The sequence below is a fragment of the Lactuca sativa genome, chromosome 7, assembly GCF_002870075.4.
Source record: "Lactuca sativa cultivar Salinas chromosome 7, Lsat_Salinas_v11, whole genome shotgun sequence".
In the NCBI taxonomy this organism is placed as follows: domain Eukaryota; kingdom Viridiplantae; phylum Streptophyta; class Magnoliopsida; order Asterales; family Asteraceae; genus Lactuca; species Lactuca sativa.
In genome coordinates this window covers 61,894,583-61,960,161 of record NC_056629.2, presented here as the reverse complement: position 1 = coordinate 61,960,161, position 65,579 = coordinate 61,894,583, and the positions used below count along the sequence as shown (strand labels likewise).

Below are 65,579 nucleotides of genomic sequence, written 5' to 3'. Positions count from 1 at the left end.
TTTGGGTCCTTCTTGGTCATTTCCCCAAGTTTGTATGTGCATTATATGTCGTAATAAGGCGTTTGGCCTTTGGATCTATGCAAGATTGAGCTCCAAGAGCTCAGATCTGTTAGCTTTTTGGCCCCATGTGGCTTGTTAGCCCTAGATCTACCCTTTTGAGACATTTTGAGCCCTATAATCCATATTGGTGAATATCCACACGTAAAGTTGGAAACTTTACGTGTGATTCGTGTCCTAGGAGTCCAGATCTATGAATGGCATGGACTGGAATCGAGCAAATCGGTATATTTTAGGAGTGCATGGCAGCGACTCGGCGAGTCGTTCATGAGACTCGGCGAGTCTGCTCGCGAGTCTTCGAGTTTGTCCCCTTTCCGTAGTGTCGAGTGAGCAGTGAGTCACAGGGTGTGACTCAGTGAGTCAGAAGCTTAACCCATCTACGGAGGTACTCGGCGAGTCAATGCCCTGACTCGGCGAGTTCAAGGCAATCTCCTTAGATCAAGAACAGACTCGACGAGTTGTTCATACAACTCGGCGAGTCTTAGCATGGGTGTTCTTCGGATGAAGATGGACTCGACGAGTTGTTCATACAACTCGGCGAGTAGGATGAAGGACTTGAGTATTGGTCTTGAAGGCGAACCCGTCGAGTCGTCGCCTAACTCGACGGGTAGGATCGGGATTCAGGGCAGTCGTTTGCGTAGGGACTCGGCGAGTCGGAAGGCCAACTCGGCGAGTCGAGGTCAACTGAAAGTTGACTCTGACTTTGACTTGGGGCAAGGTCAGGGGTAAAATGGTCATTTTACCCAAGGGTCAGTGAGCAGTATTTGATTGAGTATATTGTGGGAATTGCAGCCGGAGGGTTTCCGGAGCAGCAGCAGCAGTAGTAGGCGATCAGTTCCCACGCAGACCAGCAGCTATTTCGAGGTGAGTTTCCTTCTCAGTAGGAACGGGTCTAGGGCACCAAGGCCGACCCGTGTAGACGAGATGCTAGTACTAGAGTGTGGGCCGAGCCCGTATCTATGTTGTAGTTAAGTACGGTATATGTGTTAATAAGATAGTATTGCTTATACTTGTTGTCTGCGTGATACTTGTATGTTATGGGTTAGTGGTTGAGTGTGGGCAGGGCCCGTATCTCGCCAAGGTCGGAGTGTGGGCTAGGCCCGTATCTCCCAGATAGCGAAGTGTGGGCAGGGCCCGTATCTTCACGAGTGTGGGCGAGGCCCGTATCTCCCGGCTAGCGAAGTGTGGGCAGGGCCCGTATCTTCCCGAGTGTGGGCAAGGCCCGTAACTCCTAGCTGAATAGTGGTTGTTACTTGTTGCATGGTATGTGGTATTATGGGGGAACTCACTAAGCTTTGTGCTTACAGTTTTCAGTTTTGGTTTCAGGTATCTCCTCAGCTAGGGGAAAGGAGCCGGCGCGGTAGCGGCACGTCACGCACACACACTCTCCGGTTTCCGCATTTACGAGCTTTTCTGGGATTTGTACTCTGATATTTTAATTGAATGTATGAATTGGCTTTTAGACATGATTCACTGGTGTGATATTCTGATCAGACAATGTTTTAGCCTTTTATATTTTCTAAAAGTAATGTTCTTTTAAAACGAAATTTTTGGTCATGAAAATTGGGTCGTTACAAGTTGGTATCAGAGCCCTGGTTTGAGGGATTCGGACACACCTTCGGGGGTGTCTGAACTCAAATCGAGGGATTAAAAGATTTTCTGAAAGAAAATGTTTTTGAAAATTGAGAAAAGAATTTTGAGAAAGAACGAAGTGTGTGTGATGTGCGCGACCGGCCGAGCTCGAGTAAGTATTCCCCAAAGTACCCATACAAGTTTATGTTATGTTTATCAGCTTTTGTAGAACAGCATGCTAGAATAGGACTAAGGATCTAGGAGTGATACCTTATGTGCCTGCTATTTGTGTTTTAGTTGTATGAAAATTGCATGCTAGTTTCGGGTAGACAGTAAGTAGGATAGCCTGATTAGGTTATGCCTGGTAGTATGAGCTTAGCACTTTATGCTAGCTCAGTTCCTGAAGTTGATGGAGTTAGTTGAGATTGTTACCCTTTATCTGAATGCTGCTTGCTTTGTGCTTCGTGGGGCTCTGAATAATGGGAGTTAGCCATTAGGCGAATGCGTCACGCCACGTGTGACCAGGGTTGAATAATCTTAGAGTGCCGGATTTGATCCTACTGCGCAGCTCTTGTTTGAGTCCAACCGTTGTAGGGACGAGTCGGATACTCGAAGAATTATTTGGGCCTCGTCACATGTGATGGTATTCGGGTAATGGCTAACTGGCATTACAAGGAGGCCTGTAGCAGCTGAGGACTGGTTAGAGTGGAACTAGAGATTTCCCTAGGGCAAGCCTAGGATGAGTATAGCAGTGATCAGCGATAGTGAAAGGGATCTGGTGGAGTCGAGGCAATCCTTGAAGAAGGTACGGATAGATGTGGAAGGTAGTATGGGCCCGTACTACTGAAAGCAGAGGATCTGTACCCGAACCAAGGATGGCCAAGATAAGACCAGGGAACTTGTAAGTAGATGTGATCCCTCAGGGAGTATCAGTATCACTAATGATTGTTATGATGTATTGCAGAATGGTGGTACTCCGATCGAGGCCGGTAGATGGTGGCTCAGGAGAGGGGTCAGGTTCGGGATCAGGTTCCGAGCCAATTGATGAGGGGCTACGCGAGTTCATCGCGTCAGAGATCACCAGGGGTATCCTTGAGTCGACTCCCATTATCTTTGGGTCGATCAAGGAAGGGATCATGGAGTTGTTGGAGGATCGCCTTCGGGCATTCAGGAGTGATATGGCATCTAGCCAGTCAGGATCTCGCACGCTGTCCTTCAAGGACTTCAGGGGCAGCGGTGCGCCGGATTTCCATGGGGTGAAAGACCCCATTGTTGCCAGGCGATGGATTGCAGACATCGAGTCTGCCCAGTTGACCAGCTTCTGCCCCGAGGGGTCGAAGGTGAGGTATGCAGCGGGATGTCTACGGGACCGAGCCCGGGATTGGTGGGAGTCAGTGGGTGACTCGTTGGGAGCCTCAGCTATCGAGGCTATGACCTGGTCGGACTTTGTGACCAGGTTCAGGGCAGAGTTCGCGCCGGCGGTCGAGCTTCAGCAGCTGGCCAGGGAGTTTCTTGACATGAGGCAGACGACGGAGACTGTGCGGAGATCACCGCCAAGTTCAGGGAGAGGGCTTTGTTGGTGCCCCAGTATGCCGGTGACGAGGACATGAGGAGGACTCGTTACCATGATATGCTACGAGCTGACATCCGGGAGCATGTTAGCTTTTCGGCTTGCCCTACCCTGGACTCCATGATTGCCAGGGCAAGGGAGAGGGAGATAGATTTGGAGCACATCCGGAAACGGAAACTAGAGGAGGGTCAGGCAGGAGGGGCTTCGGGGAAGAAGCCCAAGGGATCAGATAGTAGGCCGAAAGGTCAGTCAGGACCAAGCCGCTGCGGGAAATGCGGCAGGTCGCATGTGGGGGCATGTAGGATGGGTTCAGTAGGCTGCTACAAGTGCGGCAAGGCAGGGCACTTTAGCAGGGATTGTACTGCTCCAGTTTCAGCTATTCAGACATCAGAGTTACTGTGTTTTCACTGCAATCAGAGGGGCCACAAGAAGGCCAATTGCCCCCAGTTGACAGTTTCAGCGCCAGTGAAGGCGCCAGCTCCAGCGACCCTGCGGATCACGGATGGTCGGCAGGGCAAGGCAGAGGTTCCGGTGGTGAGGAGCCGGGCATTTCAGCTGACTACCGAGGAGGCACGCGCCGCACCCGATGTGGTGACGGGTATGATTCTTTCCTTCTGTCTTATTTTTATGATGTTATGATATTGATATGTGCTCTGTATGCTTTAGGATCGTTCCATGTGAACGGCATCCCAGTTCAGGTATTGTTTGATTCGGGTGCATCCCGATCGTTTGTTTCTCTTGCGCTTAGCAAGAGGTTTCATGAGGCTTCAGGAGAGTTAGATTGTCCTTTAGAAGTAGAGATTGCTGATGATCGTTCGGTGCGAGCATCGATGGTATTCCGAGATTGCGTTCTGCGGTTGTTCGAGGAGCGTTACTTCGTAGACTTGGTTCCCATACCGTTGCGTGGGAACAAGGTGATTATTGACATGGATTGGTTGAGCCCTAATGGGGCGGTGATAGATTGCGCGCAGCAGCTAGTGCGGGTCAGGACCCCAAGTGGGGGAGAGTTGGTGATTCATGGAGAAAGGCCGCAGTGTGGACCCGCTGTATGTTCAGCAGCGAGGGCTAGGCGCTATCTCCAGCAGGGATGCGCAGGTTATGTCGCGTATGTGATGGATACCCGAAAGGCGGGTAATGCATCGATGAGCGAGGTTCCGGTGGTTCGGGACTTTGTAGACGTCTTCCCAGAGGAGCTTCCTGGGATACCTCCGGAGCGACAAGTGGAGTTCAGGATCGACCTTGTTCCTGGTGCGGCTCCGATAGCCAAAGCGCCGCATCGGTTGGCTCCTCCCGAGATGCAGGAGTTGTCTACGCAGCTGCAGGAGTTGCTAGACAAGGGGTTCATTCGTCCGAGCAGTTCGCCCTGGGGAGCCCCGATTCTGTTTGTGAAGAAGAAGGACGGGTCGCATCGGATGTGTATAGATTATCGGGAGCTGAACAAGGTAACGGTGAAGAACCGTTACCCGCTTCCGAGGATTGATGACCTCTTTGACCAGCTTCAGGGCGCATCTTGGTTCTCCAAGATCGATTTGCGTTCGGGTTATCATCAGATGAGGGTCAGGGAGGAGGATATGCAGAAGACCGCGTTTCGGACGCGCTATGGCCATTACGAGTTCGTGGTGATGCCGTTTGGGCTCACCAATGCTCCTGCCGCGTTCATGGACCTCATGAACCGTGTGTGCAGACCGATGCTGGACCGGTCTGTGATAGTCTTTATCGATGATATCTTGGTTTATTCCAAGACCCGGGAGGAACATGAGGAGCATCTGAGAGAGGTGTTAGAGACCCTGAGGAGGGAGAGCTTGTATGCCAAGTTCTCCAAGTGTGAGTTTTGGTTGCGCGAGGTGCAATTTCTGGGACACCTCGTCAACCAGAACGGGATTCTGGTCGATCCGGCCATGGTCGAGGCCGTGATGAGATGGGAGGTTCCGAAGTCTCCATCTGAGATTCGGAGTTTCCTGGGATTGGCAGGCTACTATCGGAGATTTATTCAGGATTTCTCCAAGATAGCCGTGCCCCTGACGCGGCTGACAAGGAAAGCCGCGGTCTTTCGGTGGGGACCCGAGCAGCAGGCTGCATTTGAGACGCTGAGACAGAGATTGTGTGAGGCGCCGATCTTAGCCCTGCCAGAGGGTGTAGAGGATTTTGTGGTTTATTGTGATGCGTCCATTTCTGGGTTGGGCGCGGTGCTGATGCAAAGGGGGCATGTCATTGCTTACGCTTCGAGGCAGCTCAAGCCTCACGAGGCGAACTACCCGACGCACGATTTGGAGTTGGGGGCGGTGGTATTTGCCCTCAAGATTTGGCGACATTACCTCTATGGGGTTCGGTGTACCATCTACACGGACCACAAGAGCTTGAGGTACCTCATGGATCAGCCGAATCTGAACATGAGGCAGCGTCGGTGGTTGGATGTGGTGAAGGATTATGATTGCGAGATCCTTTACCATCCGGGGAAGGCCAATGTGGTGGCCGATGCGCTTAGCCGCAAGGCGGCGCCGATCAGGGACGTTTGCATGCGGATGACCGTGGTGACTCCCCTGTTGGAGCAGATTCGGGAGGCTCAACAGGAGGCTATCAAGGAGGAGCATCGGAAGAGCGAGCGTGTAGTAGGTCAGGTTTCCTCCTTCGATTATGATAGCCGAGGGTTATTGACACTACACCATAGGGTGTGGGTGCCGTATCGCGGAGGCGTGCGCCAGATTTTGATGGAGGAGGCGCACAAGTCCCGATTCTCTATTCATCCCGGGGCGACGAAGATGTATAGGGATCTTCGTCTAGACTATTGGTGGCCCTGCATGAAGCGGGATGTGGCATGGTATGTCGAGCGATGTTTGACCTGCAGGAAGGTCAAGGCCGAACATCAGAGACCGCATGGCAAGATGCAGCCGTTGGATATTCCACTGTGGAAATGGGAAGATATCACGATGGATTTTATCACGAAGCTTCTCAGGACCGCACGTGGAGTGGATTCGATTTGGGTCATCGTGGATAGATTGACCAAGAGTGCTCACTTTATTCCGATTCAGGAGAGCATATCGGCCGAGAAATTGGCCGACATCTATATCAGGGAGATTGTGGCACGGCATGGGGTGCCAGTATCGGTGATCTCGGACAGGGATGTGCGTTTCACTTCCAGGTTTTGGAAGAGATTCCATGACGAGTTGGGCACTCGTCTGCATTTTAGCACTGCCTTTCACCCGCAGACGGATGGGCAGAGCGAGCGGACCATCCAGACTCTGGAGGATATGCTGCGGGCGTGTGTGCTAGATTTCGGTGGTAGCTGGGATACCTATCTTCCCCTGGCCGAGTTCTCCTACAACAACAGCTATCACGCGAGTATCGACCGCCCTCCCTTCGAGATGTTGTACGGACGGAGGTGTAGGACCCCGATATGCTGGGGTGAGGTTGGCCAGAGAGTCATGGGAAGCACCGAAGTGGTGCTCAAGACGACTGAGAGGATCCAGCAGGTCCGGAGCAGGCTTCAGACTGCTCAGAGTCGGCAGAAAAGTTATGCCGACAAGCGTCGATCCGATTTAGAGTTCCAGGTCGGGGATATGGTCCTCCTGAAGGTGTCGCCGTGGAAAGGCGTCATCCGATTCAGGAAGCGGGGCAAGTTGGGCCCGCGATTTATCGGACCGTTCAGGGTCTTAGCCCGGGTGGGCAAGGTAGCATATAGGCTGGTACGTAAATGTTATTTGAGTATTTCCTTTCTTTTAGCCTTGGACTCGGCGAGTCATAGGTCCGACTCGCCGAGTGGATGCGGGACCCGGGACACGTTTAAGTTGCTGACTCGGCGAGTCCATATCCTGGACTCGGCGAGTCACAGCTGTTGGATGAAACCCTAAGTTTCAGGGGTTTGCACCCTATTTAAGCAGCTTATCTGCCCAAGGCCAGCCCCCATTCTCTCCCCAGAGCTCCCCAACCCTCGTTTGTGCTTGTTCTTTGAAGATTGAAGTTTTGTTGTGTACTTTTGAAGGCTTTGAAGGAAGGAAGGAAGTAGATCCAGAAGATAGAAAGCCATCCAAGCATTATTTGTGTCCTTCCAGCAGTTCCTTTGAGGTATAACCCGTTTTCCCCTTGATTCTATGCTTAAAACTTCATTTGGGTCCTTCTTGGTCATTTCCCCAAGTTTGTATGTGCATTATATGTCGTAATAAGGCGTTTGGCCTTTGGATCTATGCAAGATTGATAACCCTAAATATTACACACTAAAATAGTGTATAGTGGTAAAGGGATCGAATCCATGAATATTTGTTCAATTTTATAACTCTATGAAAAATCTATTTGTCAAAATACTTGTAAAATGACAATAAATTAAAAATGGGGGGATTGGTCTTTTGAAATACTTGAAATAAACTAGAATTAAACTAAGATTTAAATAGACAATTTCAACGAAAATAAGAGTTTGATGTAAAATCAATAAGGGAATGATGGTTGACTTAAGGTTTCCTCACTTTAACTTTTGATGAACATATCATTAGAATCCAATTGTGCAATACTTGTTTTAAATCCTTAATTTGGCTATAGTAACCCAAGAAGCTTGAGATTACCTAGACTTTTCTTAGTTGTTAAAAACTTAAAATGGTTAGAGAAGCTCATAACAATTTCCTTAGTCAAAGTCACAATTTCCATTAAGCATGTAATTAGTGAAAGTTAACTAGCATTAAGAACCAAAAAGTCACCTTATCCAAGAGGAGTCAAATGCTTCCACTACCATGTTGGAGGAAATGTTTTTATGATTGTGTGAAGCAAAACTAACACAAAAATCACTTGTTGCTTGCTAATTTGAAGATCTTTTACTTAATTAAGAAATTAGCCAACTAATCACCACAAACACATTTAAACTCATGAATAAAACATACAAGTAGTGATAAGATGTTAAAACACAAAACACTTTCATAAAGATTCAAACACAAGTTCATGGAATCTTCAACATTCAACACATATTCAAAGGATTTCACCAAATTCAACCAAGATTTGTCTAGCCAAGCATGGCTAAACTCAAGAAAACAAAGTTAGAGAAAATTGTACCAAACATTTAAAAAGAATCAAGAGGTGAAAAGATGATGTTCTTGAGGTGTTCTTGGCCTTCAAAAGTCTCTAAAACTCCATAGAGAATGCTCAAAAATCGGATGTCCAAGAGTGTGCAAAAGTGGCACACCAACCTTCCCCATATAGCTCAAAAAAAGAATTTCCAGAATTGCCCCTGCAGGAGGTTGCGCGACCCGCGTGCTGTTGAAAGGGGGGGGGGGGGGGGTCCCTGGATGTAGCATCTTTGAGGTTTAGGCCTCCATAGCTTAGCCCACTTAGCCCAATTCGAGTCTAATCAGCTCCTAGCCCATTTTCTTCAAGTTTTCTTCAATTTAAACCCAATTTGGATTCACCAAATGATCCAAACTCGCTCGGTTAATAATCTACACACGCTTGAATATACTCCCGCATCTTACAAATTTAAAGTTTATCTCTCTTAAAGCCTTCAAATAATCAAGCTTGATCCATGCATCATCTCCACCACCCATCAAGCCTAAGATCCTTGTTGTCTACCAATTCCCATCGCTTTCCATACGTCCCGACACTCCCGCTCTGCTAGACCCGAAAACCTGCAATTATGCTCACAAAATTCGAAAGTACCCAAAATAGTCATAAAATATCAAAAAGGAAAATATGCATGGAAATTATCTAAATTAGGATGAAATAAACTAAAATAAACTAAAAAAAAAAGTAAATAAAATAAACTATTGCGGTCCGGATACGCTGTAGGCCCTGCGAGGCGGTCTAGTCATACCGAAGACTCAGGAGCGGTTCAGACAGGCTGAAGGCCCGGTGAGGCGGACCAGACATCATGTTATTTGTATAGCTTATCTGTTTGGGTGTTGATACTTTCCGACTATATTAAATATTAAATATTAAATTCATAAATACCATTCGTAACGGTCATATTGTAAATTAAACGTTTTTTTATTATATACATTACAACGTTATTATGTTTCAGTCTTTAAATACAAAAAACTAACACAGTTATCTATATAACTTCCAGTATTATAAATTATACTATATGTTAAAATTCTCTTTGCTTAGCTACAGTTAACTTCCTACATATTTGGCAATATTGGTCCTTTATTTATATGTGTGGATACAATTCTGGGGCGTTAAAATTCTCTTTGCTTAGCTCTTTTAGAGGTCATATTTGCCACTGTAACGTCCCAAAATTCAAGATTAAAAATTTCTTTTAATAAAGTATCACTTAAAGTAAAATCATCAATTCAAAACATAAACAGAGTATTAGTTTTCAAAACACATGTTCATTATCAGAGTAAAACATTCCCAGGCTGACTAATCTATGGTGTGTGCCATGCGATCATCCCGAGCTCCATCATCCGCTACCGAAAGTACCTGAAACCAAAACTGAAAGCCGTAAGCACGAAGCTTAGTGAGTTTCCCAGATGCCTCATACCATACAAACCATTCATAGCCAAGAGCTATACATAACCGACTTATCCAGAATCAAATAAGGTGCTATGTGCCAAACATACTCTTGCCATTATGCCACGGGCCGCGCGTGGTCTTCCTGGTCAAGCCTGGGCCGCTCCCTGGGTCTTACAGACAAGTGCCAAGGGCCACCCCCTGGTCCTTTATGCAAGTATCACAAATAAAACCGTACATACTACTCTACTTAGCTAAACAACATACAGTGTGCCAGAAGCCACCTCCTGGTCTTTCATATATAATAGCATACAATGCGCCAGGAGCCACCTCCTGGTCTTTCATACATGTTGCCTAGGGCTAACCCCCGGGTCTTCCTGTCATCCATAATAACATATTGTGTGCCAGGGGACACTCCCAGGTCTTTCATGCATATTCTAAATGAGCCGGCATTGGTGCCTTAGTCTCATACAAACATTGAGGAGACTCACCTCGCGCTGCTGAACTCTGCTGATAATCCTCCGGTTACTGACCGACAACTCTCTGAACTCCCGCTCCACTAGCTCCCCAAGCTACCAATATCAATGCAACACTTAGTCTATCTAAGTCAACTCAGGTTGAAGTCAAAGTCCTGGTCAAAGTCAACCTTCCAGGTCAACCCTACTCGTCGAGTCACCCTACTGACTCGTCGAGTTCATAAGTCCAGAGTCCTTCCACTCGCGACTCTACTCGCCGAGTCAGTCCATGACTCACCGAGTCTACCGATTTCCGAGTCCTGACCTGTCCAACTCACCGAGTCTCTAATCGACTCACTGATTCGAGTCTAAACACGAAGGGTTTGGGGTTTCGCGACTTGACTCATCGAGTCCAAGAACAGACTCGCCGAGTCCAAGACAATCTTCATCCAACTCGCCGAGTTGTTCTTCCAACTCGCCGAGTTCATGCCCAACTTCATCCGACTCGACGAGCTGTTCATCCCACTCGTCGAGTTCCTCCTCATCTTCAAGCTACTCGCCGAGTCCACTCAAAGGACTCGTCGAGTCCATCCGATCCTTCATACATGCAGAGGACTTTTGAGTCATGCAGGGACTCAAATCTGTAGATCTACCCTTCCCAAGCCTATTCCTCATGTAAAGTTGCAAACTTTACGTGTAGAGAAGGAGATCTAAGCAAAACACACCATAAACTAGGGTTTAAGGCCAAGGGGCTTCAACATTGACTCAAGGGCTGATACTTTATGCTTCTCAAGCCCATAACACACTTGGATCTGAAGTAGCAACTGCAGATCCGGATTCTAACTCAAATGGGTGTCAAACCATGGCTTAAAATCCCCAAATCTCACAACCATGGAAGACCTAAAGGAAAGAGGGACGACTTATTACCTTCAATATCTCAGAAAGGCTCCACAAACTCCAGATCTATAGTCCCTTCTTGCTCCTCCAAGTTCCTTCTTCCTTCTCCAAGCTTTAATGCACCTTCCAAGGCAACAAATGGCTCAATCAAAGGTTATGACGACTAGGGTTTGGTATCCAGGGTTGAAGAGGCATAAGGGAACCCTAGGAAGAAGATTAAGACGTTTATATAGGCTCCAAGTCCCAAATTTAGGGTTTTCCACGCACAGACCAGACTCGCCGAGTCACCTTGGCCTACTCGCCGAGTCGGTCACTTACTCCTCGACTCGGATCCCGCTCGGACTCGCCGAGTCCCCCTTTGGACTCGTCGAGTCGACCCCTAAACTTAGGGTTTTCTTTCCTTTCTTGGCCTTCAAAACTTTGGGTGTTACAACTCTCCCCCACTTAAATTAAACTTCGTCCTCGAAGTTTTTCATGGCCCACCGCCTGCAATCTGCTTTCAATACTCACCAATTATCCCAACACCAACTGCCTACCTTCGCTGGTCTTCCACCCGGTCATTCTGACTAACGCAAAACCCTGCGGATAATCATTTCGGGTCAACTCTGACCCTGATCATTCTGGAAACACAACTCACTCAGCCGACAACCTTCTGGTACTCTCCGAGTACTGCAACTGAACCCATAGGGGATTCACCCCTTCTTTCCTCATGCGATTCCCCAAAACAACTATCTCCCCTGCCATTGTGAGGATCCTATCTTCACCAAATCCATTACTCCCGCTACTTCCAGTACAGGTCATTATCGCCTGTATCCACTGGGCATTCTTTCTATTATAATTGGTGTCGAGCACCCCACGACGAACTATCTGAATTTCACCATAGACTGCTTACCAGCACTGCTACTGGCTGGAAATTTCTGCTATTCCTTATCTGCCTTCCGGATGAACTGAGACCACCCTGGTCCCTACCAATCTACCAATATCTGGATTACCGGCTCCCACCGGTCGCTAGCCCCAACTCAACTCCTAGTCGCTCCCAGCGACTTTCGAAGAAACTTCACCAATAACCGCTCGATCCACTCTGCCACTAAATCATACACCTGATACATTCGCTCTAACGAATAAGGACCGATGATTGCTGCGGACCATCCCGTAGTCTTACAACACTTCTACGCTGCCAGCCAACCAAAGCTACGGGCCGCCCCACAGTCTTGCTAAACCAGTGCTACGAGCCACACCGTAGCCTAACCATAATCATACACGATTGTTGCAGGCCACACCGCAGTCTTGCTAATCTGATGCTACGGGCCACACCGCAGTCTTACTAATCTAATGCTACGGGCCACACCGCAGTCTTACTAATCTAATGCTACGGGCCACACCTCAGTCTTACTAAACCAGTGCTACGGGCCATACCGTAGCCTAACCATACTCCCATACGATTGCCGCGGGCCGCACCGCAGTCTTGCTAATCTGATGCTACGGGCCACACCGCAGTCTTACCACACTTCTCTTACTAGTTAGCCACTGGTGAATGCTACGACCATCCGGTAGTCTGACAACACCTTTCCCCACCGACTAGCTGCTAGTGGGTGCTACGACTAACCCACAGTTGATCATACAGCACAATCGAGTACTCCCAAGTGGTACTCATGTCCCAAATGGAGCTCCCAACCGATTCCTATGTAATCCAGGACCAGAAATTTCGAGAATGAGGTCTCACAATTGGCAAGTTTTCCCAACTCCCATCTTACACTATCCTCCAATCATACAGTCACCTGAGCCGTCTTTCTTCCTAACAGGAGAGCGAAACTTAACCTAGTTTCAAAACCCCCTCCTACCCCCATAACCTGATTGTTTCTCCCCCACTTAGCCTCAGCTAAGTCCTTACTGCCTGCGAAAACCCGAAGATTTCCATTCCTTCCTTCCTTACTCGATAGGCATGATAACCACCATCGCCCTATCCCTGCTAGCGATCCGTCTCTAGCCCACTCCAACTACCGTATGATTACCGAATACTAGATGAACACCTCCTGCATCCCTGATGCTAAAAAAATCCCCTAAGCTCTAACTACTGTCCTTATAGTCTGAATAACTGGGCACAAACTCCTTGGTGATAAGCCACTTTCCTTGATGCTTCCGAAGGCCATCCCGAACGCCCAGATTAGAACCATCATACCCCGATGATGGTGGCTGACCACTTCCCGAACCATTTTCAACCGTAACCGAGATGATACTGAACACTTCGAACCCGAAGTGAAAGATGACCTACACTAGCTACTAATAGCTCCTGGTATGCAATTGGCATATGACAATTCCAAAATACAATCCACATACAAGCAGAGAGACAAATCATACATAAAATCGCCTGAGTCCAGGGTAAAAACTTCCCTAATTCACCTAGGAATGAAAATAGCCATAGATACGTACATGCAACATTTCTTCCTGTAATCCAGATCTTCCGCATCTGTCACTGCATGGCACTACCCTCTCGCCCATCTGTAATCCTCATAGTCGTTGGGGCAAGCGCACTCCCTGCTCCTCCCCTCATCATCGGGTAGTCGGTCCTCTTGTGGCCCACCTGATTGCAGTGAAAACATAATGGGCTTGCCCCCCGTGGGCAGTCCCTGTTGACGTGACCATCACTGCCACATTTGTAGCAGCCGCAACCCCTGGAACGACACACTCCCTCGTGCAGTTTCCCGCACGTGCTGCACTGACTTCGGCCCTGCCGACCCACTAATCGCTGATCTGAAGTCTTGGGTCTCTTCCCGGGACCCTACAATGTGAATGTCTGATCTGACTTCCTCTTCGCAATGTGCTCCAGATCAATTTCCCTCTCCCTAGCTCTGGCAATCATAGAGTCCAGGGTCGGGCATGCCGAGAAGCTGACATGCTCCCGAATCTCCGCTCTCAACATGTCATGATAGCGAGTCCTCTGCATCTCATCATCCCCTGCATACTGAGGAACTAATAGGGCCCTCTCCCGAAACTTGGCAGTAATCTCCGCCACCGACTCTGTCGTCTGTCTCATGTCTAGGAATTCTCTGGCCAGCTGCTGAAGCTCCACTGCCGGCGCAAACTCCGCCCTAAACCTGGTCACGAAGTCTGACCAGGTCATAGCCTCGATGACCGAGGCTCCCAATGAGTCTCCAACTGACTCCCACCAATCTCTAGCTCTGTCTCTCAAACATGCCGCCGCAAAGCGGACCTTCGACCCATCCGGGCAGAAGCTCGTCAACTGTGTAGACTCAATGTCTGCGATCCACCTCCTGGCAGCAATGGGGTTTTTCACACCGTGAAAATCCAGCGCACCACACCCTCTGAAGTCCTTGAAGGACAGCGTGCGCGTACTTGCCTGGCCATACGCCAAATCACTCCTGAAAGCTCGGAGGCGATCCCCCATCAGCTCAATGATCCCCTCCTTGATCGACCCGAAAATGACCGGGGTCGCCTCAAGGATGCCTCTCGTAATCTCAGATGCAATGAACTCGCGCAACCCATCATCAACTGGTTCGGATCCCGCGCCCGAACCTGATCCTGAACCGCCCACTGGTCTCTCTCGCAACGTCACCATGCTGAAAATATAACACAACCACTATTAGAATATTGATCACTGCTGCGAGGCCAAACACACGCACTACCAGGTTCCCGGTCTTGTCTCAGCCCTTCCCGAATCGAGTACGGATCCTCTGCTTTCAGTAGTACGGGCCCATAATACCTTCCACATCTATCCGTACTTTCCTCAGGAATTGCTTTGACTCCACCAGGTCCCTTTCTACTACTTCTGCTTCCAGCACTACCTCATCCTAGGCTGACCCTAGGGAAACCTCTGACTCAACTCAAACCAGTCCTCAGCTGCTGAAGGCTTCCTCGCGATGCCAATTAGCCATCACCTGGATACCATCACATGTGACGAGGCTCAAATAATCCTTCGAGTAAAAGACTCGTCCCTACAACGGTTAGACTCAAACGAGAGCTGCGCAATAGGGCCAAGTCCAGCACTCTGAGATTATTCAACCCTGATCACATATGACGTGGCGTATCCACTTAATGGCTAACTCCCATCACTCAAAATCCCACAATGCACAAAGCAAACAACATTCAGACAAGGGGAAAATCTAACCACAACATACTCAAGCAATCATACACATATAGCAAAAATCTGAACTAGCATGCAACACAAACTCATAACTCAGGCATAACCTAAACAGGCTATCCTACTACTGTCTAATCAGCACTACTATGCAGCTCAAAAGCACAAATAACAGGCACATAAGGCATCATCCCTAGATCCTTAGTCCTATTCTAGCATGCTGTTCTATTAACTGATAATCAAAACATAGACTTGTATGGGTATTTTGGGGTACTTACTTGAGCTCGGCTGATTGCATGCACCACACCTCTTTTCTCTTTTCAAAGTTCTTTTCTTTTTGAATTCTCTTTTTTTTTGTTTTTTTTGTTTTTTTTTTTTTTTTTTTTTTGCTTTTCTAAAACCGTTTTCCCCCTCAAACTCTCTTTTACAAAACTGTCTTTTCATTTTGAAAACTCTTATACCAATCCCTCAGTTTGAGTTCAGACATGCTCGAGAGCATGTCCGAATCCCTCAAACCAAGGCTCTGATACCAACTTGTAACGTCCCAAAATTCAAGATTAAAAATTTCTTTTAATAAAGTATCACTTAAAGTAAAATCATCATTTCAAAACATAAACAGAGTATTAGTTTTCAAAACACATGTTCATTATCAGAGTAAAACATTCCCAGGCTGACTAATCTATGGTGTGTGCCATGCGATCATCCCGAGCTCCATCATCCGCTACCGGAAGTACCTGAAACCAAAACTGAAAGCCGTAAGCACGAAACTTAGTGAGTTCCCCAGATACCTCATACCATACAAACCATTCATAGCCAAGAGCTATACATAACCGACTTATCCATAATCAAATAAGGTGTTATGTGCCAAACATAGTCTTGCCATTATGCCAAGGGCCACCCCTGGTCTTTTATGCAAGTATCACAAAGAAAACCGTACATACTACTCTACTTAGCTAAACAGCATACAGTGTGCCAGAAGCCACCTCCTGGTCTTTCATATATAATAGCATACAATGCGCCAGGAGCCACCTCCTGGTCTTTCATACATGTTGCCTAGGGCTAACCCCCGGGTCTTCCTGTCATCCATAATAACATATTGTGTGCCAGGGGCCACTCCCTGGTCTTTCATGCATATTCTAAATGGGTCGGCATTGGTGCCTTAGTCCCATACAAACAGTGAGGAGACTCACCTCGCGCTGCTGAGCTCTGCTGATAATCCTCCGGCTACTGACCGACAACTCTCTGAACTCCCGCTCCACTAGCTCCCCGAGCTACCAATATCAATGCAACACTTAGTCTATCTAAGTCAACTCAGGTTGAAGTCAAAGTCCTGGTCAAAGTCAACCTTCCAGGTCAACCCTACTCGTCGAGTCACCCTACTGACTCGCCGAGTTCATAAGTCCAGAGTCCTTCCACTCGCGACTCTACTCGCCGAGTCAGTCCATGACTCACCGAGTCTACCGATTTCCGAGTCCTGACCTGTCCAACTCACCGAGTCTCTAATCGACTCACTGATTCGAGTCTAAACACGAAGGGTTTGGGGTTTCACGACTTGACTCACCGAGTCCAAGACAATCTTCATCCAACTCGCCGAGTTGTTCTTCCAACTCGCCGAGTTCATGCCCAACTTCATCCGACTCGACGAGCTGTTCATCCCACTCGTCGAGTTCCTCCTCATCTTTAAGCTACTCGCCGAGTCCACTCAAAGGACTCGCCGAGTCCATCCGATCCTTCATACATGCAGAGGACTTTTGAGTCATGCAGGGACTCAAATCTGTAGATCTACCCTTCCCAAGCCTATTCCTCATGTAAAGTTGCAAACTTTACGTGTAGAGAAGGAGATCTAAGCAAAACACACCATAAACTAGGGTTTAAGGCCAAGGGGCTTCAACATTGACTCAAGGGCTGATACTTTATGCTTCTCAAGCCCATAACACACTTGGATCTGAAGTAGCAACTCCAGATCCGGCTTCTAACTCAAATGGGTGTCAAACCATGGCTTAAAATCCCCAAATCTCACAACCATGGAAGACCTAAAGGAGAGAGGGACGACTTATTACCTTCAATATTTCCAAAAGGCTCCACAAACTCCAGATCTATAGTCCCTTCTTGCTCCTCCAAGTTCCTTCTTCCTTCTCCAAGCTTTAATGCACCTTCCAAGGCAACAAATGGCTCAATCAAAGGTTATGACGTCTAGGGTTTGGTATCCAGGGCTGAAGAGGCAGTAAGGGAACCCTAGGAAGAAGATTAAGACGTTTATATAGGCTCCAAGTCCCAAATTTAGGGTTTTCCACGCACAGACCAGACTCGCCGAGTCGGTCACTTACTCCTCAAACCGGATCCCGCTCGGACTCGCCGAGTCCCCCTTTGGACTCGCCGAGTCGACCCCTAAACTTAGGGTTTTCTTTCCTTTCTTGGCCTTCAAAACTTTGGGTGTTACAGCCACTTTGTTTATTTTGGTGGATACGTGTTCTTTCCACCGCCTATCTAAACAAATAGAGATTGGATTTCCTGGTCGGTGTGTATTCCAGGTGTGATCACCGCTTCTTTCAGGAAGTCATACGTGTTCTGTCCCCTTTCTTCTCATCCAGAAAACCCCACAAAGACATCTATTTTCCACCGCTTCATAGAGGAAACTACGATCTTCCACATTCTTCCTTCCACGTGATTCTCTCCACAGAAAACTCCTACCTCGATCCATTCCTCTCCAACCACTCGAACAAAACATTGGAGAAAATATCTGTGAGAATCACCATCAGCATCGTAGTTTTCCTCCGTCATCTAAAACCGCCGCTTCCATCACACCTCTCCTGCTGCCACCTCAAGCAGAGCTGCTGACCTCCGCCTCTCCTACTTCAACACTGGCTTCATTGATTGGTACTCAAAAAACGATCGACTTTGTGAGCTGGTGAATCTGTTGGTGGTAGGCAGTGACCGGAGGAAGCAATCGAAGGATCTGGAAGAGCAAGCATGGCAGTCTGTGTGGCGGACCACCGATGATGGGTCATATGGAAGCGGAGGGAGTGCTGGACTAGGGGGCATCGACGACCAAGGGTACCCTCATCTGTTAATCCTTCTGTATCTTTCTTCTCCACCGCCATTATCTTACCTTCCCCGCTTAAACTCCACCGATTTCATTGATTGGTACCCGGAAAACGATCGGCTTCGTGAGCTGGTGAATCTGCTGGTGGCAGGCAGTGACCGGAGGAAGTAATCGAAGGATCTGGAAGAGCAAGGATGGCAGTCTGTGTGGCAGACCACCGATGATGGGTCATATGGAAGCGGAGGGAGTGCTGGACAAGGGTGCATCGACGGCCAAGGTTACGCTCATCTTTTAATCTCTAATATTGTTGTTGTCCTTTTCATTATTTTTTACATTTTCAAGAGAAAATCTTTTCTTTAGACCAGAAATTTTCAATGTTCTTTGTTATTACTTCATAACATTTGTTTGGTGAACAACAGTTTATGTTGTTGAATGCGTTGATCCCGTTTTTTTCAATATAGAAAATTGTTTTTTCCTATGGAATTGTCTAATCTTTCATCCGTTTAGCAAAAAAAAGTCAATACTTTGAAACTTTTAGAGCTACCATTTTTGTTTGATTAAAAAAAGATTAGGCCTTGAATGTTTTATCTGATTTGCTTGAACATTCTCTGTCAAAATATAAGACATGGGAATGCGTGCTACTCAGTGGATAAGTGTTTACAATGCAGGTCGCCCAATGAAACAGAGGTAAGAACATAATTTTTTTTGACAAATTTGTTGTGTTGTAGGTATCATTACAATGTGGTAGATGTGAGACTTCATGGACATATTCAAAAAGGAAATGAAGATGGATTATTCATCAACAGTGTGGCTTCTTGCCATGCCTTATGTGCTCTTATCATGGATGCAGGAACTGGATTCACCCATCAAGTTTGTGAACTCTGCTTTATGTTTGTTAACAAGGTTCATGATCCATTCTTTGTTTTTGGGTCTTCTCTCTTTTATTTACCAAGTTTTTTTTATAAACTAAGTTTTTTTTTTTTTTTTTTTTTTTTTTTTTTTTTTTTTTTTTTGTGTGTGTTATTGAAGGATTATATTATCGAAAAATGCGAGAATAACTACTACATAAGTGCAATAACAGGTGCCAACAATGGGAGCTCCTTGGTTCAACTTACTCAGGTTATGGTGATTCAACCCGTCTTTCCCAGTCGAAAGCTTCTCAGGTAAAACCTAACCATTTTTTCTTTTTCCTTTTTTAAGTTGTGTAATTTAAGTTTTAAGTTGTTCAATAACAGTTTTGGTTATTGATGTTTCTTGCTTATTTGATTTTAATTTTTGAGTATGTTGCTGCTAATTCTATTAATTTGGATTAGGGTTGGTTTAATTTGAACCTCCATCAATTGTCCGGTAGTTTGCCAACAAAATGTATACAACCTCTAATGTAATCGTATCACTTCCTTTGATTAGACCCAAAACCACTCAGCTCTTCCATTACCTCCGCAGTAAATAGTATCTGAAACCATATGTGTTTCTATGTATAAAATAGTATGTTGCTATAAATTACATACATTTACCCTTTTACTGGAAATTAGGACCACTTTTGTTTCTTTATAGGATGGTTATAGTTAATTCAGTTTTCTCATAATAAATATTACTTATATGAATTTTGATTAATATTACCTTAAAGATGTTTACACCATTTGAAATTAATTTGGAGCTCCAACTTGGCTTAAGGCTCTAAGAAACGATTTCATGTACAGGTCATATGTTGGGATTTTTTTTTATTTTTAAATTTTTTTTTTTTTTGAAAACAGGTGATATGTTGGGTGTTGGGTGAAAGATAGAACTACAAATGGTAATTGGTAAATACTAACAAGTATATAGCTAAGTGTAGGTTTATTAGCCATAGTTTCATATGTGGTAATGACAATAATTTTGCTGATATTTATAAACTTAGTAGCTTCATCATTAGTATTTTTAATATCATCAACATCAAGTAGCAACTATCAAAATTCAGTTGGCACGTTTCTGCAAGTGATCATATGTAACTTCTATTTTTGATTAAAGATACTAACATCTAATGGGTTGTTATGTATGCTTTGTATTAATAATTTAATGGTAGCTTTATTGTTTTTTAATGAGCAACCGGTTGCAAAAAGTTCCAATGGGATAGTCTCATATTTTTTTCTTTGTAATTTTCCATTTAGTGAATGATTGTTTGTTATCTGAAGGTATTTATATGTAAACATGTGAAACTACAGAGGGCAACAATAGAGGAAATGGCAGGTTTGTGTTTATAACTGATTAATTATAGCCCAATCATTAAAAATATATATGATTCCTATAAACATAGAGAGTGGTAATGGCATGTCAATATCTTATGTTTGAAACTAAATAAGTTTATTAGACTTTATAAGTGACAGATTTAAATAGAAGTTAGAAAGGGTGAGATGTTTATCAAGCCATTTTATAATATTTGAGTGTTGCTTACTCTTTTGTTGTTTTGAACAATAAATTCGTTTGGGTATAATTATTCAAATGAGTTGTCTTTTCTTGTTTGGGTATAATTATTCAAATGAGTTGTCTTTTCTTATGATGACGCAACACTAATTAAACATTTTGACATAATTTGTAAAGTAATAAAAACTAAATAATATATTTGCACATCGAACCATCGCATTGATTATGTCCTAAAAATGTAATCAGTTCCAACCTATTACCCATCGAACAAATTCTACATACGGCATTTAGTTTGTCTGTCGTGTAGTCAAAAAATCCGACATCCTTCCGTCCCATGCGGAGCATGGGCATCCAGCTAGTTTATAATATGTTTCTCTTTAAATGTTACTATGAAGTAATATCCTTTTAGAAAATTTATGTCGTGGGCATGGAAAAAAAACAAATTAGTTTGGAACAAAATATCCAACTTTATTTTAAGTGTATTCCAAATTTTAGCCGAAGCTTATTCTCCTGAAAATCATCAAAAAAATCAACGTCTCAAAAACATAAATAAATTAACAAATAAAAAACATTTACACTATATAATTTATAAGCTTCATAGTTTAAAAGCTTCATAGTTTAAACAAAAGTAAATGCCAATTTTTAAATAAGAAACCATAAATATGTAAAGATTTAAAATATAATTACTTAATTTGGCCAAGAATTGTAATCAAAACCAATTATAGGCAACAGGGATGATTTTTTAGTGATTGAATTTGTCACCCATAGTCATGTGATTATGTGAATCATGTAGGAAGTATATTTGAAAATATTACAATATTTATGAGAAATAGGGAAATATAAGATAAGATTATATCATACATTTAAAAAGATAGTCTATATGAGGGTAGTTACATGATCAAGCCAATTCATAACATTTTGAAAATCCATGAGTTATTCTTTTAACAAGGATCTGAACCACAATAAGGATAGTCAATGTATGTAAAAGGGCATATGGTTCCAAAATTCCAAAGGAAAGCTTATTTCTTTTTATGGGTAAATACATTAAAATTATGTAAGTTGCTATCACGCAAGTAATAGCAATGAACAATAATTTTGAAATACAAAACAAAAATGTAAGTAGATTACTATTTTTGTTTTAATGGAAAGAATTAATGCAAGAAGTATGGTGTTCCAAATTAGAAACTAAACTTTTTAAAAGTAAATTCAAAAAATATAAAATTAAAGTGCATTACTTGTACTTGCATTTTTCAAAAATAGATGGTGTGAATAATAATAGATGAAACAAATAGCTTTCTAACAGAAATACAATGAAAGTAAATGTCCCTAGTAAAACAACTAAAAGAAACTACCTCAATTGAATTGAATGCATGCTCCTTGTTACATCCAATTATGCTCTTGGACTACCTTAAGGTTTGGTTTATGTTCAATAAGATAAAAGAAGCATAATTTAATTTACACCATCCGACATCCCCTCTGACTCTTAGTTAGGGCCGGGGCAATCTATTTATATAAGATAATATAAATTTTCTAATGAAACAACCAGTGAAAGATAAGATAACTTAGATTATGTAAAACTGAAACTATATAACAAATGACGTGGCTCTATTTGGTTGTTTACTGATTTATATATTTTCATAAATTATAGAACATGATGTTTGAGCATGTGTATCGATTTCTTTTTTAACCTTTCAAAGTGTATCTTCAGATGGAATGTGCTCACTTTGCTACAAGATACTATATAATATCACGATGTGGTTAGATATTGAGCAATTTCATGGAAAAATGGTGTTCATTTAAAGACCAAGAAAACCATTGGAATAACTAAGCAATATAAATGAAAAACAAAGGATCATAAAAACTCAAAAATAGTTGAAATGAACTCAAACAAACATAAGGATCATAAACCATTTTAACATACCTTAATAAGTAATTCTTCTCAAGCACCCTTCTTTCAAGCATCTCAAGTACGATCTTTGGCATGCCAACATCTACTATGCCTCTCCAAGCACTTCCAAATCTGAGAAAAAATTATTTTATTTATTATTATACATAAACTGATACACATATAAACACAAATAGATAGACACATAGATACATACACAAATACATACATATATACAACATCTACAAACTTTATATAACCACATAAATGAAATAAATTCCGGAAATAAATGATTTTTTGTAAATCATTTAAATCAAAAAATAGCTAAATAATGCATATCTTTGACAAACACAAGATAGATAGTTTTGTTTGCTAAAACTAAATGTTAAACATGGCAGAATTGAGAATCCTTAATAGCCCTTACAATGTTGAGAATGATGTTGAAAGAATAGGATCTTCCACCTCTCTAGTCCTTCACCAATTTCAATGGTCATTAATAGTCATTTGGGTTGCTGAAACAAAATGTTAAACAATAATGAGTATAAACTTTAGCAAATTTATATGTTATATGCACGTTAATTAAGACAAAATATAACTTTTATTGCAATCTTTCCATAACTTGCATCAACAGTAAAACCCCTAAAAGCAAAAATCTTTCAAACAAGCAAAATTTCAAGTTAGAAAATGTTTATGATGTTTTTGTAATGTTTCATAAGACAACATCCAGCAAAAATGATCACAAATAAAAATTACTTTTGGGAGTATCTGATAAAGAGGGGTTTGTCTAAAAACAAATTAAATCGAGATTTTCATTTCTTGCTACTCTTCCGATTTTATATTATATCAAAAGAAACCTGAAAAAGAAAAGGTAAAAAAAAACGTCACATTTTATCATTAATAAAAAAGCCCACCTTCTTGATCCAGGTTGCAGACCTCCATCAGCCTTCATATTTCCCATCTATGCGTTTCTCTGTATCTCCTTCGATTTTTCTCAGATCTAGAAGTTGACGACAAACAATACCAAGTTTGATGGTGAATGAGGAAAAGATTGGCGTTGGATGGTGCTGACGGAGCACGGTGTTCTGGAAAGAAAGAAAGTAACAAAGTAGAGGCTAAGGTTTCTGTTGGTGTAGTAGCAATGAGGTGGGTCGGTGGTTGGAAGATATTCTCACGGTGATAGTGGTGGTAGAAGGCAGTGCGATGACATTGGTAAGATGTATTTAAGAGGGTGTTTGGCAAAAGTAAAGTTACAAAAGTTACAAAGTAAAGATTTACTGACTTTTCTAAAGTAAAGATTTACAAAGTAAAGTTACAAAGTAAAGATTTACTGACTTTTCTAAAAAGTTGATTTTCTTTATATAAAAACTTCAAAAGTAGTTTTTTAAAATTAGTTTATGAAACATCTTTTGTTTTTTTTTCTTTTTCAAAAAGGATTTTTGGCTGTGAAAAGCTAAGTCAAACACCCCCTAAATCTAGTTGAAGGGGATAGATTGTTGAAGGTGACGTTTACGGTTTCTCTTAGAGGGAAGAAGAGAGATTGAGGAAGGCGGTGAAAGAGTGTGGAGATGAAGTTCAAGTGCTCCACAGAAAGGAGCCTGATATGGGAGACTGGCCAGATTCCACGTATATTTGCCAAGATCTCGGATTCAACAGACTTCATCTGGTCAAATGCATTCTATGCGAGCTTTCAGAAAAATTCAATCGAATGACCCATTCTCACCCCTTGACTTTATGACTTTTCTTGACCAAATAAGATTTAATGCATAAACTTATTGTATATGATGTTTTAAGAGTTATACCTCTTAAAATTCAACATTTTAGTTTAAATGCTTATTAAGGTATAAACTTATTGTAACTTACTGTATATGATGTTTTAAGGGTTACTTTTGACTGGCCAAATTCCACTTTATGACTTTTCTTGACCAAATAAGATTCTCTGGTTTGTCAAAAGTAACAAAGTCAGTCAATGTTAACTTTTTTTATGCAAATGGTCATTGTGGTTAGCAAAACTTGCATGGATTACCATTTTTGCTAACATTGTTAGTATCCAATTGTTAGGTACTGAATTTGTAAAGACATTTTCGTATTTTCAAGTATAAATGGACTGAATTCGTATCATTTGGTAAACCAGAGGGACAACCATTTTGTAATTTGTTTTAAAATAATATAAATGCTAGTCTTTTCAAGTATAAACAGACTGAATTCATAACATTTGGTAAACCACAGGGACCATTTTGTAATTTATTTTTAAATAATATAAATGCTAGAACAAAAAAGAATAAGAGAATTTGATCTTGGTACCTCCTAACCTACTCTTTAATCAACCAAAGCTCTAGCCAACAACACTTAACCCACACTTTTTATATTTCTGAAAACTAACTAATGTTATCTAAAATTGTAAATACAATAATAATAATAATAATAATAATTAAAAAACATATTTTTACAAAAAAAAACTTTCTTTAATAAAATAAAATAGATTTTTAACGTATTGTAAAAAAAATTACAAAAAAATTATTTGTTTTGTTTACGTATTTGTTTTACGTAAAAAAATATATATTTTTATGTATTTTAAAAAATATGTTTTTGTATAATATGTTACGACATTGCTATTATCCTAAAACATGTTTTTACGTTTTCATATAGAAATAAGTTTTTTTTTTCTTTCATGTTGAAAAAAAAAAAATTTACGTATTTATTTCATGTAAAATATGTTTTTTAAGTATTTAAAAAATATGTTTTCATATAAAATGTTATTACATTGTTATGATCGTAAAATGTATTTTTACGTTTTCATATGAAAATAAGTTTTTTTTTCACATAGAAAAAAAGTTTTTTTACGTATTTATTTTATGTAAAATATGTTTTCTTATATACTTAAAAAATATGTTTTCGTATAAAATATTATTACATTGTTATAATCCGAAAATATATTTTTAAATACATAAAAAAACGTAATCACATATTATACAAAAATGTAATCCTAAAAAAACGTAAAAAAAAAAAGTTTTTTATATATATTTATTTTATGTGAAGTATGTTTTTTATGTATTTAAAAAATACATTTTTGTATAATAGATTATTATGTTATTATAATCTTAAAATATACTTTTACATTATCTTAACGTCTTTAGGTGATTTAAAGCGAATATGCAAGTATTTTTTACGTAAAAATGTTAACGTGATAATATATTATACGAAAAACATTAACGTGATAACATATTATACGAAAACGTAAAAAAAAAACTTGCATATTCGCTTTAAATCAACTAAGGTGCCGATTGTTTTTCCGAAACGAAAATGTCTGAAGTCTACAGACCACTTCTGCAACCCTCTGTAGTAGAAGTGGAGGACCAACGACTCCAATATATAATAAAAAATCTGTTTGTTTTTTAACCACTGTAGACTGCTGCAATAAGTTAAAGTAAGGTGTGAAAATGTTTGAAGTAGATGGTCAAGTGTTGCGCCACGCAGTACACACACAACCGTTTTTAAGCTAGAAGTCTTCTGAAAAACAAACAGCTGTGAATGACCAAGTGCTGCGTAGCGCAACAATAAATGGTCATAAGTGTTTTTTTTAAAAAAACAAACAACACCTTAATACTTGCATATACAAAAAACTTTTTTGTTGTTTTTTTAGGATTACGTTTTTATATAATATGTTATCACGTTTTTTTTTATGTATTTAAAAGTATATTTTCGGATTATACAATGTAATAATATTTTATATGAAAACTTATTTTTTAAATATATAAAAAACATATTTCACATAAAAAAATGTGAAAAAAACTTTTTTTCCTATGTGAAAAAAGAAAAACTTATTTTTATATTAAACGTAAAAATATGTTTTAAAATCATAGCAATGTAATATCATTTTATACGTAAACATATTTTTTAAATAAAAAAACATATTTTAATGATTAAACTACGTTAATGGTCCATAAAATTTTCTTTTAACTTGGACAATCCTTATCAGGGCCGGCCCAAGGGCTGGGCGAGATGGGCCACAACCCAGGGCATCAAGAAGGCTGGGGCATCAGTTTGATTCATGTCTAGTGGTCTTATATTGATTATGGGCCAAATGTTAATCCATCCAAGTGAGTCCAACTTAGGGAAGGATGCGTAAAGCCACCAACATTCAACGCATCGACTTGAAGTGCGACAAATGAAAATGTGCTACAAGTCTATGACATTAATTTTGGAAGACCGAAGGAATTGCACGTGTTTGGGAAATCGAGGAGACACCATAATAGCCTTTGCCCCTTCGTTTGAAAGTTGAACTATGAAGCCTTCAAATTTCGAACGCATTGAGAAGCCTTGAAATCTCGAACGCATTGCAGATTCAAGCAGGCAATAATGGTAAACAAAATATGTTTATTAAACATGGATGAATTCCTCTATTTCTGTTTCTAAGTCTAATCGGTGATTAGTTTTGTGAAATTCTCAAGTTTTTATCTTTCTGTTCTTGTTTTCTTTTCAAGGGTTTTGGAAGTGTGTTTTATCTTCTAGTTTTTAGTGTAAACTGGAAAGGCCAAGCAATGCAGTGAAGAAAGAATGATGGAATTATTCATGAGGTTGTAATGTGATGATATTGGTTTATTTACAATCATGGTAATAGCCTCTGCCCCTTCGTTTGAAAGTTGAACTATGAAGCCTTCAAATTTCGAATGCATTGAGAAGCCTTGAAATCTCGAACGCATTGCAGATTCAAGCAGGCAATAATGGTAAACAAAATATGTTTATTAAACATGGATGAATTCCTCTATTTCTGTTTCTAAGTCTAATCGGTGATTAGTTTTGTGAAATTCTCAAGTTTTTATCTTTCTGTTCTTGTTTTCTTTTCAAGGGTTTTGGAAGTGTGTTTTATCTTCTAGTTTTTAGTGTAAAATGGAAAGGCCAAGCAGTGCAGTGAAGAAAGAATGATGGAATTATTCACGAGGTTGTAATGTGATGATATTGGTTTATTTACAATCATTGTTATAGAACAAGAAGGTGAGATGGTTGATGTTTGATGTTGTAGATAATAAGAATGGATGTGAATTTTACTTGGTTGTTAACTTGTTATAGAAAGGATTGGACTTATTTGCCCTCAGGATTGTGTGTGGGGGGTAATAGTGAACTGAGTTTTATTTTCTAGTGTCAAATTTGTAGTATTTACATTACACAACAATAGTGTTCTTGTTGTTAAGCCTTATAAAGATATCATTTGCTTATTGGTTAAGTCACTTAATTTATATTAATATAGAGCCTTTATGTATTCTTTTATTAAAAACCATTATTATGTTTTGTAATGTGTACTTGTACAGTGGATCTTATTCTTTGTTTGTATATTTCCAAGGGTCTTTGGTTAAATTTCAAGCCTAATAAGATACATATTTTAAATATTTTATAATAATACGACTTTGATTTTTAATTGTATGCACAGGGTATTATGAGATTGCTTGACACCATTGTTGCTTGCACTAAAGCTCTAATCAATTTCCTTTCCATCCAAATGACTCGTCTTTAATAGATTGTGCAAATTCTAACGTAAAACCTTTGTATTTTATGTTCTTGTTTCTTTTATATACAAAGTATTTTGAAATGTATATTTGGAACTACTAGAACATGTGATTGATTATCGTATGATATCCGACTATGGTCTTGCAATTACTAATAAGATAGTTTTTGTAGGTTTTTGTTTGTGTTAATACAGATTTTGTTTGATTATAAAATCTATCACTCTTATTTTTAAAAGATATTTATATTTGTGTTTGGTCTATCGTAAAGCACAAATAAGGGGGCATGATTTTATTATCTCGCCCCGGGCATTGAAAATCAATGGACCGGCCCTGATCCTTATGATCCTTATGGTTTGGTTTTGTTGCGTCTTTGGTCCCCTCCACCCAACCCACCCACCCTCCCACTTTTCTTCCAATCTTCTTCCAACGAACCATCATCACCCCCTTCATCTTTTCCGGAAAGACTGCCAGCAAATTGGATTGAAAAGGAAGTGGTGAAAAGCGCAATTGATTGGGACCAAATTTGAAGCAAACTATAAGAAAATCAAATTAGGAACCATATTTGAAGCAAATTATTGTGGAAATCTAAGAAAATTAAACCTAAGAAAATAGCAAATCTGAAGCAAACCAGGAAAATCAAAACCGAAGGAAATCACCTATGAAACTAGATCAAGAAACCCTTTACAGAAACCAAACCATCGGATAAACCAAAGTGTCTGATAGGGTGTAACATCCCGGATTTCAGGTATTTTCAAATCATTCACTTGATTTTTATTATGTCTTTTTGGTCCTTGGAATTTGTTAGAATTAGCCCTAAGAAGCCCTAGTGGCAATTTAGTAAATTTTGGGGCAGGAGGTGTATGTTGAGCGTAAATGTGAGTACGTTGGGCATACTAGTGTCCGGGTGAAACCCTAAATTTTAGGGTTTGAGGAGTATTTGAACATCATTATGCACCATTTGCCCTTATCCTTTCACCCTCCAAGTCCCTGAGTTGTTCTTGCAAAACCCTATCCCCCTTGAGTGATAGTGAGAGCCCTAAAGTGTATCCTTGGTGATTTAGAGACAAAGGAAGTGCATCAAGAAGCTTGGGAACGTGAGGCAAGGCTTGGATCTAGGAATTTGGCTTCCTTCTCCATCATCTAAAGGTATAAAGTTCATACCTTTATGATTAGATCTCTTGTTGGGTTCTTTTTATGCTTCTTTTTGGTCCCAAATGCTCTATATTGAGCATGACATGTTCTGGATATTTTGAGTTGTCCTTTCAGATCCTTGGAAGGGTCCTTAATCGTAAAAATGAGGTCCCAATGGCTAGAAGTGTCTCGTGCATTTGGTAGAAGGGTCGTAATGAATTAAGACCTTGTATTAAGAACTTTTTGACGTCTAAAGTCATAAAGTTGGAGACTTTATGACTCTAAGGTGCATTTGGACCATGGATCTGTAATATAGGCTTAAGTGCTTAAGCCATTAAGCACTTAATGGACTTTCAGATCTGTGAGGGAACACCCAAAGTAGGGAGGAGTACGCCCCGCGTACTCAGTTAGCCACCCCAATGGTGGTCAATGCGAGGCTCACGTACCCCTTACGTACCTCCGAAGTACGCCCATCATACGTCGTCTGTGTATTTTTGAGTTTGGGCTTCGAGTTTTGGGCCTCCTTTTGGGCTTGAATGATTTGGGCCCTCATTGGACTTCCTGAGTATGAGTGTTTTGGGCCAAGAGAAGAGTTGGACCTTAGGATAAGGCCTAACACGGGTTTGGGCCCAATTTGGAAAATTAGTCCAATAATGGGCCTTGTATAATTTTGGGCTTTTGGATCAAGAATTGGGCCTAGGTCTTGGCCCAATTATGGATAGGGTAAAGTGGCGATTTACGCTAGGTCTGGGTCATTAGTCAAGGATGGTAATCCAATTGTTAATTGGATGTTTATTTGCTGTGATAGTTCGGAGTTTTAGTGGGCTGGCAGCTGGAGGTTTTCTGTGCGATTCGTTAGTGTGAGGTGAGTGTTCCTCACTGCACTTGTTGGGTCGAAGGCACCAAGGCCGACCCTTTTGGATTGTTATGTTGATTATTGCATGATTGAGTATTGTAGTGATCTGGTAAATCTGTATCCTGATATCCTGGTAGATAGGATGATGTTATGCTTAGTGATCTATAAGATCTATCTGTTTGTCTGTTGATTGGTTATATAATTATTTGTTATGTATATGTCGACATGTTATGTGTGGTTGGGTTGAGGCATTCCTGATCTATGCTGAAGGCCAATAGAACTAGGGCATCCCGGATAGACTGAAGGTCAGTGGGGTGTCCCAATCAGGCCGAAGGCCCATAGAACGTTCTAGATTGGCTGAAGGCCCGAGGTAGTGTAGTAGTCATGCTGAAGGTTCTGTGAGCGTACTAGATAGACTGTAGGCGGGTGGGCATTCTAGTCAGACCGAAGGCTTTGTATGCATGATGTTTATTGTATTATTCTAGTTTTGTGTTGTGTTGGTACTTTGGGGGAAACTCACTAAGCTTTGGGCTTACAGTTTTGGATTATGTTTTAGGTACCTATGAGGATCGCGGAAAGGTGAAGGCCATATTGTATTATTCTAGTTTTGTGTTGTGTTGGTACTTTGGGGGAAACTCACTAAGCTTTGGGCTTACAGTTTTGGATTATGTTTCAAGTACCTCCTCATGTTATGTTTTGGGATTTTGGGAAAAACTCTAATGATAAACACGTTTTGAAAACTATTATGTAAACAGTTATGATTTTTGGTTGGTTTAGAAAAGTTTAAATTTTTGTGAAATTTTATGAATGTTACATAGGGTGGTCTAAACCAAATCATAGGGAGACCATATTTTTTTTTTTGTAGAAGTCAATAGTCCAAATGGAAGGATGTGGTTCAAGGCGAGGTTCTAGTGATTCATAACATAGATTAGTGATAGAGAAGAAGTTTGACGGTTGCGGTGGTGTTAGCTCCAATTGATCCAACCGACGAATCTTTCACATACCGGTTGATGGCAACGATGATGTTAGTGGTGTACGTAACTGAAAGAGATGAGGTGGCGGTCGAATGAGGCAACTAACAAATCTTTCACATGCCAGCAAGATCAATGATGTTGTCGAAAGCTTCGGTAGCTGTAACACCTAGAATCAGAAAGACTAAGAAAAGAAAGGAAAACCCTAAGTGAAGGGGTCAACTCGTCGAGTCCATAGGTGTACTCGACGAGTCCGAGCGGGATCCGGGTTGAAGAGTAAGTGACCGACTCGACGAGTCGGAGAGTGGACTCGGCGAGTCCGGTCTGGATTGGGAAAACCCTAAGTTTGGGACTTGGTGCCCTATTTAAACGTCTCATTCTCTTCCCTAGGGTTCCTATACAGTCTCTCTCACCCAGAATACCGAACCCTAGCCACCATATCCATTTTGAGAAAGATCTAGCCTTGGTGAAGTGATTTGAAGCTTGGAAGAGAAGGAGGTTCATAGTGGTGCAAGAGGAAGCCTTGGATACAGAGTTGGTGTGACTTTTCAGATCCTTTGAGGTAATAAGCTAACCTTATTGCATTAAGATCTATCTTATGATTGAGATTTTGGCATTTTGAGTATGGAGAAGGTTTATTTCGAGTTTGGAGTAGATCTGAGGTTACTACCTCAGATCTAGGCAATTAAGGATCCAGAAAGCCATAAAGTTTATGCCAATAAGTTGTTGGTGAAGCCCCTTTGTCACTAACCCTAGCTCAAGAGTGTTCTAAGCCTATAGCCCCTTAGTTTCACATAAAGTTTGCAACTTTACGTGAGGAATATACTTTGGAAGGGTGGATCTACAAGATGGAGCCCCTGCATGGCTCGAAAAGCCACTGTATGGATTAAGAACTGAAGCTACTCGGCGAGTCACATGGGTGGACTCGGCGAGTTGGATGAAGATAGGCAAGAACTCGACGAGTTGGAAGAACAACTCGGCGAGTCTGTTGAATATTGCCATGGACTCGGCGATTCTGTTCTTGGACTCGACGAGTTGGATCGTAGAACCTCAACCTTTTCTGGTTAAGACTTAGATCGGTGAGTTGAGTGGTGACTCAATGAGTTGGGCAGGATGAGACTCAGAGATCGTTGAACTCGACGAGTCTTGGGGTGACTCGACGAGTTGAGTCGTTTTATGGGAGTTTCAGAATTCATGGACTCAACGAGTCTTGGGGTGACTCGGCGAGTAGAGTCAATCAAGAGGGTTGACTTTGACCATGAATTTGACTTTGGCAAGAGTGGACTTAAACGGATTCTAAGAGTTCTGTTTGGATCTAAGTGTTATGTATATTGATATTGGTAGGTCGAGGAGCTAGTGGAGCAGCGGTTTAGAGAATTTTCAGTCAGCAGTCATAGGGTTATCAGCAAGAGTTCCACAGTGTAGGTGAGTTTCCCTTTTGTGTGAATGGGTCTAAGGCCACAATGCCGGCCCATGTAGTTATGAGTAGGAAGACCCGGGGGTTAGCCCTAGGCACTGTTTGCTATTATGATATGTAGGACCAAGGTCCGATGTCGGGCGGGTGCCCAAGGAATGGTTTGCATGATAGAGTATACTTGTTGTCTGTGTGATGCATATATGTGCCTGGTAGCAAGGTGAGTGTGGGCAAGGTCCCGTATCTCACCAATAGCAGAGTATGGACGGTGTTCCATATCTCATTAGTAGCAGAGCATGGGCGATGCCTGAGATAGGTATGGAGTGAGTGTGGGCATGGGTCCGTATCTCACTTACAGTAGGAGCTTGGACGGGATTCCATGACTCACTAGTGACAAGATAGGGGCGAGGCCTAAGGACAGGATTACAGTAGGGTATGTTCAGTTATGTGTTATATGCTAATTGTATTATGTGGTTAGCGGGCGGGGCCCAGAGACAGACGGGGCCTAAGAGAAACAGATATGTATCCGAGCGGGGCTCGAAGCCAGGCGGGGCCGTTGTAGTGGGCGAGGCCCAGAATAGTGGGCGTGGCCCAATATGTGTAGTATGTGTTTATGCAGGGTATGTGGTAGGTTGGGGGAACTTACTAAGCTTCGTGCTTACGGTTTTCAGTTTTGTTTTCAGGTACTTCCGGTAGCGGAGGGAAGAGCTCGGGGTGATCGCATGGCACACACCATTGATTAGTCAGCCTGGGATGTTTTACTCTGATAATGAAATTATGTTTTGGAATTAATACTCTGAATTATGTTATGCTTTATGATATGTTTTTTATAAAAATGGTTTTAGTAATGATTTAAAGAAAAAAATTTAGTACGGATTTTTGGGATGTTACAGCAGCAGAAGGGGAGGAGGACGGTGGAATACCAATTTAAGTGGAAGGTATAAAGGGATATAGGGTCAATGTATTTGAGGGGATAAAGAGGTTAGTGGGATCCAAGTTTTTTTACTATAATAAAAATAATTATTTAAAATGAAGTGATAAACACATTTTTACTTGAAAGATTTTTATGTTCAGGAGTCATTATAAATTGATATTTGATAATGACATATGATCGTATATGGTCACACCTTATAGCAACTTACTACTAATTGATTATTATTAGAGTAATATGATTATTAATAAATATTAAGACTTTTATTTAATTCGACAATTATTATTCTATGAAAATGATATTTTACTAACATATTATGAAATATTGTTTCTAGGAAATAATAATAAAGATAATAAAAATTAGTAAATATCATATGGTATGAATATAAATATCATCTACAAATAAGTGGGAAATTTGAGTAACCACTTAGTTAGGCATGTAACTACTAGTTATGAGTTAGAGTGAAGCACACTCCAAATGCTTGACTTTGTGCATCAAAACCGTAAGGTGCATGAGAGGGAAAGAGTTTAAGTGTTGCCTTGCATCTTACACTACCATACTTTCCTTTGATGCTTGCTTAACTTTGGTACATATTAGTATGTATAAAAGGAGTGCATTGCTAGTACGAAAAGGTTTTTCTTTTGCTCTCTTTTGCTCTCTTTATTGGATGCTAATTCCAAGAATATGAAGCTTATTTCACTCTTTTCTCTCTTGAAATTTGGCGCTTGATTTAAAGGTTCATAAGTTGCTTCTCCTTAAGGCTTATTTGGTATAAGTCTTAATGAATTAAGAACAACTTGATACAAGTGTATACTATAATCTTGAAATAGTTTACTCTTGCTTGGTGTATACTTCTAAAGAAGCTCTCATTTGAGTCTTTTTGTTCATCTTCATCAACTTCCAACCTCTCAGGAGGAATCAAAGTCTTGAAATGTTGTAACATTTTTTTCTTCTATGGTCGTGTTAATACTTCAATGATTTGGAAAATAATCATTGGTGTGTTAAAAATAGTTTTAAGTTTATTCACATTTTTAAAGCTTTCATTGATGCTTTTAGCGTTTTTGGGAAAACGATTTTGAATAAAACTCAACATTACCCAACATCACTTTTAGGTGCATTATAACCGAATCTTTTCAACTTTTTTTTTTTTGCATATATGCCATCTATCATGTTTCACCATTCACAGTCGGTGACCTAACCGATGTGACATCCAATATGTCCATTAAATCTCCATGTATCACTGCTTAGCTGTGTTACGTCTTAACATCAGCTTTACATCAAATTTACGTACTTAGTAGAATTGGAAACCTTGGTTTTTTTCAAGTAATCATCATGTAAAGTAGAGTTTAAGAGGAAACAAAGGGTTACACTGGTAGTATAGTTTTAAGAGTGAGAGAAAAAAATTAGGTAATTGAAGGTGTTATGCTGAAGAAATTGTGTACATATAAATGTTATTTTGTTATCTAATTTTTGTTTTTTTCCTTACATTATGGTGTTTGTTGAAGATATTTGATTGGTGGTGTAATGTTGTGTAGGAGTTAAAAATTACATCATAGACGAAGAACTCAACAACAAATTTGATGGTTTATATGATCCTTTTTCTGGGTAGAACGAAGTTGGAAATTGATTAGAGCTTCATGGAATTTACATGGATCATGAACCAAATGAGGAGTTCATTACGTTACTTAATAAGTGTAAGGACACCTTTATGAATATTATATTGAATGGTGAAAATCTATGTAATGCTTATACGGATGATGACTTTAGTGTTCGAGTTTACCATGCTAATGATTGGCAAAATGAAGATGAGAATGAGGAGGAAATCATTTCCAAATATAGGATTGATGATCCAACAATCGGATGGAATAAGATGAAACCAATGGTTGGTGACATGCTTAAGCCTCCTTCTTTAACTCAAATTCTGTGCCACAAACTATATAGACACAAATGGCTAAGGAATTTACTTTGCAAAGTGTGACAATACAAGAATGGTAGCATGATTTGGAAATAGGATTGAAGAAAATATACGCTAGACTGTATGCGTCTTGGATGTACAAAGAGAGATCATTCCAAATCAAAAGTATGATAGATACATATGCATGTTCAATAAAGTTTAAATATGGAAAAATTATTTCACTTGAATGGATTAGAAAACATTATATGACTGAAATTGCAAACAAGCCTCTAGATAAACTAATGGAGAGTGGTTGGTGATATGAAGCAAAAATTCAACCATGTGGTGTTAGTAAGTTAATGTTGTAGGTCCAAAAAAATAGGCCAAAGAAGGTAATCTAGGTTACCGTTATGCAAGGTCTTCGAACTATGCACATGAGCTGCTAAGATCAAACCCAAATTGAATATGTAAAGGTGGTGTAATAGTAAACCTCAGCTGACTACAATTATTTTAAAAGGCTTTATGTATGTTTCAAAGCATTGAGTGATGTATGTAAGAGAGGTTGTGAGGTAAATGGTGAATTATTGGTAATAGTAGGTAGAGATGCAAATAATCAGATTTTTCCAATAGAATATATATTAAAAATTGAACACTCAAACGTTTAACCCTGATTCACGGTGTTGCATTGATCAACAGGGTATTTAACTCGTAAACTGAAACTCCCTGATGTCCACATAATTGATGAAGTTCAAACTCTCGTTTATGTATATTCTTCCTAGAGATCTTGTGAAAATGCCACCATTTCTAATATACTAAGTAAACAAGTTATCGAAACCATCTGCGAAGTGGAACATTGGAAGATTGTGAGTAAATGATGCATAATTATACCATTTAATCATAGCCCTTATCTTTTTAATTCGTATTAATGCTTTATTACACAACTTTTTTTGTGAGATGACTTGTAGACCTTACATATTAGAATTATATATCATCAATATTCTTTTTCTTTCTTTCTCTCATCTTTCCATTTATTCATATCTTTTCTTTTTTTATTTTGATTGAAAAGCTAAAAACATATTTTTTTAATAAAAAAAAAATAGTGCTACAACAATACGAATAATATATTAGATTCTTTGGATTTAGATAACTGAAAGTGATGAATTAGATATTACTTCTCTCTCCAACACATATACATACACACTTAAAACTATGTTTGCACAAGAAAATATGTAAAAAAAAAAACAAACAATCTTAACTCTTAAGTCTTTTTTTTTCAAATTTGAAGAGTTCGATTTTTAATTTTTTTATCAGCCCCTTCAAAGTACGAACCAATGTATTGTTTCTTTTCCTGAATAAACTTAATGGTGACACGACTTAATCACATAATAGAGAAAGTTGAAATAATAGTAATTAGACACTCGTTACAAATATGGTAAATTGCATGAATTGTCCCTTATACATGTGCCAAAACACACGTTCAATCATTATTTTTAAAAATTAATTCGGATAGTCTCTCGTTTGTTTAAAACTTGCACGTAAAAATTAACTCGAACCGTTTATCGTTTGTTTAAAAATTGTACGCTTCATACCTGATATACGGTTTTATTATAAATTTAGTCCATATCAGATCTGAAATAACGATAATGCCCTTGTTTATTTATTTTCCAATTATTTTCTATTTAGTTATTATTAGTAATTATATTTAGAAAAAATGGTTGATCCCCTTATTCATCGGTTCTCTCATTATGAACAACAAAACCTCACCCTACAAAAAAAATCACTAACACCACCACTGCTTTTCCACCACGAAACCACCGACCACCACCATCGCTGGAGAACTGCCGACCACCATCGTCGGAGCACCATTCACCACCATTTTCATTATTTAGAATCGAAACCTCACTCTCCTCCTCCTCATTCTCCAATCAGATACCCTTCTTCTCTTTGATATTCCCTCGCCTCAAATCTAAGATCTCCTCCACCTTGCCGGAAACCAATAGCCTCCATACACACACACACACACACGTATTGTAGCACTTTCAACAACCAACAATCAAGCACAACTTTTGTCTGATCGACCACCCTCAACCTAGAACATATGCCAGATCTAGCTGTCACGAACACCATCATCGTCGTCGCTTAGGGTTTCAAATCACTGCCTAGGATTTCGAATCGCCACCGATGATTTGCACTTGCAGTGACACAATGATTTGCACTTGCAGTGACGCCTAAAGCCGTCAATCTCCTTCTTCACATGTGTGCTGGTCGGCTAGGGTTTTAAGATCGCCGGAGAAATTGTCAACATATGTTCAGATCGAGGCAGAAGGTATGTGCAAGGTTCAGATCAAGGAAGAGGCCATCGACATATGTTCAGATCGATCTCCTTTTTCGCATATGTTCATATTGATTTCCGCTTAGGGTTTAAAATCGGAAAAGAAGTCGAAGGCAAAGGCATGTAAGTGGTTTTTAGATTATGGTTTGGTTGGAGGAGCTAGTAGTGATAGGTGGTGGGGTCGAAGGTGTTGACGTTGATGGTGGTGCAGCCGGAGGTGCTGACAGTGATAGGTGATGGTGGGTAATCTATGGAAAATCTTGAGATGGGGAAATGGAAGGGGAGGGGTGGGGATATTTGTTTTTTTTAGTTTAAAACTGATAAAGAAATAAATGAAAACCAAAAAAGAAATTATTAAGGGTGAAATAATTATTTCATGTCAATAGAGACTAAGCGTTCAAGAAAAAACAAACACATGAACGGACCGAGTTAACTTTTGAAAATATGGACTAAACATGCGTTTTTGAATGGTTTTTAGATTATGGTTTGGTTGGAGGAGGAGCTGGTAGTCAATAGAGACTAAGCGTTCAAGAAAAAACAAACATGGAAACGGTCCGAGTTAACTTTTGAAAATATGGACTAAACATGTGTTTTGACACATGTCCGAGAGACTGAATGATTAATTTGCCCTTACAAATACGTCCTTTTTATTTTTTCCCTCCATTTTTTCTGACTACATCATCTTTTTCTCAAACGTTTTTTTAACCTCAATCAATAACCTATATCGTCAAATATGTAAAGTGTTAACCTAGGTATGCACTATTATTATTTCAAAACAAAATCAAGATATACGTTACCAATGCATTTCACTCTTTATTTTACACTACAAAAACCAAAATACTATTTTTTTTAGGTGTGAACTACATGCCTTAGACACCCTTTGGATCCACCCCTAGCCCCTTATCTACCACAAAGATTTGCAAGGTTTCATTTAATATTCAAAATTGAAAATGCATCAATTCCAATCATCGTTATGGCTACGTTTGTGGATATGTTAGATGATGAGCATGTTGAAGACATTCACATCTTTTGCAAATACGAGAGATCTAGGGCAAAGCCTATCCCACCTTTTTGGGTTAAATATGAAATACTAACATCAATCTAGTAACGTAGTACAATCTGTTTTGTCTTTGCCTTGTCCAACGTAACAAACATGATCTTTGGGAACGAAAAGAAACCAAAATATATTAATTTACCAATAAGAAAAATTTACGAAAAAAAACAAGGTAAAGAATCTAAAGTAAAAGCTTTTCCATACCTGAGCATCGTGCGAGATCTTGCTCCTGTATTTTTAAGAAAATCTATAATTTGAGACTTACATGTATTCTCAGATATAATTCTGCATATGTCATATGATCCTGCTTTCACTAGAAAAGATGTTCAAGCCAGTACTTTGGCCCTGGAAAATCAAGGCTAAACATCAATAATATCCCACAAAATAACCATTTATCATGACATATAACATGCACACAACCATCATATAACTACCCAAATTTATTGAACACCAGTAGTTTTCTTATATAACAATAGAAGCAAAAATGTACAAATGCTTTTTACAATTATGTGAAGGAAAATTGAGTTTTACCAAGAAAAGAGTCAGGTTGGTTGTCATCTATTACAAGTATTACTACTAGCTGAAGAAATTAAGTTTTTAATCTGAATCAAATGCTCATCATTTGATATATGAAGCAACATACGAAGATTTGTTACCATTGTTTCTTTTTCCCATGTTAAAGGTCCCGATGCATGTAATGCCTCCATTGTGCATCGATATGCATTCAACTCAAGTCTATGGATTTCATCCTCCAATGACACACACCCATCATCATCATCATCATCATCATCTTCCATTTCACAAACAGACTCTGCATCACTATCACGCCTTTCAATATCTTCAAAACAATCAGATCCATTATAGCTATTAATGCTACAACTATCACTAGAACTCATGACACTATCATTACTCACAACATCTTCTTTGTAAGTCAAAACCTTATCTTTATAAGAATTCAAGTTTATTAATGTCTTAAACTTGTCAATAACAATCCATTCACCATTTTGAAAAGATTGTGGCACACGGAGTTCTGATTTGGTTACTTTGAGTTCATGAGAAGATCCAACTAATCTGACTACAAACTGATCCCAATTAAAAGCCTTCAAAACAATTGCCATCTTCCATGAAAGATTGTGAAAGACTTCAACTACATAACCAGGAACACAAGATTCTGGGAGTTCTAATAAAGGTGGATAAGGTCGAATTGATTTCATGGATATTTGTTCTATGTCTTCTTTGTTGGTAAAACCAGGGTAGATATCATAAGTGACAGTATAATTGTGGCTATTTTTGGAAAGTATCTTAGCACAACGCCAAGAATGGTGACAAAAGTTCTCTTTGGTCAACACCTCCACCATACTTCCTTTCTTATATTTCATGATGGAAGATTTGTCTTTCACTCTTTTGTCCCAAATTGAAGTCCTTTTAATCTGCTCATGACAAATTTGAAAGATAAATCAGATTATTATATGATTAGTCAAAAGTAAAAACATTAAACATACATATTTTATCAAAGAACATCATCACTTCACCTAATGTCTAATCCTTATGGCCAATAGTAATGGTTGAACAAATCATTAAGTGTCATTATAGAATGAAAATAATCCACTTTTTAACAAAAACAAAATATGCAGTGATTTCTTGATCGTGATTAGGTAAAAATATTTTTAAATCTATAAAATCTGATCAACAAACACACACTAACAAAAGGAACAAATGTTGTTGATAATCTGAACTCAAAACAAAACGCAAGCATCAGTATCAAGTCTTGAGAACAATCAAACGCCACTAATCCGAAGTAAACATTTAAAAAACGAGCATTAAACATCATCAAAACTTTAGCGATGGTATTGGCGCAGTTCATATACCAATTTAAATAAAAAACACGATCAAAATTTCAAAAGAAACTATCATTTGAATCGAAATATGAATTGATACTCTGATGAACTCAAAACTAATCGCACGCATCACTACTAGAAACGATCAATCAAATGTCATCACAGATAATCAAGCGGTGCTCAAGAGAAACGAAGAAGACAATCGAAATCTCAAGATAAACTAATCAGAATCAACAGCACGACGAAGTCTATCAAATAATCAATCAAACGACATTATAGATAATCAAGAGATGATAATCCTTATAACTAAAAGAAATTTCATTAATGAACATTAAACATTATAAGAAAAAGGTAGGTGTTTGCATCGGTACAATTGATACATCGATTAAAACGAAGAGCATATAATCGAAATCTGAAAAGAAACTAACGAGAATCCATCAAATCGTAAAGCAAGTTGTTGATTGATGATAGTATACCTCCTGAATGTGAGTTTGATGTTGCTCAGTGTAGCGGTGTTGTTGATGTTCGAGGAAACAGGAATTGTGGGAGGAGGTTTCCAACAGCACAAGAAGTATTGAGGAAATTAATGACTCGTTCGAAGAGGTTAGATTGTTTTTGTTATTGTGCGCTTGGTGTGTTCTCCGCATCTTTCTCTGCATTTATCTTTTTGTAAATATTTTCTTTTGCTTAACTCTCGTACAGCTTAGGAAAATAATAGGAAATGGGGTAATCTAACCCTTATATAATTTTTTTTTTTTTTTTGAAATGGCCTTCTTTCTTCGGAATATCATATTTTGGAGTATGTCACTTCGGAGTATGTAAGGTCACTCCTGACATTGCTCGTTCAAAATATTCCGGAATAGGATATTCCAAAGTATCTATTTTTGTCTGGAGTTGGTGGTGGTGGTTGGTAGAAATTGGGTCCGGAATCTGACACGTTGTATGTTCCGGACTGAATTGTTTATTCCAAAATTTACTCCGGAATGCCCGTACATCCGGAGGGCTGTTCCAGAGAGGTAAATTTAGGGTATTTGTGTGTTTTTGTTCCATATATGCAATATATTGCATATTTGTTTGTTTGATAGTTTTTTTATATGTTTCGGAATGAGTATGTATACGGGATTTTTTTCGAGTGTTAGTTTCTAGTGGAAGGAAATAGCAGCGCATTGAGGGATCTATGCAATATATTGCTTCATACTACACATGTTTTGGTGTAGATATAAGCAATGATATCAACTCCTTATTTAAAGGAATAAGGAGGCTAGGGCTTGCTCATCCTCAGCCTCCTTGAGATCTGAGAAACCCTAATCCCCTTCCTCCTTTATTTAAACCCTTTTCGGTGTTCTTTGAAGCCATTGAAGGAAGAAAGAAGAAGAAGTGAGCTAAGATTCAGTAAGCAAGTCCCCATCTTTTGTTATAGCACTCTTCTGGACCTTTGTAAGTGTTCAAGACTCGATTTTTATCATGTTAGGTTGTTAGATCTTGAGTTTTGTCCCTAAATCTTCATGTTCTTGTTTGTTGGAGTGGTGAGATCTTATAAAGTTTGCAACTTTATGAATCTCCAAGCCATCTAGGGTATTTGGTGCTTTGGATCTGGATTAGTAATGAGTTTTAGTGTCATACATGGATTTTTGGCCATAAACCCTCATTTTGACCTAATTGGATTTCAAGACATGCATTGGACATGCATGTTTGCAAATCATGTATTCTTATGTTATTTATGATGCTAGAAACCTTTCTGGAAGTGTTGGACTATATGTCTTCAAGATTAAGTGCTTATTGGATTAACCAAGTTGTTTTTGCCCCTTTTTTGGACCTAGGAGTGAGATCTATATCTCTTGGAGAGTATAATGGGATAAAGTTGGAAACTTCATCCACTTAGACCATAGAATGGACTAGATCTGAGCTTTGGAGACCTTAGAATCGAAGAAAACAGCTTAACCCATTAAGCTGTTAGGAGCCTAGTGCCCACAACGTGGCCTTAGGTCGCCACGACGTGACGACTGGGCTAAGGCTCGTCTGTTTTGTCGATTAGCGGCCACGGCGTGGCGACCAGCTGGAGGTTGACTTTTGACCATTAACTTTTACCAAGTTTGACCATAGGTCATTTTGGGTAATTTGAATAGTAGATTGAGATTGGGTTCCTATTTATTGTATAGGTGACCTATAGAGATAGTATTTGGAGCAGTGATCTGTTCAACTATTTTTCAGACTGTGAGGTGAGTTTTCCTCAATTTATTTGTGGTTCGAAAGCACTAATGTCGGACCACTAGATTACGTATCCTAGTATATAGGATGTTGTTATGATGTAGTGATATATTAGATATGTATGATTATTTGTTGTTGTTATATGATTTATCTGTTGCATATGTCGACATAATGCAGTTTGGATTGAGACTTTACTGCTATATACGTAAGACAACAGACCGGGGCATTATAGTCTGATGACTATGGGCTAACGTTAATCTAGTCCGATGACTCTGGACCTGGGGGGTAATCCAGTCTGATGACCATATGGACCCAACCTGCATGATTGTATATGTTTTGTTAGGGAACTCACTAAGCTTTGGCTTGCAGTTTGATTTTATGGTAGGACAGGGGAAAGGCGAAGGCTTAATCGTGCACATCATCTTGGATTTTATGTGCTTTTATGATTTTGGGATACTCTAATTCATGATAGTGACTTTTGAGAACTTGTTTTGTAAACTTATGGGTTTTTGGAATGGTTTTAAAAATGAAAAAATTTGCCTTGATTTTTAGGATGTTAAACAAAGAAGTTATGATTGTTTGAAGTTGAGCAAGATTTTGGAGTTTGGTACTCTAGGTAAGTTGGGCGTATTGGCTTCTAAGGGGGTGTTTTTAATAAGTTACGCAAGGTGTGACTGAGCTGAGAAAAAACCTTAATTTCGGGGTTTTGAGCCCTATTTAAGGACTCTAACCCCTTGAGGTCTTTCTTATCATCATTTTCCATCCTCTTAAGCCTACAAATTGAAACCCTAGCCCCATTTTTGAGATTTTAAGGACTTGGTGTGGTTTTTTGTGTGTTCTTGTGAAGAAGGAATTCATTGGAAAAGAATTGGAGAGCTTGGAGCTTGAAGATCCAGAGCTTTCGTCTCTTTTTCCAACTTCTGGAGGTATAAAGTTCTCACCTTTATGGTTCTATGGCTTGGATCTAGGATAGTATAGAGTTTTGCATGTTTTTGGTCCGATGGTTTTGGTTTTTGTGAGTAAAAGCTACTCTAGAGCTTAAGGTTGTCATATCTTGTCAATTCCGAGGATTGTATGTCATAAAAATGGGATCTTGATGGTTGCTTTTCACTTATGCAAGGGTTTGAGGACATTAAAGGAATTTATGGAACTAGGGTTTGGTTTTGGGATCTATTAATCCATGCAAAGGCATAAAGCCTAAAACTTTATCTTTTTAGACGTCTATTAGGTTCGGATCTAAGAGTCGGACGCTTGGTGTTAAGGTATTAAGGACTTAAAAATGGATTTTGGCAACATTTGGGTTACGCAGGGCGTAACCTTGGAGTACGCAACGCGTAGCGTGACCTTGCCCCATTTTTTTGTGGGAAGGCTCTACACATAACGTAGAGCTAGAGTACACAAGGCGTACGATCAAAAGGGTGATATTGGTCATTTTTAGCATTAAGTCAAGTTGGGTGGGGTCTAGCCTTGGAAGGGTAAAATGGTCATTTACCCTAGATAGAGAAAGTATGTAATGGACCTTTGATTATGATTATTACCCTAATTCTTAATTAGGTTTGGTTTTGATATGTGTAGTGTGAAGAGGTTCTTGGACCAGCAACTCGGGTGTGAGAGTTATTTGTTATCGATCGAGGTGAGTCTTTTCATAGTACTTGCGGTTCTAAGGCACCAATGCCGACCCATTGGATTACGTTTATAGAGTGATAGTTGTATTTGTGACTCTTTCATGTATTTGTATGTATGATTGGGCGGTATCTAATATATGTGTTGGGTGGGGCCTATTACATGTTACGGACAGGTCTGTTAATCGAGTGGGGCCCGATCAGTACCGGTCGGGGACCGATGGATGTCGGGTGGGGTCTGATGTATGTATGGTATGTGGTATCTAGGGAACTCATTGAGATTTGTGCTTGTTGTTTTATGTTTAAACGTTTCAGGTGCTTCTGGTTCCAAGGGGAAGAGTTCGACTTGATTGTATCGCATCCATCAGCTTTCCGCACTTTGTGTTATGATTTGTACTCTAGTAACTATTTTCTACATTGTCATACTTTGATGGGTTTTGAAATGAATGATTGATGGTTTTGGTTGACTTAAAAATAATTTCTTTTACTTAGTATTTTTGGGAGGTTACAATTTTAATATGGTTGAACTTGTGAATAACTTCCTCGACCAATATGGTAGAGTGAGACATTAACAACAAAAACAACAACAAACCCCCAAAAATCCCATTTAGAATGGGTTGAGATAGGTAAGATGTTAATAGCAGTGCCTCCGTCATGGAAAGAACGAATACATTACAAACATAACCTCTAACATATGCAAAAATGCTAACCTGAAAATAAGACTATGAAAAACAACATATACACAGAAAAATCATAATATGGACCACATAACACTATGGTAGACTAAGACAGATTATGGTAATTTAAGAAGGCTTCTTGTCAACAATTATGAGGTATGGCCTTATGCTTCATTAATTTCTTCATTTTATCCAGATAGAAGTGAGAATATAACATAAGATAGGACCTTAATAGCTCATACTCATGACATAACCAAGATATGAGGTCATGGAGGCTTAGAATTAGGGTATTGTCGTAGTCTATGAGTATTCTACATACTAGTATCTATGTGTAATATGAAAGTAACTATGCACTCACTTGTTAAAGTGATGATTCCAAACACGGGCATCGCTTTGCTTCTAACAATTCTATTTTCCTTCGACAAAACCTAGTATCATTTGTCACACCCCCGAACCAGACGGCGGAAACGTCCGAGGGCTCACGTGACTTTAATTGAATACCATCACAATGAATATACATGAATCATAACATAAACGTCACCATGCATCAATATATTACAACTGGAATTGTTTACATCAAGTACATTGTTTTAAGATTACACATTCATAACATAATTAGTTTGAGTGTTTTTAACAGCATAGCATCTAACGTTACTTCATACTACTCTTCCGCTTACCTGTTACCTGAGAATACAAGTTATTTTGGAAAAACGTCAACATATGAAATGTTGGTGAGTTCATAAGCAAAATTGTGGTAAAATAATTTGTGTATTTTGTAAAACCCAGAAAATTCGATTTTTTCTGAAAAGACTTTTGTTTATCAAAGTGTGAAGATCCATAAGTTGATGCATGAATGATTTTAAAAACATATATATATATATATATATATATATATATATATATATATATATATATATATATATATATATATATATATATCTACGAAGGGTATTTTGTAATATTGTTATAAAATTTAGAACGAGTAGTATTAAATTCCCCGGAAAACCCAACGTTTCCCGCTGCTGAAATGTATTCGTGATTACTGATTTTTGTATTGTCTTAACGAATGAATGTTGAATTAATCTATATTGTATATAGTCCTAATTTTTGTCTACTTTGATTTCTTGTAAGCCTTAACAAATGAAGAGAAAGGGAGTATTATGTCCCACTACTATCGTAAGTTCCTTAGGCTGTCGTGGATGCGAAAGACACGATGGTCCAACTCGCATTTGATTACTGTGACCTTACTAACTTTTCTAGCGGGACACTTTGGCCTACTAGCACACAAAGCTATTGAAAGTCCTTTTATAAAATAGTGGGTCATTGGAGGCCCAATAACATATAAGCGTTATCCTTTGGGCCCAAAGATCATGTTGATGGGCTTGCAAGGCCCAACAAGCATAATTTGAAACTCATAAGCCCAAAGTTTGTAGATTTACTCATTGTAGTCATCATGTATCTATTAAAGTGTTTTGATTTAACGTTTGTTGTTTTGTATTGATTCGAGACCGAATCAATTCATTTATAACGATATTTGGTATTGAAGGTGTATTTGTTTTTCGTTTTGTCGCTAGCCAGATATCTTGTATTTTGTCTTAATGAATTAATTTGCTTAGAAGTATTACTTTGACCCTTTTCGCTACCTTTCTTTTATAAAAATAACACTTTTAGTCCTTTATATAAAAGAATTTCATTTGTAGTCCTTAAAAACATTTTCTTGACACTTTTGTATCATAAACTTCTTGAAAAGACATTTTTAACCCAAATTAAATTTAGTAAATAGTTTTAACCCTTCCAGAATGGTATTTCTCGGTTAGAACCCCAAATTTCGCAATTTTTACAGTTTTGGCCTAAACTACAAAAAGTTTACATTTTGATCCTTTTTGGAGTTTAAAAGCATTTTTTACCATAGAAATAGTTTTATTTCACTTCATGTCCCCTGTTTTATAGAATATTACAATTCAGCCCCTTAAAAACTTCAATCTTCGCAATTTTGGGCTTGTTGGGCCGAAAAGCCCATATTTAGCCCAATAACTCAAATTTTTGCAATTTAAGTCCTTTGAAAACTTTAATATTCAGAAAAGGGATTATAAAAACTGTTTTGACTCATTTGACCCTCAAGAAACCATGACCTGGCAGTTTTTACCCCAAGTTTTGTATTTTTAACATTTTAAGCCCTAAAATGAGTTTTATGTTAAAGTATGTTCCTTATAACCTTATAAGCTATTTTTCTTGACTTGATTAGTGTAAAATAACTTAGATTATGTTTGTTTCCTTTCTCATGTCATAGATCTAGAATTATCACCCCTTTTGGTCATATATTTATCACAAAGACACATAACATCACACACATACATGCATAAAATCACACATAGCATACACATACACATAGATCTACACATTTTCTTGTATTCTCCCCCATAAAACATATGAAAACCGAAAATAGAGGGGTATGAAACTCACCTTGAGTTGTAGTTTTGGTTTTGAAGAAGACTAGAAGTAGTTTGATGCTAATTCTCGGCTTTAGCAACCTTCCTTGGAAGATCTTGAACCTAGATGATTTCTAAGAGAGTGATCATGATTTTTGTATGGATTAGGAAGAGGTTTTTGATAAAACAAAGAGTCTAGGTCATAAATCCAAGCATGAACTTACCTTAGATGATGATTTTGTGGAAGAATCTCTTTGAAAGCCTCTTAGATCTCGAAAATATGGAGAGGAGTGAAGAGAGTTTCCTTGAGAGAATTTTGAGTGAAGTGTGTGTGTGTGTGTGTGTGTGTGTTTGGGTTCGGTCGAGAGCAAAAGAGAGAGGAATAGAAGAGAGAGTGAGTGATGAGATGGTGCATGGAAATATGGGTTATATGCATGGAAAACCTCCATGTAAAAATAAGGTGGCAAGCATAAGTCAACTTCTTCCATCTTGGTGGGCTTGGGCCGAGAATTGAGAGGGAAGGAGAAGATTTTTGGGCTTTTAGCCCTTAAGCCCATATAATAGTTAAGTTAGGTGATTTTTGGCCGAAATAAATAAAAGTATGATTTTTATGACCTATTAAGGCTACCTTAAATTTGTTTTGGTCCAATAAGGTCCATTAAAGTTAATCTAGTTTATTTTGGGTTCATAAGGCCCAAAAATGTTAAGTTTCATGTATATGGGTCCAATTAGGGCCCATTTGAGAGTTCTAGGTTCAAGATAGTTAAATTGGAAGTCTATTAGTCATTAGGCCTAATAAGGAAATCCTAGTCCAAAGTGAACTCAAATTGGAATTTCAAAGGTTTCCAATTCTTTGTTGACCACTTGTAGGGCTAGAATGTAGTATTTGATGGAGTTTTGTTGTTATAGAATGAGCATCATTGTGACATCCCCAAAATCTCAGCCAGAAAAGACCGGTTTCATTTATGCTTTTTAAACATTTTCAGAGTAAATTCTTTTGATTTTAAAAGAGATGCGGAATTTGTGTCCAAAAACAAAACATGATAAAATAGATTTTTATCAAAACATTTCATAAAGAAATATAATTTCATTTCATAATCAAAAAACCGGGATGTCATGTTCCGATACAGACCATAAAGCATAAACGATAAGATTACAAGTCATTCAACAAATATATACATATACAGACTTGTAAACAAAAACAACTTGATGATTATCCATCTTATGCTCTCGCGTCACTTCCTGTAATACAAAGAAACTAAGTGGGTCAGGCTTGGGAGCCTGGTGAGCATATAGGGTTTTCAACCCACAATAGATAATTAAATTAATTTCATCAACCAACAAAAACCCAATTACCCATTCCCGTTATCCTCACTTTACGTCCCTAAACACTTTTCTCAAGGGACTTAATCTAAGAATATTTCATCGGGCGACAACACATGCTTTCGGGGGTTTCCCGGCAATATATGTCAAATAAGGCAACCATGGGGGATGGAGTACAGCGAATGAACACCCAAGTTCATTAACACTTACAGGTGGCGAGCCTGCTAGTGTTCCACAAGACTGTCTAGAAAAGTATGTGGTCGTCATCTAAACTCTGCTAGATGACTAAATCAAAGCAACATCGAGGCCTCTCATCTGTTTATTACACACCAACTATCTACCCATGTTCTACCCAACATATTAGTAGATAAAAATATACATTTTTATACATAGTTTAAAACCTGTATAGCATGCTTAATCAATACATTTTTCCATATAACAGATGAGGCACACACACATAACACGTATTTCATAGAGAATAAATCAGATCTATAAGATAGAAGAAAGTGAATATACATTCACACATATAATCAACAAAATATACACGTAACACGTATTTCGTATAAAATTGTTAGGGTTTGTATTGTAATATGTCGAAGTATTGTTTTTGTTACGAAGGGTTGTTAGTCTTCGTAAGTTGTGTCTTCGAATGTAACTTTATATTTACTAAGGCATTTTAACGAAGCTTTATTGTCTAGTCCTTAGTATTTTATTATGCTTTTGTACGCCTATAAATAGGAGTCTGTACGATGTGAAAAAAAAAACTTTTCACACACTTTACAGAGAATTCTGTTATACTCTGTAAATCAGAAAGCATAATATGAGCTGATCAAAGATTATATTTACTCTCTTGTTCATCGTGATTCTTCTTTCTTAATTCTTACATAAATTGATCTTTAAACTCGATTACAAATCTCATCAATTGGTATCAGAGCAAGAATCCTTTCTGTGATCTGATTTTCATTCGATCAAAAAGGTTTTTGAATCCACTGTTTGATTCAAAAAGTTTCCGTCCTTTTTGAATTTGAAATTTTCATCTAGATCTCAATCTAGGATTTGATTCTGCAAAAATTTTTTGTTAATCGAGTGTTCTTTGTGTAATTCTGAATTGAATTATACAATTTGATTTTCAAAATTCTCAAAAGTCAAGTTTCATCTTGAAGTTTTTGTCCGTACAACAATGGCGTCATTCAATCTTAATTCGATGACTTCATTTTCTCATTTGCTTGGATCATCCACAAAAATTCCAATGCTTATTCCAGAATATTATGATCAATGGGCAGATCGTATGGAAGATTACTTGAACGGTTTGGATGCAGAATTATGGAAGTGTATCACAGGAGATGTTAATCAACCTGCACAAGTTCAGCCAATCGGCATGTCTTCAAGCAGTTCAGGAGTTGATAATCAAACCGATCGTTTAAAACGTCTGGAGAAGAGATGCATGAGGGAATTAAGAGGTACATTACCTCCTGTTGTGTACAATTATGTCAGAACTTGCAAAACAGCTAAAGAAATCTGGAACAATCTCAAAGATAAATTTCAAGGAAGTGAAAAGACAAAAATCACATCTGTAAAACAATGCCTGGTGGAACTCAAAGACTTTAAACAAAAAGAAAATGAGTCAATTGAAGCATACTATGATAGGTTCAACGAGTTAATCTATCGTTGTAATCGTTATAGTATAATCAGGTCATCAATGGAGTACAATTTGATATTTGTTATGGGACTTCGAAAGGAGTGGAGGAGTGTGAGTATGATGGTGAAAAATCAACAAAGTTTTGATACTTCGACTTTGAATGACTTGTACAATCAATTGAAATCTCATGAAAATGAAGTTAATGAAATAGCAGAAGAAGCTGTAGCAAGTCTTGGTGGTCCTTTGGCTCTAGTTTCAAAGGTCTCAGAAAGAGAGAATGATAAAACGAAGTCTGATGAAGAAGAAGGTTTTTTGATGAATTCTGATGATGAGGCAGTTGCTTTTTACTCAAATAATAGGGTAAAGAAATTTTTTAAGAAACCTTTTAATCCAAAGAAGTTATCAGATTCGAAGGATAGCTTTGAGAACAAAAACAAACTGGATGAAAAGAAAATAGAAATGAAGACAGATTCGAAGAATGAGATGGAGAAATTGAAGATGCTATTGAAAGGTGATACAGGGATCAATTGTCATTATTGTTATGGAGCAAATCATTTGGCTGTGGATTGTCTGTTGAGAAAGAAGGAAGAAAAGAAGAGTAAAACAAAAGATGAAGCTTACTACACAGAGAAACTAGAGGAAGTCAAGAAGAAAGTAAAGAATATGTCATTAATGGCTCATGGAGAAACTGAATCAGACGGCACATATCAAATATGGTCTTCAGGTTCAGATGATGAAGAGATGAAAAATCCAACTCATGGAGCCATGTATGCAAAAATGGAAGAAGATTCAGATGATGAACAGACTGACGAAGTGTGTGGGCGATGCTTCGTTTCGAAGTCTACTGACAAGTCGCCTATGACTACTAAGGTACGTAACATTCTTGAATCTTTTAACATTCCAGTTTCTGCATATAATTCTGAGTTAGTATCATTTGATGAAACTATTATTTACTTTGATTCAATCGTTGTGTCTGCTAGCAATGAAGCCAAAAAGTTAAGTGATCAATTACTAGAGACAAGAAAAATGCTGGATTCGAAAGTCACTAGAATTGATTACTTAGAATTGCAAGTTTCAAATATCATGGAGGATAGAGAAAAATTAGGAAAAGAACTAAATTTGTTGTTAGCCCAGAGAAATATCTTTTGTAATTCAGCAAAAAGATTATATGGAAAATTAACTGAGTTACATCATTCATGTGAAATTAGTAAGGAACAACATAGAAAATTACTACCTTTTTTAGCTTATGATAGAGCTAAGGTTGATAGTATTTCATATGATTGTGAAAAAGAAATCTCTGATTTTAACAAAATCCCAGATGATAGATTTAGATATGGAATTGCAAAAGTTGAAGATTATCTTGATGCTGCTGATTCAGTAAAAATTGTAAATGAAACCTTAACTAAATCAGAACAACTTCGAATTTTGAAAAAGACTGAGAATTCTACATCTAGTAGTGAAACTAATATTGCTGATATTGAAGATAATTCTGATAATATTAGTGAAATTAGTGATTTAGAAGATGTAGATTGTTCACAGTTATCTGTCATAAATGTTGCAAATTCATTTAAAGGTAAAGAAAATTGTGAAGATTTATTAATGAAAATTGAAACTAATAAACCCTCAACTTCGAAAGTTTGTGATATGGAGTTTGTGGAAATACATGAGAGTCAAACGGATGATAGTGACAATGAGGAGGAAAATTCAAATGCGAAGCCAATTCAAAAGACGAAAGAAATTGAAATTCCTCGAGTGGTTGTTGATCAAGTCTATTTGGATACACAAGAATTTGAGAAAATTCTTAGTGAAAAAGGTGCTCATTTTCTTGAATCGAACACTGTTGTTTATCCAATCTTCAAATGCACTGATGATGTTGTGTTTCCAAATCAAGTCTTTGTAACAACAGGGAATGTTGAAAATGTAAAACCTGAATTCAAAAAGATGGTGGAAGAAGACAATAAGCAAACGTCAAATGAAGGATTCTTTTCAAATCAAAGTACAGTTGAGAATAATCTTACAAAGAATTCATATAAATTTCAACATCATAAACCAAAAAGAGTTTGGATTGAAAAATCAAAAGTGGAAAAGAAGGAAATTGTTTCAAATGCAAATATGTTTTCAAAACAAGAAAATGTTAAAAATGATGATAAAACAATTAACAAAGCAATAAAACTAAATTCAAAAGAATTTAAAGCTCAAGTTGAAATTTTTTCAAAAGAGAATAATATTTCAAAACGTCAAGCAAGAAAAGCAATTTTTTGGCAAACTGTTGAACCATCAAAAATGAGATCAACAAATTTTTCAAAAAGAAGAAAAATTTTTAAAGAAAAATCTCAAAATTTTGAAGAGAAAAGTGCTTCATTTTCAAATAAAAATTCAAAAGTTTCAAAAGAAATAAAATCTACATTACCAAGAAATTTTTTTTAGAAAAAGGTTGGAAATCAAATTTCAAAGGTTCAAAGCAAGACATCTTATCATGAATCATATCTTTCAAAACCAAAAGTTGATTATGTTCCAAATTCAGCAAAATGTTATAATCCTCTAAAGAAACAAGCTGACAAAGTTTCATATGCAAAGGGTATAACAACAAAGAGAAATATTGATCATTGGTTGGAAGGAAAAGGAAAAATGTATCAATCAAGCAAATATTCGAAAGAACAGATAAAAGAAGCATATGACAAATATGCCAATCCTTCAACAAATGGAAGTTCATCATCCAAAGAGTCAAATATATCAGTTAAAGTTTGGCAGCGAGTCACAAAAGCAAAAAGAAAAGAATCACAAACTCAAGATACGAAGGGTGAAGTTAGTGAAAATTTGAAAATAATAAAAACTCATATATCTGAACCTTCGAATGAAAATGTTAGATTTATTGACAGTTTCAAAAACAAAGTATATGATTGGGTTAATGGTTGTAACCTACAACTGAATCATAAACCTAATATGAATGGACCCAACAAAGCTTGGGTACCTAAATTTTTCCAGTGATTGCAGGTACTTTGTGACGAGCAATATGATAACAAATGGTACATTGATAGCGGTTTCTCACGTCACATGACTGGGAAGAAGGAAAACTTGCGTGATTTTCGAAGCCTAGAAAATGGAGGAGTGGTTAAGTTTGGTAATAATCACAAATGCAAAGTCAAGGGTTATGGGAAAATAACAAATGGAAATTTTACTATCAACAGAGTTGCATTTGTTGAAGGTTTGCAACACAACTTGATAAGTGTTTCACAACTTGTTGTGGGTACTGGCAATCAAGTTCTTTTTAATGAAGAAGGAAGTGTTATTTCGAATATCAAAACTAAGGAAGTGTTACTGAAGTCAAAAAGAAAATGTGACATGTTTACATTGGATATTGTTCATTTGTAGGCAAACCTGCTGTGTGTCTACTTTCGAAGGTTGCTGCTGATGTTAGCTGGTTATGGCATAGGATATTCTCACATCTCAATTTTCGAAACATCAACAAACTTGTCATACAAGAGGTTTACCCATTCTTAAATATGATAATGACAGTTTGTGTGCAGCTTGCGAAGTAGGAAAACAACATAAACAAGGTCATCCAATCACAATAGATTCGAAGATTGTTGAACCCCTTGAACTCCTACATATAGATTTATGTGGTCCTTCAACAGTTGCTACTCTTAACAAGAAAAGGTACATTTTGGTAATCGTAGATGATTTTTCAAGATTCACGTGGGTTTATTTTCTCAGGTTAAAATCCGAAGTTCCACAAGTGATGATTGATTTTATCAAAAAGATGGAAGTTTCATTGAGAAAGACAGTTCGAAAAATTAAAAGTGATCATGGAACTGAATTCAAAAATCATGTCTTCGATACATTTCTGGTGGAAAAAGGAATTTCACATAATTTTTCATCTCCTTATACACCACAACAAAATGGTGTAGTTGAAAGAAGAAATCGATCATTATGTGAAGCTGCAAGAACAATGTTGGCTTTTTTGAATCTACCTCAATATCTTTGGGCTGAAGCTGTTTCAACAGCATGTTTTACTCAAAATCGATCATTCATTCATCGACGGTTTAATGTTACTCCTTATGAAATCATCAATAATCGAAAACCTAATGTCAAATTTTTCCATGTTTTTGGATGCAGGTGTTTCATAATGAATCTCAAGGATAATCTTTCGAAGTTTCAAACAAAAGCGGATGAAGGAATTTTCTTGGGATATTCACACAATTCAGTTGCTTATAGAGTATTAAATAAGCGAACTCGCAAAGTGGAAGAAACTTTTAATTTGACATTTGATGATCATTATATTAAAAAGTCAAATCATAAATTTGTGAATTATCCTATTTTGCAAAATTCTTCAAATATAAATGATTCAATTGAAATGAATGATGTTGATTATGCTTCGATTTTTGTTATTTCAGATCAAGCAATTGATGCAGAAAGAAATGTAACTGATAATCAAATATCAGACAATTCGATGTATAACAATGATTCAACTTCCCATTTGATTCAACACCCAAATGAACAAACTGATGATCTAGTGGAGGGGTGCACTTGGAATCAAATACTTTTGTTGAGGGGGAGCATTATAGTGAAAGAGATAACATGTCCACAAATGTTAGTGTCGAAGAGGAGCAAATTATTGAAGAAGAACCGATCAATGAACCAGAGAAAAATATCGAAACGGAGTCAATCATCGAGGGGGGGGCATATACTAGAGAATGATCCAATTCTTGAAGAACATTTTGATGATGTTGATGATTCTATTTCTATAAATGGATCGAAAACAGATGTAATGTTCGAAGATGCACTTTTGGATTTTGATCCTAATTATCCACCATTGGATAAATGGACAAGAAATCATCCAAAGGATCAAATTCTTGGTGATCCACAAGCAGGAATCATGACGAGAGCACAACTTCATGCACGAAATGAGGTACTGAACAATCATCAAGAGTATTGCATGTTTAATGTTTTTATTTCCAAAATTGAACCAAAGACAGTTAAGAATGCAATAGAACACTCTAATTGGGTTGTTGCTATGCAAGCTGAATTGTCTGAATTCGAAAGAAACAAGGTTTGGAGATTAATTCCAAAGCCTAATGATGTGTCAGTTGTTGGACTTAAATGGATTTATAAAAACAAAACTGACAAAGATGGAAACATTATTCGAAATAAGGCCAGACTTGTTGTTTAAGGATATTCTCAACAAGAAGGAATTGATTACGAAGAAACATTTGCCCCTGTCGCAAGACTCGAGGCTGTTCGTATTTTTCTGGCTTTTGCAGCTCATAAAGATTTTGATGCTATCAAATGGACGTCAAATGTGCATTCTTAAATGGAGAACTCGAAGAAACAGTATATGTTGAACAACCTCCAGGTTTTATAAACTCTGAGCATCCTGATCATGTTTATATTTTAGATAAAGCTGTATATGGGTTAAAACAAGCACCAAGAGCAAGGTATGCAACTCTTACATCATTTTTGAAGCAATCTAAATTTAAACAAGGTTTAGTTGATCCCACTTTATTTCGAAAGAAAATTGGGAATCATCTGATGCTTGTTCAAATTTATGTTGATGATATAATTTTTGGCTCAACTGACCCTGCTTTATCTAAATAATTCGAAGATTTGATGAAAAGCAAATTTGAAATGAGTATGATGGGCAAAATTAATAACTTTTTGGGTTTAAATATTTGACAAAACAGGGAAGGCATATTCATCAATCAAGAGAAATATACGAAGAATTTGTTGGAAAAGTTTGGAATGACAAATAGCACAAGGTTACGAATACCAATGGCAACGGGCATCAAGCTAACTCCTTCGTTAGATAAATCTGCTGTTGATCTTACTTTATATCGAAGCATGATTGGGTCTTTATTGTATTTAACTGCAAGTAGACCTGATATTATGTACTCGGTTTGTAATTGTGCTAGGTATCAATCAAATCCACGAGAACCACATCTCACAGCAGTAAAGAATATTTTCAGATACTTGAAAGGCACTACTTTGTTAGGATTGTGGTATCCTTCGAAAACAGGTTTCTTTGTACAAGCTTATTCAGATGCGGATCTTGGAGGATGTAGTCTTGATCGTAAAAGCACAACTGGTGGGTGTCAATTGCTAGATGGAAAGCTGGTCAGCTGGCAATCGAAGAAGCAAACATGTGTATCAATATCAACCGCTGAAGCTGAATATGTTGCTGCAGCTGCGTGTACATCACAAATCATTTGGATTCAAAGTCAATTAAGAGATTATGCAATTAATATGAAAAAGATTCCTTTATATTGTGACTCACAAAGTGCAATAAGAATTTGTCATAATCCTGTGCAGCATTCAAAGACAAAGCACATTGCTCTTCGATATCATTTCATCAAAGATCATGTTGAAGAAGGAAATATTGAAGTTCATTTTGTGAAAACAACGGATCAATTGGCAGATATTTTTACAAGCTTTGGATGAAAAAGCGTTTCTTCGGATATTAGATGGATTGGGAATGATTGATGGAAATTCTCTTCAGACCGTTAAAAACGAAGAGTGATAGTCTGAATCATTTGGTGAATGGGTGGAAAGAATGATTAAGTGTTCAGAGATTACTGTTCATGGTCAACGCTTTGAACGCTTCGCATTCGAAAGTTTTTAAATCATCAGAGGTTACTGTTCAGGTCAACGCTTCGAACGCTTCGTATTCGAAACATTTTTAACACATTCCAACTAAGGTTAGATTTTTATATGTTTTTTTTAAAACCTGAAAAAAAAATCAAAAATATTTTCTTTTATTGAAAAATCAAAAATCCAAAAAGATTTTATTTTTGTTCTTTAATTTTGAAAAATCAAAACTACAAAAAGATTTTAATTTTTTTTTGTTCTTTCATTTTGAAAAATTCAAAAATCACAAAAATATTTTTGTTTTCTTTGTTCATTAAACTGTGAGTGTTGAGAATTTAATACAGGACAACAATGCGAAGAGGTCATATATTTGAGTTTCTGTGGGAAGGTATTAAATTTCTTTTACAAACTAGTTAGGATGTCCCTAGAAGCATGCTGCTGTATGTAGACCAAAAGCCTTAACATGACTCTATGTGTGTCAAGAAAGCCTTAATGAAATTCTCTCAAGAAAATTTCTTCCAAATAAGGCTTATATTCGCATAAGTCAAAACGAGCTACCTTACAGTTCTTACACTCCAAAAAAAATTTTGAAAAGATTTGTCCTTGAGGTTTTTGATCAAACCAATCAAAACCTAGACAAATCACAACTCTGTGTTTATGATCTAATATCATGAGTCCGTGATAGAAGTGAAACCCAAAATTTCATAAACCTTAAGGAATTGATGGGGAACAATGTTCCAGATCTTACGAAGCTTTTGCTTCAGTACCTTTTATACTCCAAATCATATTCATTTCTTTTAAGTGATCTTCATCAAACATTCGAAAACTACGATGTTTGTTACCAAATAGATCCAGCATAAATTTTTTTTGAATATGATTTCCGTGTGAGTATATTTTCAAAAGCTTTGTTGCTTTGAATATCATTCGCAACCAAGTTGTCACTGACTATACTGGTCAAACAACTAATTTTGTTTACAATTACTCACCTTATTTTAAGGTTGATATGTAACAAAATTTTCGAAGCCACCCAATGTGTCCAATAAAAGAAACCCTTCGAAACTTCTTTACAAGTTATCGATTGTATTTCACGGGAAACCACACAAGCTGTTAATTATCTCTCTTGATAATTTTCGAAGATATCTTTGCCTGGGATAACATTGTTTTTATGTCAAAGAAATTATTGACATCACGAGTTTTCAAAAGTTTTTTTTTCTTGCTTCTCATCTAATTTCTTTTGGCACACAGCACACACGAAATCCTTGAGGTTTGAGTAACACCAACTTAAACTAATGATTTCGAAACTCTGGCAAATGACTTCGCTTTTTAAACCCCAAAGTGAAAGAGCCTGACCTCAATTCCGAAGGCATCCGACGGTTATAATTCTTTTGGGGAACACCAAACGGTCCTATCTCCTGATGACGTATGATGAAGGATAAGCGTGTAAGGCGTATTGACAGTTACGCTTGTTACTTTTTGATGAGTGCATTCCGAGTTTCAAGGTGCCATGTCAGCAAGCATTTAATGCATCTCGCTTCAAATTCAAAAATTCTAGGGTTACATATAAAAGGGCAAGTTACAACTTCATAATCCTTTACGCGATCAAACTTTCAGAAAAACAAAAACTTTCTCTGCAAATCATCTTCTTCACACAGTTCTTTTCTTCAACTCATCTACAATGGCAGCTACTTCATCACCAACCACAGACGAGGTCATCAGTGTTCCAATCTTGAAGATCCAGGGTTCAAACTATCAAGTAGAATCGGATTTGTCGAAATATCCGGAAGAACTACAGATGCTGGTGGTTGCTTTACAGAACTCTGTTCTGTCTAAAGCCATGTTCCAATCATTTGATGCACCAATGTCATGGTTATCGAAGGTCGGTTCTACAGCTTCCTACAACAAAGAAACCGTGTGCGTGGAATTCACCATGGTTACTGATACGCGAATTAGGGTTTCCAAAAGATTGTTTTGCAAGATTTTGGGAATTCCAAATTCTGGTCCATACGATGAACTCACGTCTTCGCAAGTAGTATACATGTTCAATGAGATGGGTCACCAACCTCCATTGACACGTATAAGTGATTTCAAGAAGTCAGGTCTACCAACCATTTGGAATTTTTTATTTGGCATCTTCCTCAAATGTCTTACTGGAAGAACGGTGGGGTTAGACAAAGGAAGAATGGATGTATACGCAATGGTTGCAGGGATATACTATGACTTACAGGTGGATTACTCTGAGCAGTTGTGGACAGAGTTTATTACAAGCATTTCGAAGACGAGTGCCAAACAGGGAATTTCTTGTGCCAGATATTTGAGTTTGATTGTCCAATATGTATATCAGAAGGAAAAGATCGAGGTACCGGATTACGAAGAAAAAGCAGTATTCCACATGTACGGGAGTCCGAAGGAAGTACATGACGATCCCGCAATTTTTACCTCAATAGCCAGAATTCCAGATGCAATGTTAAAGAAGGTGGATCCTACGAACAAAGTGTTGGTGTCATACTTACAATCAATTGACACAACAGTTGTGCCTGGGATGTTACAACATGAAGTCAAGAAAAAGTCGAAGAAGTCCAAGAAGACGGAAGGGGACTCTTCGGAAAAAGGGGTGAAAGACGAACAAAATCAGGCACTCATTGTTACTTCTACAACTGTCGAAGAGGTGTCTCCGGTCTTGACATCAGTTGCTGATACACCAGTAATTGAAGCCTCTCCATCAAAGGAAACGATTCCTTCGAAGACGGGAGTTTTTCGAAGAATCAAGATCAAGCGAAAGTCTCAGTTGGTGAAGAAAACGCAGGTTACTCACCAAGGGGTTACAGTTCGTGAAGTTCCAGCTCCTGTGTCTCCATCTTCGAAAAAGAGAAGGGCTGAAGAAATGGCTAAGTTCTTGAAGAAAACCAAACGTGTCGAAGATGAAGAACGTGTGCCTGAAACCCCTGAAGATGATATTCCAAAAGAAGTCGAAATCTTTCAATCTACTGAGATTTCGAAACCTGCTGACGTCAAGATTCTAGAATCAACGACTCTAGCACAGGTTACTTCTACCATCGATTCTCCTACATTCCAATCTATCATGGATCAACCCTTCACCACCATTTTCTCAACACAATCCACTGAACCACCACATCCTTCATCACCTATTGCTGAAACAATGGCAATTGATGAAGAAACCGACAACGAAGGGTTTGGGGGAACTTTCGAAGACCTTTCTTTTGATAAAACAGAAGAAGATTTTCCGGATCATATGCTAATGACGATGCAGCAGTTCAAGATTTTGAATTCCAAATTGAATTCAATCTTGCAATCTCAAGCAGATGTCGGAAGTGCTGGAATCAATCTTTTGGAAGTTGATTCATTGATGAAGGAGATGGAAAACAGGCTGCTATCGAAGACTTCAGGGCTCATTCGTGATTCAGAAAGCCGGATTTTAGAGAAGACTGATCAGTCTGATAATTCTACTGAGAATAGAATCAATTCTCTTAGAACTGATTTCCTGAAGGAAGTTAAAGATTTGAAGATGGTTACGAAGGAGCGTCATGTGCTCTTCGTACAGGAGGTGAAGAAGGTTAGAGAGGATGTGAATATGCAGATTAGAGAACTTCGTGAAGAAATGACGAAGGAAGTTCAAACTATTCACCAGGGGTATGATTCTGCACATCAGAAGATTGACATCATTTGTGATGCAGTTGTTCAGTGTGTCAAGATGTTTGAACAGCTCAACCCACAGATGATTTCTCTTTCAGCAACTGAAGTTCAACATTTCGGAGAGTTGGTGAATCTACTGAAGGAACTCAAAGAAATCTCTTCGAAATCCTCTTCTTCGATTATCTCTCAAGAATTTCTATCTCAGAAATTTCTTCATTTCGAAGCCATTCTTCAAAAGCATCTTACTCCGCTACTTCGAATCTCAAGCCTATTGCCAAGTGTATCAGATGCCCCACCTACTGTCACAGGGGTGCAAGGGGGAGAAAAGAGTGTTCAAGCAAAGGCTGGGGAACATGAGATGAAACCAGAAGATTCGAAGGCTCCAGTCAAACCAACAATTGTTTCAGCTGCTCCAGTCATTTCGACTGTGACTACAACGGTTCCGATTCCAAGACCTAGTACAAAAGGTATTGTAATTGGGAATGTTGTTTCTTCGAATGTTTCTTCATCAAAGGGTGCAGCTCCTTCGAATGTGAAAGACAAAGGAAAAGGAGTCTTGATTGAGAAGACAAACAAAGAAAAGAAAGCTGAGGTGGCAGCTGAAGTGGAATGAATGAGGCATGTGGAGAGCATTATGCGACAAAGAGCTCTTGAAGGTTCGAATGTCGACAAGGGAGATCCTTCGAAAGTTTTCAACTATGAAACTATCGAATCAAGAGTGATGTTTGACCATATGTACTCTTTTGAGAAGATTCCTAAGAAGAGTTATGTGGTGACAAACACTGATTATGGGCAACTCGACTTTCCGATTAATGAGATGATGTTCGTCATGCCACAGTTTAAAGCAGAGTCAAAGAATATGGATGTCAAAGAAGGAAAGAAGATGAAAATTCGATTTCATGCTGTGTTAGCTAAAGCTCAAGAAGAAGTATGGTACTTGGAGAAGATTAAGAAGGTGATATCCATAAAAAAGGATGTCATTTTCGAAGGAAAATTTCAAAACTTGAAGTATGTGGTGACAAGGGCAAGTGGGAAGATACAAGAGTTCACAATAGCTGACTTTCCATTGATGAACACGTATGATCTCATCAATGTTGCACTGATTCTCAAAGACAAGTCCTTTTCTTATCTCCAAGAAACAGAACATGATGTCTTCAGTCTTGGGTGTAGGCATATAAAAGTTTTCTTGGAAAATTATTTCGAATGCCTAGCTCAAACTGATATCGAGCTTGCTACTGTCAAAGGCATCGACATCACTGCTCCAATGGCTACTACAAAGAAGCAGGTGGAATTGAAGAAATACAAAGACGGAGAAATTTGTTTAAAGCCGTTGGGGATAGTCTTCGCTGGAAAAGACAAAGCTGGAAGGGCCAAGAGATTCTTGTTTCAAACCTCTGAAGTAGAAAGATATACAAACTCGCAATATACGAACTTAATTGTTCGTATGAATCATTGCAAGAAGAATTCAAAAGGAGACAAGAAGGAGATAAAGAAAGTTATCTCTTGGTACATGGAAATTCGAAGAGTACTGATGTATGCTGTACAACTACTTACTTCATGAAGACTTCGACCTTTATTCCAAAGGAGGAGATTGTTAGGGTTTGTATTGTAATATGTCGAAGTATTGTTTTTGTTACGAAGGGTTGTTAGTCTTCGTAAGTTGTGTCTTTGAATGTAACTTTATATTTACTAAGGCATTTTAACGAAGCTTTATTGTCTAGTCCTTAGTATTTTATTATGCTTTTGTACGCCTATAAATAGGAGTCTGTACGATGTGAAAAAAAAAACTTTTCACACACTTTACATAGAATTCTGTTATACTCTGTAAATCAGAAAGCATAATATGAGCTGATCAAAGATTATATTTACTCTCTTGTTCATCGTGATTCTTCTTTCTTAATTCTTACATAAAGTGATCTTTAAACTCGATTACAAATCTCATCAAAAATACTTCATAATAATGTGTTAGAAGAAAATGACTACACACTCACCTGATCAGAAGATGATCAGACAGCACTACGGCTTGCAGAAGTAGTGTTTCTCTGTAGATCTGGAAGATCTTCACAAAAACCGGGCTCCTCGCGGGCAGGGCTTCGGCTCGGAAATAACGCTCTTCGGGATCCTCGGGGCTTCGGATCTTGCTTAGGGGATCGGGAATGATACCGGGGCTTTGGGATATGATTGGCACGCAAATCGAGGCAAAAACTAGAGAGAAGAAAGAGTTTGAACAAGAGAAAATGGCTGATCTCAGTTTCTATTTATAGGCTGCTGGGTCTGGGATTACGTTGGGCGTAATTTCCTCAATTACGCTGGGTCTAACTTGGTTACGCTGGGCGTACATCGACGTCACTGCATGTGTCATTTGGTGGCACTCGAGTATTGGTCAGACAACTTGCACCCTTCTGAGTACGCTGGGCGTACTCAAATTACGCTCGGCGTAATTTGACTCGTCAAACTTCTAAATTGCGTAACTTTCGCATACGAGCTCCGTTTTCGACGTTCTTTATATCCACGCGTAGGTGAGACCATACTCTACAACTTTCAGACTCCATCAGCTAATTTTTACTTTTATTTTTATTATTTATTTATAGAAGGCCGGGACAGGAAAACTTCGTTATAAATTCATAACTTCTTCGTCCGACGTCCGTTCTCGCCTAACTTTTCATCGTTTCGCTACTAACAAAAAGATCTTCGATTCTCGTTTAGATTGTTTCTGCTAAAAACCGCTCGATCTCAAATCGAGTATTCGGGCTGCATACTGCCAAGTCGAAACTTCAGAAAATCATAACTTCCTCATACGAAGTCAGATTTAGACATTCTTTTTATGCACACTCTCGGTCTAACGTATTTACGACTTTCATTTAGATCGCTAAGGCCAAATATCGCTCTAACGTAAATTCACTATTTACGTCGCGCTGTGTCGGGTCAGTTCTGTTGCGAAACTTCAACAGGTCATAACTTCTTCGTTATAACTCGGATTTCTGCATTCTTTATATCTTCGGAATCCTTGTTTCGACCACTACATCTTTATGCAAAGATATTGGGCTTATCTCAAACTTTAAATTTGACGCTTATTTTATTCTTAATTCATTAAATCATAATAATTAAGAAAATAAACAGATAATTCACATAATTCATATAATACTCAAATATTTCATCATTAATACTTCAAAAAGAGTTACAAGGGTTAACCTAGACTATTACATCAATAATAATGTCTAGTCTGGAAACGTGGGCGTTACAATCATGCATGCTTTCATGTTATTGATTCATAATTGTTATAAGTGTTGTGATTACAAGGCTCCAAAATTCGTAATTGTGACATCATTACTGCTAGATTTTAGTCTAATATTTATTGCAACTATCTACGAGCTTTATTGTATTATAAGTGTTAAAAAATAATTTTCAACCACTATTTATAGACAGGGGCAGACATGAAACACTAGAAGGTAGTACTATTTTGGCATTATAGCACTTCTAAAATCCAACAACCCTATGCGGCCCTTCAAACCAGATTCCCCATACCGTGAGTAGTTAAAAGATATTATAATAACACTTTGTATATTATATTTTATAGTATATATTGTTTATAAGTTCATAATAACGATATTGAACTTAAACATAAGCTATACTTAAAGTAGGGTAAACATAACTCACTTACTAGGAGGTTTGGTTAGGAACCGGGCTCTGCGGGGGCAGAACTTCCGAGCTGAAAGCTCTTCTTCTCGGAGCCTTCTAGCGCTCCAGGAATCGCCTCTTAGCACTTGGGAAGTACTAGAGGTTGGGAAGGGTTTAGAGATAAGTTTGAGAGAGAAAGAAGGGTGAAGATGTGAATAATAGGCCTGTTGACGATGCCTTTATATGATACCACATACCATACATATCATTGGGCATTTGGGCCTAGACCGCATGTTGGGCCCAACCCATAATAATAGGCCTAGTCCTTCCTAATTAATAGACCCAGCCCAACATACAAATAGGTCTAGCCTATCATATCATTAGCCTAGCCCAACATACAATGGGCCTAGCCCAATCATATAAATGGGCCTAGCCTACATCCATGCCAATGGGCCCAACCCAACATACAATGCAAGAGCCACAAAGTCAGTTATGATCCTACACAACACATTCTAGTGGGTCGGCATTGGTGCCTTCGACCCACGAGTACAGTGAAGAGACTCACCTCGAACTAAAGATAACTGAATCACACCCATGCGGCTGATACAAGGGCTCCTCATAGTGAACATATCCAAAATCATCCTTAATCAATAATTAAGGTAATAAACCATATTCAAAGGTCCGAATCATATTCTATAATGCTAAGGGGTAAAAGACCATTTTACCCTTCCCTTACTTGACCCATCTAACCATGACCCAAACCCAAAATGACCCAAGGCCCAAAATGGCCTTCGGGTGAGTATGCCCATCGTACCACCCCATTATGCCCAGAGTGTTGGGCTTCAGCAGATAAGAAGTTGGGCTAAACCTGTTACGCTTAACATACCAGGAGGGTAGGCCCAACGTACTCCGTTGCTTCCCAAACTCAACTTTAAGCTCTTAATGCTAAAAAACCTTTCTTCCAATTCACATATCTAACTCTAAGGGACATCTTAAGTCATAAATTTCCTAACTTTATGACTTTTCATGGCTTAATGGAGTCCAAACCAAAGCCCTAGATTCATATCTTCACCAAAGGACCACTAACTCATGAATGGAAGAGATGTACACATCAAGATTCGATTTTTATGACTTAGTGACCTCAAAAAAGACTATAAATGAGGCTCAAAGGTTCAGGAGTAACTTCTACTCACAAGATCCAATCCATGGGACGAAAACATGCTTAAACATAACCCAAAACTAGATCTACACTAAAGATCCATAAAGTTTGAAGCTTTATACCTCCAGAAGCTTGCAAAGATGATAAAAGTGTTGGATCTCCAAGCTCTAGCCACAACAATCCGAAAAGATGAACTGCTCCTTCCTCCACAAGGCACCAAGAACACTTTAAAGGTCCAAAATCTAGCTCTAAAATATTAGGGTTTTGAAACTAGGGTTGGGGAGGATCGAGGTTGTAAATAAGAAGGGTTTCTAAGGGGTTAAGGTCTTTAAATAGGGTCAAAGACCC

General features: G+C 38.5%; 3 protein-coding genes across 8 annotated transcripts in view; 1 reads left to right on the top strand and 2 right to left on the bottom strand.

Moving 5' to 3' along the window:
• Positions 1–8,073: 8,073 nt before the first annotated feature.
• LOC111883756 (uncharacterized) lies at positions 8,074–23,625 on the bottom strand. 4 transcript variants are annotated; one of them, XM_052765943.1, is made up of 5 exons: positions 23,313–23,625; positions 22,826–22,913; positions 22,438–22,536; positions 13,408–14,555; positions 8,074–9,595 (listed from the first exon to the last, which is right to left on the bottom strand). In XM_052765943.1, exons 3-4 carry the CDS (start codon positions 22,497–22,499, stop codon positions 13,757–13,759), a joined length of 861 nt encoding a protein of 286 aa, XP_052621903.1. In that variant the 5' UTR covers positions 22,500–22,536; positions 22,826–22,913; positions 23,313–23,625; the 3' UTR covers positions 8,074–9,595; positions 13,408–13,756. The 4 variants fall into 4 exon arrangements, 1 of the variants encoding a protein (XP_052621903.1); XR_008225254.1 differs by having other exon boundaries at positions 8,074–15,807; positions 23,313–23,619; XR_008225255.1 differs by lacking the exon at positions 13,408–14,555 and having other exon boundaries at positions 23,313–23,619.
• A 14,540-nt stretch (positions 23,626–38,165) lies between these two features.
• LOC111883923 (uncharacterized) lies at positions 38,166–41,013 on the bottom strand. 3 transcript variants are annotated; one of them, XR_002847537.3, is made up of 4 exons: positions 40,800–41,012; positions 39,142–39,915; positions 38,690–38,830; positions 38,166–38,589 (listed from the first exon to the last, which is right to left on the bottom strand). XR_002847537.3 is itself a non-coding variant. In XM_023880254.3 (3 exons), the coding sequence occupies exons 1-3, from the start codon at positions 40,980–40,982 to the stop codon at positions 38,780–38,782; spliced, it is 1,008 nt and encodes a 335-aa protein (XP_023736022.1). In that variant the 5' UTR covers positions 40,983–41,012; the 3' UTR covers positions 38,166–38,779. The 3 variants fall into 3 exon arrangements, 2 of the variants coding, with proteins under 2 accessions (XP_023736022.1, XP_023736021.1); XM_023880254.3 differs by having other exon boundaries at positions 38,166–38,830; XM_023880253.3 differs by lacking the exons at positions 38,166–38,589; positions 38,690–38,830 and having other exon boundaries at positions 38,925–39,915; positions 40,800–41,013.
• Positions 41,014–61,067: 20,054 nt separating this feature from the next.
• LOC128127259 (uncharacterized) overlaps positions 61,068–65,579 on the top strand; it is a 14,011-nt gene continuing 9,499 nt past the window's right edge. The window contains exons 1-2 of the mRNA XM_052765707.1: positions 61,068–61,387; positions 61,478–61,837. Of these exons, the coding sequence (XP_052621667.1) occupies positions 61,068–61,387; positions 61,478–61,837 (680 nt within the window). The remainder of the gene's footprint in view (positions 61,388–61,477; positions 61,838–65,579) is intronic.

What these genes read in the sequence shown, in the direction of transcription:
- LOC111883756 (XM_052765943.1), bottom strand. Translation starts at nt 22,499, where the DNA reads ATGCCAAAGATCGTACTTGAGATGCTTGAAAGAAGGGTGCTTGAGAAG. An exon ending in GAGAAGAATTACTTATTAAG is followed by an intron (nt 14,556 to 22,437) that starts GTATGTTAAAAT and finishes TTATATTTTCAG; the next exon opens with CATGGTGACGTTGCGAGAGA.
- LOC111883923 (XM_023880253.3), bottom strand. Translation starts at nt 40,982, where the DNA reads ATGCAGAGAAAGATGCGGAGAACACACCAAGCGCACAATAACAAAAAC. An exon ending in ATCAAACTCACATTCAGGAG is followed by an intron (nt 39,916 to 40,799) that starts GTATACTATCAT and finishes TGTCATGAGCAG; the next exon opens with ATTAAAAGGACTTCAATTTG.